General features: G+C 39.9%; 1 protein-coding gene across 1 annotated transcript; it reads right to left on the bottom strand.

The window, feature by feature from the left end:
• Positions 1 to 33,708: 33,708 nt before the first annotated feature.
• LOC148020177 (uncharacterized) lies at positions 33,709 to 70,184 on the bottom strand. The gene is made up of 3 exons (XM_087700916.1): positions 69,812 to 70,184; positions 34,225 to 34,502; positions 33,709 to 34,087 (listed from the first exon to the last, which is right to left on the bottom strand). Exons 1-3 carry the CDS (start codon positions 70,128 to 70,130, stop codon positions 33,776 to 33,778), a joined length of 909 nt encoding a protein of 302 aa, XP_087557042.1. The 5' UTR covers positions 70,131 to 70,184; the 3' UTR covers positions 33,709 to 33,775.
• Positions 70,185 to 72,089: the final 1,905 nt, after the last annotated feature.

The following is a 72,089-nucleotide window of genomic DNA, read 5'->3' as shown; positions in this document are numbered from 1 at the left end:
ATGTGAATTACTACCAATACACCCCCCTCCTCACCCACATTAGAATACTAGCTATCTAAGGTTATACAAACCTTAAAGTGTTAAGCCTTTAGGCTACTGGTTTTCTTTTTGTTGAAGAAGTAAAAGAATGTATGCCACAAATATGAGAGAGGGAAAGCACGTGCATGAGAGAGAGAGGGCGGATAAGAGAGATTGGGAGAGTTAAGGAGATCAATTTGAGAGAGAGAGAGAGAGAGAGAGAGAGAGAGAGAGAGAGAGAGAGAGAGAGAGGGAGAGAGTTTGAGAGAAATAGAGGAAGTAAGATATGGAAGAAGAAAGGAACTGAAGAAGAAGTACGAAAGCTAGAGGAACCCTCCATCTTGTGTGCCCTCGTTTGTACCAAGCTTCGTTGTTAGGGACACTCCCAAGAAATCCTCTTCTCCAAGTACCTAATTTCCTCATAAGGTCGCAAGGCTCCTTACCCTCTCTACTCGATCTTGTGAAAATCTCCATAATCCTATATTCCTCCTCTCGTAACTCCCAAACAAGGCCTATCTCCCTACTCAAGAAGATCATATAGCATGAGGAATCGATGAGCTCCTAATTTCAAGGACATCAAAGAACATGAGGAGGACATGCTAGGGGAGCAAGACATGTTAAAACTACTATATTTTGCAAGCAACAATGGCCCCAAATCATAGAAGTGGGAGCTAGTCAAGAGATCACACGTGCAAACAACATTACTCCAAACCAACACCATGTTTCTTTGAATTATTATTACATTATAGATTATAGTTAAATTGAACAATCGTATCAACTTAAATTAAAGTGGATAGATTTGTGATATTCATTCTAAATTTGGATGCCTTATGGTGCACCGTAGTTCAATGAGCGGGTTCATATTATGTGATACCCTAGAGGGGCATCCACAAGGAGCATGCTTCTCAATGATACATTGGATCCTACTAGTTGTGCATTAACTCAAAAGAAAATAATATCATTAAATAAATTCATAGAGAAGGGTAGAAAGTATTAATAAAACTAAACTAAACATGGGATAGTGGTTAGTGAATATCATTTTTCTTCCCATGTGCAAGTAGGTCATATTTCTCTTGAAAATAATCATTATAGTGAAGTGAAATCAAGTCTAAATTTGTTGTTGTAGAGAGTTGAATCTAATAAAGGTTAGGTCCACACTCTAGAAGATCTATAGGACTGGGTTTTCTTTCAAAGATAAGACCTAAGCATAGAAATCTTTGCCTTTTTCTCAATAAAGTTCTAGTTACAAGTATGAGCATCCGTATTAGAGAACAAGAAAGGGGATAAGACCTAAGCATGGAAATCTTTGCCTTTGTCTCAATAAATTTCTAGTTATGAGTATGAGCATTCAAATTAGAGAACAAGAAATGTGATAATGAACTATAGGCCCCACATTACCTATTGAAGACACTAGTCTTCTCTTTAAAACCCCTAAGGAATTGAGACCAAGAAACTAGAGGAGAAAACTACCATAGGCCCCCCACTACCTATGGAAGACACTAGTCTTCTCTTTAAAACCCTTAAGGAATTGAGACCAAGAAACTACATAAGAAAACTACCTAGAGGAAATTAGGGATTTTGTCTCTCTTTCAATCCTGCTAGAGAAAGTACACTTTAAAATTTTACAAGGTCGTAAGTCAATTAGAATTTTCAAGAGGGAGTTATGATCCAAACGATCATAACAAAAGGGACTCGATAAATGTAAACCCAAACTATTTGGATCAAAAGGGCCAAAGGTCCTTAAAAAAGGACATCAACATCATTGAAAGATCATTGAACATTATGTCCCTAAAGCTACTTACTTTGGATACAATCAAGAGACTTCTTTTCCCTTCCAAGGATTAGGATAACCCTTTTTACCTCAATTTCATGACACCCAATAACTAAATGGGAACTTGATCTTGGGATATCACTTCTAGAATAAGTTCAACTGTTTTGATTTGCATCCAAAAGACTATTTGATGCATAGGGATTATGCATAATGCCTCTGACAAAGTCCTATTTGGGATAAATATATTAATATAAGTAAATTAATATTGCTCAACCAGAATAAAGAAATTATTTGCTAAAGGATTATTTTCAACCTATCTTTGTATCCATCCTAAGATTGCATGAAGGAACCTCGTGGTAATGGGATTAATTAATAAAGAGTTTTTTGTATTTTAAATTAACTATACCAGACAATTAGGTAACTAAGAACCTCCATTTTAAATGGGAAGCACAAGGGTAGGTCCCCAATGGATCGTCCTGTGGTAGGGTGGTCTTCTTGATAAGCTGAGAGATTTCCCAACAAATATTAGGTCAATAGATTGGGAACACATGATCACCCTAGTAGGTGATCAATTTTAGGACCAACCTTTTGTCGTTTTAGGGGGCTGGAATGAGACTTTTTTGAAAGTGATCACCCATAACCAATGTTAGGTGAATAGTTACATGACCTTAATACTATTTTAGGAACCCTAACTTCAAGTCCACATCCTCATGGGAATCATGCAGACATTCACCTATGAAGTAGACTCCAGCTAACCTAGATAGCAAAGTCCCACGACATTGACAAAGTTTTTCATTCCTGTTAAATTTACAACAAACACTTCAACAAATAGGGATTACATCATATCCTCTCTACTTACAATTTTGTCAAGAATTTTAGGAATGTCTATATTATTGGATAAAATGTGCATGATCCATTATAGTTGATGTTAACTAGTGTTCTGCCAAGTATTTCTTCTACCCGAACTAGTGTCACAGACAAAGTTTCATACCCAACAACATCTTCAAATAATGACACATCAACTAGATTAGATGGGCCTTGAAGATAAGGTAATAACACAGGTTTTGTAGGAGTAGCCACTAGCTTACATACATGACGCCAAATATTTGCAACAAGTTCAAATGTACTTGGTTTGCCTCACAACAATTCTACCCTCAAGATTTAGCCTTTAATAATCCAAGAGCATAAACCATATTAACTAGTACTAAAAATAAAATTTCCTACGAACAGGGGATGTTTTTGTGAGCTTAGTCTTTGAAGCTTGCCGCTTCTTGAGGCTTCAACAATTACACTTTACATTTTCTTCAAGATAATAGCCAAATAGCTCATGCTTGGATTTGGTCTTCAGGGGGAAGCACATTTAACAAGCTAAAAGCTAAATACAATGTTTTTCATTTATGTTATGTTACAAACACTTCAACAAATAGGGATTACATCATATCCTCTCTACTTATCATATTGTCAAGAATTTTAGGAATGTATCTATTATTGGATAAAATGTGCATGATCTATTATAGTTTATGTAAACTAGTGTTAGGCCAAGTATTTTTTCTACCCGAACTACTGTGACAGACAAAGTTTCATACCCAACAACATCCTCATATAACGACGCATCAACTAGATTAGATGGGGCTTGAAGATAAGGTAATAACACAGGTTTTGTAGGAGTAGCCACTAGCTTACATACATGACGCCAAATATTTGCAACAAGTTCAAATGTACTTGGTTTGCCTCACAACAATTCTACCCTCAAGATTTTGCCTTTAATAATGCAAAAGCATAAACCATATTAACTAGTACTAAAAATAAAATTTCCTATGAACACGGCATGTTTTTGTGAGGTTAGTCTCTGAAGCTTGCCTCTTCTTGAGGATTCAATAATTGGACTTTACATTTTCCTCAAGATAATAGCCAAACAGCTCATGCTTGGGTTTGGTCTTCAAGGGGAGGCACATTTAACAAGCTAAAAGCTAAAGACAAAGTTTTTCCTTCCTGTTATGTTACAAACACTTCAACAAATAGGGATTACATCATATCCTCTCTACTTATGATTTTGTCAAGAATTTTAGGAATGTCTCTATTATTGGATAAAATGTGCATGATCTATTATAGTTTATGTAAACTAGTGTTAGGCCAAGTATTTTTTCTACCCGAACTAGTGTGACAAACAAAGTTTCATATCCAACAACATCTTCATATAATGATGCATCAACTAGATTAGACGGGCCTTGAAGATTAAGAATAACATAGGTTTTGTAGGAATAGCCACTAACTTACATACATGACGCCAAATATTTGCAACAAGTTCAAATGTACTTGGTTTACCTCACAACAATTCTACCCTCAAGATTTTGCCTTTAATAATCCAAGAGCATAAACCATATTGACAAGTTCAAAGTTCCTATGAACATGGGATGTTTCTGTGAGGTTAGCCTTTGAAGCTTGCCTCTTCTTGAGGCTTCAACAATTAGACTTTACACTTTCTTCAACATAATAGCCAAATAGCTCATGCTTGGATTTGGTCTTCAGGGGGGAGGCACATTTAACAAGCTAAAAGCTAAAGACAAAGTTTTTCATTCATGTTATGTTACAAACACTTCAACAAATAGGGATTACATCATATCCTCTCTACTTATGATTTTGTCAAGCATTTTAGAAATGTCTCTATTATTGGATAAAATGTGCATGATCTATTATAGTTGATGTAAACTAGTGTTAGGCCAAGTAATTTTTCTACCCGAACTAGTGTGACAGACAAAGTTTCATACCCAACAACATCTTCATATAACGACCCATCAACTAGATTAGGTGGGCCTTGAAGATTAGGAAATAACATAGGTTTTGTAGGAGTAGCCACTACCTTACATACATGACACCAAATATTTGCAACAAGTTCAAATATACTTGGTTTGCCTCACAACAATTCTACCCTCAAGATTTAGCCTTTAATAATCCAAGAGCATAAACCATATTAACTAGTACTAAAAATAAAATTTCCTACGAACAGGGGATGTTTTTGTGAGGTTAGTCTTTGAAGCTTGCCGCTTCTTGAGGCTTCAACAATTAGACTTTACATTTTCTTCAAGATAATAGCCAAATAGCTCATGCTTGGATTTGGTCTTCAAGGGGAGGCACATTTAACAAGCTAAAAGCTAAAGACAAAGTTTTTCCTTCCTGTTATGTTACAAGCACTTCAACAAATAGGGATTCAATCATAGCCTCTCCACTTATGATTTTGTCAAGAATTTTACGAATGTCTCTATTATTGGATAAAATGTGCATGATCTATTATAGTTGATGTAAACTAGTGTTAGGCCAAGTATTTTTTCTACCTCCTGAACTAGAGTGACATACAAAGTTTCATACCCAACAACATCTTCATATAACGACGCATCAACTAGATTAGATGGGCCTTGAAGATTAGGAAATAGCATAGGTTTTGTAGGAGTAGCCACTAACTTACATACATGATGCCAAATATTTGCAACAAGTTCAAATGTACTTGGTTTGCCTCACAACAATTCTACCCTTAAGATTTAGCCTTTAATAATCCAAGAGCATAAACCATATTAACTAGTACTAAAAATGAAATTTCCTATGAACATGGGATGTTTTTGTGAGGTTAGTCTTTGAAGCTTGCCTCTTCTTGAGGCTTCAACAATTAGACTTTACATTTTATTCAAGATAATAGCCAAATAGCTCATTCTTGGTTTTGGTCTTCTGTAACAAGCAGGATATACACCGACTAGGGTTTAGACACCCCGTCACACTGATCGGGGTATTTAAGATGTAAGAGCCCCAGATTAGGGCAACCAATTATTATTAAGATCACACTCTTCACCTTCATCTTCAGCTTCCATGGCTTCCTTCTCCTTTCTCTCCTCTTTTCTCACTTTCTCTCTCCTCTTCTAGTCTTCTTCCTTCTTCTTCTTGTTCTCTTTCTCTCTCATCAGCTCTCCTTCTCTCTCCCCTTAGCTTCTTTCATTACAAGTGGTATCAAAGCTTCAAGCTTTGGTCCTTTTCCTCTTTCCCCTTTCTCCCTTTTCAAATCCCAAAAACCCTAGTTACTCAGCTTACAGGTACAGGTACAGCAAGAAGGTCTGCAGTTAACTTCAGCTTTTTGGAGCAAGCAGGAGCTATGACTAGAGACTCAGACATATATGGAGATAAAATGGTTAAAATAGCATGTCATCACATCTTTTCATTCAAATTTTAAGGGTTCTAGGCCAAGTTTAGAGTCCCAGGAGTTGGAAGAGGGCAAAACCTCAGTTACTTTTTGCCTAAGCCCTCTCTCTTCTCCTGCAAGCTGCCATGGCTACCAGCCCAAAGAAACCCCAAGAAATCTGACCTGAGGGTGCTCCCCGACAGCAACCAGCCTCGGGACTTCTTCCTTGACCTCCCAAGCTCTTGATCAAGGGGTGGACTCGGGGGATTTGCTGTCCAGGAGGCCTACAGGACAGCCCCGCAATTTTCAGCGCATTTTGCACTGGTTGTCCTGCTCTCCCCAGCCCTCCTGCCACTTCTCCTCTTGCTTCCCTCCCCTCCCTGCCACTCCAGGGCACTGTTGCAGCACCTTGGCCTTCCCCCCTTTGGCATCTTTGCTCCCGAGAATCAACTCCCATGGTGGACAGCAACTGGGACTGTTTGAAACAGTTTGGGGCAGCCATGGATTCTCCTAACTCCTGACCTGGAGAGCTCAACCCCACAACCCTTTAACCCGTGAAGGATTCCTCGGATGAAGCCATTGAGCTCAGCATGCATGGGAGCTTTGCGGGCAGCCATGAAAGCTTCACTTGAAGCTTCCCATTCTTGAAGTTCAAGCTCGGGGATAAGCTTGGGAGCCTTCTTCATCAGCAAGAGCACTCAAATGCTGAAGCACTCTTCTACGGATGCCCAACCAACAACCGGACTTGATCGATGGAGCAAGCGGCATCATGATGATTCGTGCTTCAATGGTCGTCACAAGCATTAAAGAGGTATGCCACTCTGATCTTAATCTCTCAATTTAGCCACTTGCTGAGCCTAATCCATTGTTGGAGAGATTCAAGATTGCACACAACCATCATACCTCCTCCCGAATTTCATTGTAATGGCTGACATTAACCCCTACTTTGTCTTATGATCTTGGATGAATATTAGCCATTATAAATTGGGTAAGTAGTAGCCAGTGAGTCACTGGACTGCCAAGGTAACCCCTACCCCAACCTTCATCATTCCTTGCATCTCATGAAAAGGCCCAATGTCTTCTTTCCAATGCATCTCATACTGATTGCTAATTAAAAATGTCTGCCATGTATACTCCGGCTGAGGAAAAAGGCCGATGCCAGGCGAGGTGGTAAGACAAAAGAGAGGTGACCCTCCCTTACCACTTAAGACCCTGAAGGGGTGCACAACCCGGCCCGAGGGAAACTTTGCCCACCTCCCGGTGATCCGGAGCCCAATACTTGTTTCCAAGTGCAGGTACTTCCATAAGCCCCACTTCCTTGCCCCAATGTTCCCTCTTGAATACCCCGCAATGCTAATGGCTCCCATGTATGCCACTTGAGGTACATGCAATCAATGGAGATGTATGGCAGTGAATATACTTATGCATGAATGGCAAAGTTGATGGGTATGCAATGATGCTTGGGATTATGTTCAGCATGCTCAAGATGCTATTGATGTGTCAGATCAGGCCCCTTGATCTATGCTCTATCCATGTAAGACATTGGCACTAAGGGATAGACAGTGTTTTTGGTCACAGTCCTGCGGGACTGTCACAAAGATCCCATTGCAAAAAATTATGTCCTAAATCTGGGGGTAAACCCTATAGATCATCTTGAAGAGGGCTTTGTCCCCTCTGGTCTGAATCAAAAATCTCCCCAATCGGAGTTACGGTGTGAAAGTTATGCCCATTTTTGTGCACTAGGGTCACTGTGGACAGGTTGCAGACTAGGCACTGTAAAACCCTACAAAAAATTCTGATCATTTTCTGTCATAAAGGTTAATAGCTCATATCAAAGAGGCCGTTGTCCCCTCCGACTTGAGCCCAAAATCTTAGCAATCGGAGTTTCCTACTAAGAGTTACGCCCTTTTTACTGACAGCAGGTCCTGTGGACTGCATCCAGATGGCTAGCCAAAAAGGCAAAAGCAAGGCCCAAGAGGAACTCCAGAGGGAGATTAGAAACTTCCAGACCTCCATGAATGAGGAACCAAGCTCAGCGCAAGATTACCATGGTGACATATAGGAGGAAATGCATGAAACGGACCCGTATGCCCTTCTTAATCACACCCTCTGTCAACATGAGCTCCATCATATGGAACACCACAATGATATGGTCACCAACCACCGGCAAATGATGTCTAAGTTTGATGAAGCGATCGAGCACATGGCTATCTCAAACTCAAAGACCAAACAGACCTTAGAACAGCTCACTGCTCTTGTTGCTCAGTTAGCGACTGCTTCATCCCAAGAGAAGACCAATGACTCTAGACATGAGTCTAGACGCCCTCCACATCAGGAACCGTCGCATGGACCATAGGGCATACTTGGCGCTAAGGGAATTTCCCCTTCTACTTATGAGATCGGGGAACCCTCTCATATGAATGATGAGCCCCTATTGAATTCCCTTGTCCACCATGCCGGTAACATTCACTTGAGACCTTCTCCCACCTTAGGTCGAATTTCACCCGCTCTACCTAGGAGCCCCCATGCACCACATATGAATCAGCCCCATCAAGGACAATATGGTACAAATGGCTAGCCTGGCAATCATGGACAGCATGGCTATAATGGACAACATGGGCTAAATGCACCACAAGGGATGTATGGACAGCAGGGCATGTATGGCCACCACGGGATGCATGGATAAAGATTTCATGGGCAGCATGGCCCCCATGATTTGCGTGACAAGGTCATCCTCACAAAGTACAATGGGCAATCCCCCTCACCATCGGACCTAGAAGAATGGACGTCCAAGTTGGAGTCCTACTTCAACATCTACCCCCGCACTGATGATCAGAAAATACTTTTTGCTTCTCTCCACTTGGAAGGTTTTGCCCACACTTGGTGGCGCTATATCAATCGGGAGAATAAACAGTTCATTGATTGGGAAGATTTCAAAATGCATATGGTCCAAGTTTTTGTGTCCCCTGTGGAAAAAGAACGGTTGGCAAGAAGATGGTACACTCTTGACCAACGTAACCTCACTATATGTGACTACACCAATCAATTCATGAACTTGACCATGTATGTGGAAAGCATCAGTGGTGCGATGCTAAATTGGACAAGTACATCTATGCATTAGAATCGAGTCTATCGACTGATGTCATGGCCTAAAAACCCACTACATTGTTTGATGCAATCGAACTGGCTAAGAGATATGCAAGAAAGTACCGTAAGAATGAGCATTTTCAACAAGATGTTGGACCTCCCCACATCCCTTCATGATCAGCCCCATACGGAGGTGGTTTTCGAGGCTCTTCTATGCCTAATAAGCCCCAAAGTACCCACTTACCCCACCTTCCATGCTGAAAGAAAAATGGGCACTTTTGGGACAGCATCGGGCTCTATTGCTGAAATCGGTACGCTGAAAATAAACAGTCCATTGCATCACCCATGGATCCAGTAGTCAACAGTTTATCTCCCCAGATGTTGTCAAGGAACGGAAAGAAAAGGGCCTATGCTTTAAATGTGGAGATAAGTACACTGTTGATCATGCCTCCAAATGCCCGTACAAGACAGTTAAGGTCAAAGTTCATAGCATGTATGTCATGGAAGATTGGCACAATGAGGAGGATGACTTGGCCATTGACCAGACTGAGCCCACGGAGGATGCTGATCATGAGCAGTTATATGACCAAGAGGATGGGCTTCCCTTTGACCCGGGTGGTGCACCCTCACAAATACTTGATTTAACATCCCACCCACTTCCCTTTGCTCGATCTCCTTGGATGCTTGGATGGGTTCACGTACTTCGCATTCAAGGCAGTATCAATGGGAAGCATGTTTTTATCCTTGTGGATAGTGGAAGCACTCACAGTTTTGTCAATAAATCAGCCATTGACCGGTTGAAATGTATTTCTATGGCATTACACCACCCCTTGAAGGTCCAAGTAGCAAACGGAGAAGAAGAAATCAGCACACATGTATGTCCTGCAGTTCCCTTATGCTTGGCTGAAAATTATATGGCACTAGTTGATCTAATTGCCCTAGATATGGGCCCCATTGCTATTGTCTTGGGCTATGATTGGCTGAAACAATTGGGGAAATTTGCTATGGACTTCTCTCAGCTTTACATGGAGTTTATCATGCATGGATAGCCTATCCACCTAGAGGGAGTTCGAGATCATGCTGATTTTCAGCTCATTACAGCAAAGCAACTCAAACAGGAGTTTAAGAAACTTTCACATATCTTTGTTTTGCAATTAAATAAGGAAAATTCTGATCAGCCCTCCACAGTATCATATGACTCTGCCTTGCAGGCCTTACTTGAGGAATACAATGACTTATTTTAGATGCCTAGATCCCTCCCTCCCAAGAGACAAGTGGACCACCCACTTGACCTAGAGCCCCATTCCAAGACAATGAACAAACACCCTTATAGACTCTCCAAGTGTGAGCGTAAAGAGGTTACAAAGCAAATCAAGGAGTTGCTGGAGATGGGTTTCATTGAACCGAGTTCTTCCCCCTATGCATCCCCTATCCTCTTAGTCAAAAAGAAAGATGGCTCCTTTCGCATGTGTGTTGACTACAGAGATTTGAACAAAATTACAGTGAAGAACTGCTACCCCATCCCATGGATTGATGATTTGCTGGATGAGTTAAAAGGGGCATGCTTTTTCACTAAAATTGACTTGCACTCTGGCTACCATCAGATTCATATGTGGGTAGGAGATGAGGTCAAAATGGCCTTCATGACTAATCGTGGACTTTACCATTTTCTTGTGATGCATTTTGGGTTGACTAAAGCCCCTGCCACCTTTCAAAGCCTCATGAACAAAATCCTACAACCCTTTTTGTTCAAGTTTGTGCTTGTTTTATTTGATGACATTCTCATTTACAGCAAGTCATCTATGGAGCACTTGGCACATGTTCGGAGGGTGTTTGACATATTGAGAGAGCATCGACTCTTTGCTAAGGAGAGCAAATGTATATTCATGCAGACATCTGTGGAGTACTTGGGACACATTGTGAGCAAAAATGGTATACAGGATGACCCCAAAAAGGTGCAATGTGTTAAGGATTGGCCACTCCTTCCACCACCACCTCCTTGCGTGGCTTCCTTGGTCTCTCTTCATTCTATAAATGCTTCATTAAGCACTATGCCACCATTGCAGCACCTTTAACTGATCGCTTGAAAAAAGAGTCATTCTTTTGGGATGCCACTGCAGATCGTAGCTTCAAGCAGTTAAAGGACGCACTTACTTCAGTCCCCATCCTTGTTTGCCCTAACTTCTCTAAGCTCTTTACCATTCATTGTGATGCTAGTGGCCGGGGTATTGGTGCAGTATTGTTGCAAGAGCATGGTGTGATTGCATTTGAAAGCCGCAAGCTTGATGAGAAGGAGATGCAAATGAACGTGTACGACCAAGAGACGTTGGCCATCCTCCATGCCATCAAGAAATGGCACCACTATTTGTATGGCAGCCGCTTCCAAGTGGAAAGCGATCACCGAGTCCTCCAATACTTCTTGACTTAGTCTACTTTGACTCCTTAGCAAAAGCGATGGGTGGCAACATTACAGAACTATGACTTTGACATTTCACACACGCGGGGCAAGGATAATATTGTGGTTGATTCTCTCTCTCGAATGTGGGCATGCAGAGTGTCATCTATCTCAGAATTGCACAGTGATTGGGTTGAAGAGCTCCAAGAGGCTTACTTGTTAGATGATCATTTCAGCCACATATTTTATAAATTATAGCATGGGGTTATGGTTGAAAACTCCCAATATCAGCTCAAGCATGGCCTTATTTGGTCCCATGGCAAGATTTTTATCCCACACACTTCCCCCTTCACGCAGAAGATAATGGAAGAAATGCATTCTTGCCCCATTGCCGGTCACTTGGGCGTCTTCAAAACATATGACAGGATTACCAAGAGCTTTCATTGGAAAGGCTTATGGAGGGACGTCAAGGACTTTGTGATCAAATGTGTTCCATGCCAAACAGAACAAGGATAGTACACTCAGGCCCGCTGGCCTCTTGCAGCCTCTCCCTATCCCTGAAGGGAAATTGACTCACATCACAATGGACTTTATCACTGGCCTTCCTGTGACTAAGAAAGGGTGGAACAGTATCTATGTGGTAGTTGATCGCCTCACCAAAGCTGCCCACTGTATCCCCACTAGGGTCCAATATACTGCCTCTCAGGTGGCCACTCAATTTATGGAAAATGACTTCAAGTTGCATGGCTTACCACAAGTCATAGTACATGATCGGGATGCAAAGTTTATGAGCAACTTCTAGCAGACAATTTTCACCTTCATGGGGACCAAGCTTGCTCCATCCACTGCATACCACCCTCAAACTGATGGCCAAACTAAGAGAGTGGACAAATGGCTTGAGACATACTTGAGTCACTTTTTCCATGATGTACAGCACAGTTGGGATACGTGGCTTCACTTAGCTGAGTTTGCATATAATAACTCCACACACTCTAGCATTGGAGGTATAAGGTTCCCCTTCCTACACTCTTGTTTACTGATAAGATCAATCCTCAGAGTCAAGCTGAATTGGATCGCATGCAAGCTTTACTTCAGCAATGCAAAATGAATCTTTAGAAGGCCCAAACACACATGAAACTCTATGTTGATGAAAGACGCACGCATTTGGAATTCCAAGAGGAGGAATTGGTCCTTTTGAAAGTGCCTAAGTCCCGCTACTCCACTCTCAAAAGAGGGCAGCAGTAATAAGCTAGCCCACCGCTTCTATGGCCCATACCACATCCTGAAGAGAGTTGGCGACTTGGCCTACCGCTTAGAACTCCCCCCTACCACCAAAATCCACAATGTGTTTCATATCAGTCAGCTGAAACCCTTTGTAGGCTCCTCAGTGGACTATGTGGAAGAACTTCCCCCCATCAATGAAGACGGCATCACTCAATATGTTCCTGAAGCAATCATTGGGCAGTGAGATAAGCACTTACGATCCCGATTCATCAAAGAATACCTCATCAAATGGCAAGGCCTACCCTTGGAAGAAGCCTCTTCTTGAGGCTTCAACAATTGGACTTTACATTTTATTCAAGATAATAGCCAAATAGCTCATGCTTAGATTTTGTCTTCAAGGGGAGGCACATTTAACAAGCTAAAGGCTAAATAGAAATTTTTTCATTCCTCTTATGTTACAAACACTTCAAAAAATAGGGATTACCTCATATCCTCTCTACTTATGATTTTTTCAAGAATTTTAGGAATGTCTCTATTATTGGATAAAATGTGCATGATCTATTATAGTTGATGTAAACTGGTGTTAGGCCAACTATTTTCTCACCTGAACTAGTGTGACAGACAAAGTTTCATGCCCAACAACATCTTCAAATAATGACACATTAACTAGATTAGATGGGCCTTGAAGATTAGGAAATAACATAGGTTTTGTAGGAGTAGCCACTAGCTTGCATACATGACACCAAATATTTGCAACAAGTTCAAATGTACTTGGTTTGCCTCACAACAATTCTACCTTCAAGATTTAGCCTTCAATAATCCAAGAGCATAAACCATATTAACTAGTACTAAAAATAAAATTTCCTATGAATAGGGGATTTATTTGTGAGGTTAGTCTTTGAAGCTTGCCTCTTCTTGAGTCTTCAACAATTGGACTTTACATCTTCTTCAAGATAATAGCCAAATAGCTCATGCTTGGATTTGGTCTTCAAGGGCAGGCACATTTAACAAGCTAAACCTTTAAAGATAATTTTTTTCATTCCTATTATGTTACAAACACTTCAACAAATAGGGATTACATCATATCCTCTCTACTTATGATTTTGTCAAGAATTTTATGAATGTCTCTATTTTTGGATAAAATGTGCATGATCTATTATAGTTGATGTAGACTAGTGTTAGGCCAAGTAATTTTTCTTCCCGAACTAGTGTGGCAAACAAAGTTTCATATCCAATAACATCTTCATATTACAATGCATCAACTAGATTAGATGGGCCTTGAAGATTAGGAGATAACATAGGTTTTGTAGGAGTAGCCACCAGCTTACATACATGACGCCAAATATTTGCGACAAGTTCAAATTTACTTGGTTTGCCTCACAACAATTCTACCCACAAGATTTAGCCTTTAATAATCCAAGAGCATAAACCATATTAACTAGTACTCAAAATAAAATTTCCTATGAACAGGGGATTTTTTTTTTAGGTTAGTCTTTGAAGCTTGCCTCTTCTTGAGTCTTCAACAATTGGACTTTACATCTTCTTCAAGATAATAGCCAAATAGCTCATGCTTGGATTTGGTCTTCAAGGGCAGGCACATTTAACAAGCTAAACCTTTAAAGATAATTTTTTTCATTCCTATTATGTTACAAACACTTCAACAAATAGGCATTACATCATATCCTCTCTACTTATGATTTTGTCAAGAATTTTATGAATGTCTCTATTTTTGGATAAAATGTGCATGATCTATTATAGTTGATGTAGACTAGTGTTAGGCCAAGTAATTTTTCTTCCCAAACTAGTGTGGCAAACAAAGTTTCATATCCAATAACATCTTCATATTACAATGCATCAACTAGATTAGATGGGCCTTGAAGATTAGGAGATAACATAGGTTTTGTAGGAGTAGCCACCAGCTTACATACATGACGCCAAATATTTGCGACAAGTTCAAATTTACTTGGTTTGCCTCACAACAATTCTACCCACAAGATTTAGCCTTTAATAATCCAAGAGCATAAACCATATTAACTAGTACTAAAAATAAAATTTCCTATGAACAGGGGATTTTTTTTTTAGGTTAGTCTTTGAAGCTTGCCTCTTCTTGAGGATTCAACAATTAGACTTTACATTTTCTTCAAGATTGTAGCCAAATAGCTCATGCTTGGATTTGGTCTTCATCAAGGGGAGGCACATTTAATAAGATAAATGCTAAAGACCAAGTTTTTTATTCTTGTTATGTTACAAACACTTCAACAAATAGGGATTACATCATATCCTCTCTACTTTTGATTTTGTCAAGAATTTTAGGTATGACTCTATTTTTGGATAAAATGTGCATGATCTATTATAGTTGATGTAAACTAGTGTTAGGCCAAGTATTTTTTCTACCCGAACTAGTGTGACAGACAAAGTTTCATACCCAACAACATCTTCATCTAATGATGCATGAACTAGATTAGATGGGCCTTGAAGATTAGGAAATAACATAGGTTTTGTAGGAGTAGCCACTAGCTTACATACATGACGCCTAATATTTTCAACAAGTTCAAATGTACTTGGTTTGCCTCACAACAATTCTACCCTTTTATGCTCGTCAGATCACAATAACCCCAAGTCTAGGATTTCAAAAGCAATGTGAAAATTAGGTTTGAAGCTTGAAATACCAACCTCATTTGCCCCAATGTGAGCAATGAATCCCCACATATATTGATGAGACCAATGGAGAACCTTTGTAGTTCTCAACATCAAGTGTGTTGTGAGTCAAACTATTGTATAAATTTAACTTTCCAAATCAAGTTTGACGTGCTTATTAAATATCATAAAGCATCTTCTTGAATTTTCGTACCTTTGTCTCATATGCATTAATAGAAAAGTTAAGAGGTTAAGAAACATATAATTCCTCATGCAAGCCACCATTTATGAAAGGAATCATTGTCTCCAATGGGTATAGATTCTAGCCATAATGTCCAACCAATTCAACAAGACACCAAATGGTTGTGATATTTGAGATAATTGCAAAAGTTTTCATCACAATCAATAGCAATCCATTAAGCATAACCCTTTGTAAAACAAGTTGAGCGGCAAGCCTTCTGGCACTTAATGCTACCATATTCTTTCCTCTTCAACTTATAGTCTCAATCGATACCAATCATCTTTTTGCATTCAAGCAAGGTCAACTATATCCATGTGTCATTCTTGATTATAGACGCATACCATTCGTGCATAGCATGCATCAAATTGACACTCATTCTTATTCAAATGAGACTAGTGGAATAACACTTTAACATGTCGAGAAGAAAATAAAGGCTAAATCAATCATAAACATGATGAAGGAATGCAAAGAATCCCTATTAATGTTAGAAAAAAATGGACAAAAACTAGGTTTCTCTTTATAACTAACCTTATAGGCATCCCCACCATTATAGTAATTTGTAATCTTGTAATCCAACACAAAGGTTGTTGGCTTTATGCTTCCAACATTATCCTAGAAGAATGCTTTTCCTTTGTGTAAATTCTCTTAACTCTACCATGTGATGGATTTTGTTGTCAAAGGATTCATAGGTTCTATTAATATTACTCATAATAGGTGCTAATTTGAAGATTAGCTTGGTACTAGACTCTTGGTTGGCCTTAGTATTTTGCTAGTTATCATTTTTATCTAGATGAGAAGCCATACTTGTAAGCATGATTTCTCTAAGATACATGGTTAGGTTCATGGAAGTAGTATGTAAATTCAAAAACCTAGCTATAAGCAGGTTGTTCAATTTCAGTAAGTACCAAAAATGTAATTGCAACAAACATTACTGGACAAAAATAGTAGTCGTTGAAGTCCAAAATGTCAAAGAATATGTTGAAGGCACCATGAGTTACCAACAACATTTTTAGAAGCCACCAACAACTTTTAATAGTGTTAATTGCTAAAAAGAGTAAAGTGATTGTAGTTGAAAACAATAGAAAGAAACTAGGTAAGGAGTCATTAAAACAATTGAGTGAACTTTGGATCATTATATTACATCTTTATTTACATTTTTTAGTTTTGTCATTGTTCCATAGTATTTTGGAGCTAATTTTGGAAAATTTATAGCATGAAAATAATGTTTATTGTAAGGTATAAGCATCAAGCCCACTTCCATGTGAATAACATAAATCTATAAGTCAAACTAAGATGTCTTGTAAGCACATGTGCATTAGAATGTCCAAGTATAGAAGAAGCATGTGCATATATTTTTGAGTCCCTCAAGCAAGTAGTGAAGGTCTAATCTTAGGCATTGTTGTTGGTGGACAAGAGAGGGACTATGGAGTTGAGAGTACCATACAAAAGAAAACCCTATGTATGTGGTGTGTAGAAATGGATAGAGAGCTCATTCTTGTGTGTGAAAACGAGAGAGAGAGAGAGAGAGAGAGAGAGAGAGAGAGAGAGAGAGAGAGAGAGAGAGAGAGAGAGGCCAAAATAATCTAATGAGACAAAAACATCTACAATTTTGATTGTCACTAGACATCCAAGTGTGATGTACTAAAACATGGTCAATGCTATATTGCAAAATTGTGAAAAGAAGCTAAGGTGATCGTCAAGTCAAAATAGTGCCCATGTAGGGCTACAATAGGAGGATCAAGTAGTTCATGTTTAGCTATGTGGGTGAATGAGATATCTAATTTCACCTAGTTAGGATCAATTGTCGATATAACATGTCATACATCCCTGATGAAATAGTATGGGGGTAGCCTCTAGATTAGTCCCTCAACTCTATCATGTGGTGCTCATGTCATAGTTGGATCTCCCTCATCTCTCTCTGATGTAGCGTTTGTGTTTGGTACCCTTGTATTTGTGGTCAACATGCTACTGTGATTTCCTCAACTCTCTAGACTATTGACCCTCTCCATGTGGCTACTTTGTCTGGAATCATTATTTGGAAAAATTTGGTCAGTTGACTGATATCCCCCTCTCTATATGGTGCTTGCCTATAATAATGATGTGTAGAGCCTTTGAATCTCAATTAAGAACTAGCCCAAGTGGTGTTGGCATGGGGACTCCATGACTAGTCTGAGGGGGGTGTCTCCTCCAAATAACATGGGGTATCGAGCTCAAATTGTACTATAGGATCTACATATGCACATATAGTACTCCTTGCTTTGCACCTTCTATTGGCATAGTCTACAAATTTGCTTAACTTTGGGGATGTGGGCTGCTCTCCCAATCTCAATCTCCAGCTAATGAGAGGATACTTGAAGTTGGCCAATGGCTACTCACATCTTCTATGGCATATATACATCTAGATATCCATGTCTCACAATGAAACCGTCTTTTGTAGTCCGCATAAAGTGGTCCATGTAGTACAACATCTTTGAAGGAAGAGGCTGCTGAGGTGAAATCCATGTGTATTGGGAGATGGCACCTATGGGCATAGGGAGGTGGATATAGTGAGGAACAAATAGGTATGATCTACTCCAAGTGAGCAAGGGGGCATGGTGAAGGATCTAATTAGTTCCATTGTCTCAATGGAACCTAGTACATAATCCACAGTGTTGGAGTCAATGGGCTAGAAGAAAGTTAGTGCTTCAAATTCAAGCCACTTTTTCATCTTGTTGTAGATAATGAGATGTGCCTACCTCCTTTACATCCATCACTTTCCCTAGATCCTCAAAATTAGATGTATCACAATGTCTACTCTACATCTTGGCATTAAAGTCTCCTACCAATAGGATCTCTCCTAATACAGAGTAGTGTACAATCTTGTTTGAGAGGTATATTAGAGGGGAATCTCGTCTACCATCTCTCTCCATCTCTTTCTCCATTGGGATTCCTTGGTAGCATATCTTGACCCCCACCGAGGGGAGTAATAGAGGGCAATGTATAGCACATGATCATGAAAGATCTCCACCCTAATCCACATGCATCGCATGTCATGGTCTTGCGCCATGATGAAGACTCTATCCTAGAGCTCCTGTTTGATCAACACTATCACTCCTCTTGATCCTTGGGTGGTATCCCGATGTCTCGTGTAGCTCCTATGTGTGGACTCCCAAACATATCCTTGTGCTCTAGGAAATTCCCTCTCAGGACTCTGGTGTGTCTCTTTAACTAGAATCAACTCATGCTTAGTATACCATTTATCCTTATGTTCAATTGCCTCACTTATCTCATTATCTCTTATTTAATGAGTGTGGAATTAATGATGTGTACCTCCTCCTTTTGGCTATCTTTTTTTGCTTCCTTTTTATCTTCTTCTTCACTACATCTACCCACCCTTTTGTGTGGCTCGAAGCTTAACATCTATCACCTTGGAGTTTTCCTTCTTTATGGTAGTGATAGTGTCCTCTTGGATCTCCCCTTCCTCTCATCTAGTGCCACAATCTCCTCTTTAGTTGCTAGATTTGTGTTAACATGGATGCCTTCTCATTCCACCATTGTCAAGTTTTGTGATCTTGCTTAGGCCATGCTGCACTTGGTTGATACTATTGTCTAGGTTTTTTTTTATAGTATTGGTGATTGGTGCTTTCAGTGCTTTCTCTAGCATGTCTGACTTAGCACCCACACTCGCCATCTATATGAAAAGGTTAGTACTTGCATTCTATTAGCAAAAAATACATTTACTTGTATTCCATTGTAAGCAGAGGATATTGCAAGATATCACAAAGTACTTGTGTACTATTACAAGCATAGGATATTGCAAAGTACTTGTATTTTATTAGCCAAAATTCTAAAAATTAGAATTGTTGATATTACAAGATGTGGAATTGGGATATTTAAGGAGACTCCACAATTTCTAAGATGTGTGGAGGCACACACTTTCCACTAGTAATTGTACTATGAGCTCAGCTTCAAATCTTCCTTTCTACCATCTAATTTGAAATTAGATATTAGTAGGTGGATTATTTGTTAACATCATGATTTCTTGATGTATTCTAGTCAAGGGCCAATCATCCTCCATTTGCAACACTTAGGGCCCATAGCATAGGCATTTTCAAATAGACATGTGGCTTAATTAGAAAGGAAAATTGGGAGGAATTGATTTGAAGGAATAGAGAGTAGGAGGGAGTATATTATGGAAGATCGAATATTCCTGAGTTTTCTTTGGTTTAAGAACAATATAAAAGATAAAAAATGTAACCCACAATCTAGTCTAGAGCATTCATAGGCATTCTATTTATTCATATGTTATGCATAGATTGCATGATATCCATGACATTCTTCCTTAAAGAACACTAGAGTATTACATAGTTTAGAACATTCATATGCATTTTATTTATTCAGATGTTATGCATAGATTACATGATATTCATGTCATTCTGTCTACTTGCATCGTCCAACACGACACTACTTGCCATATACTTGGGAGTGGGTGTTTTCATTTTGCTACTTATTACTTATTGATGCCAAATATCCCCAATTTGATAGCATTACTTCATTTGATGGGCCATCCTTTATCTTCATACTAAGTTTAACCCATTATGAAGTGGCTACCCATAGATTATTTGGACATTGAAGCAGGGGGCTGTCTTTCTTGAATTAAGTATGGTGAGAGTATCCACAATATATTTTAGAACCTTAAAGCACTACACCATTCCACTACTACTCACTACAAACCACTTATTTAAAGTAGCTAGAATACAGGCTGTGGCCATCCACTTGATCACCCAAGAGTTGTATACCATAACCTCTAGAAGTATTCGAGTGCTTGAGTGGTTTGGTTGCTAGTTGATACTACCTTGAGCCTAAATAACCCTTCTATCTCATCTCCTTGCCTTATTTTTGTCTCAAGCCTATTGCATAGAAGCAATAGAACTAATCAAAGTGCCATACACCATTCAAACTTTTGAGAATTCTTCATTTAAGATTACCTCGATATTTTCCAAGTGAGAATACCTCAAGAACAATATAGACTTGTGTTTGCCCCTTTAGGTTGAGCATTGCAAGGTTCCTTAACTTTTGCGAGACCACACACGACCGTATCACAAGGGTTGATATAATGTTGTAGCTAATGCTCTGAGTAAAATGCCTAAATTTAAACTATTTCATTCATAGTATTGAAGAGTGATCTGTTAAAATCTCTACAACAAACATAAGCATGATTATTCTTATGCAAAGGTATGGGGTGTGGTTATAAGAAGGGATCCCTCACCAATCTCTATGTGCAAGATGTGAAATCTACATATAGGACTCCTCTCTTACAAGTGATGAGGTTAATCAATGGAAGAACTTTACCATCAATGATGGGCACTTGCTTCACAAAGATTAGATATATATCTATACTAGGAGTCAGACATCTAGTGCCAAATCCTTTACGAGTGTCATGATAGTCCTAGTGTAGGTCATCCATGGATAAAAAAGACAAGGAAGCCTAGGACAATCATCCCTAACAACAAATCTGACACCCACCTAGGAAGGGTCACTTTGCAACCAATCAAAGGTAAGAGTGGGCTAACATTACACTTAGTTCAAAGAGATAAGAGATGTCTTTTGGACTTCCATGGCTTAGGACTAGTACTATCAATTGCAATCTGAACCCCTATATAGTATTAAGCTAGTTCTATCCAACCAAAATTAGGAGGTCATGTTCTAATAATTCTATCTAGTGTTAATGAAAGTGAATTTATCAAGTCCACTTAGCTATAGCCTTTCAGTTTGTCGAGATCAAGGTCTCCCACTTTTCTTAGAAGCTTTGTAGCTATCTAATTAGTAAGATATACTACCACATTGTGTGAACCTATAAAAGAAACTTGATTTTATTCATTTATTATAGATTGCTCATTAATACAACCTTTCAACACAAGAGCAAACACTTCAAAATATAATTAAATAATTTATTATCAAAACCATTGCTCTTATGAGAATGGCCAAATTTGTCTTGCTGCCTAGGATGGAACCTTGCAACTGTGCAAGGTGGTTAGGGGGATGTATGTGATCACACTCCTTCCAACTTTGAAAGATTAGACCGTATGTGATTACACTCCTTCCATCTCATAGGACATTTATAAATTATGAGCTCAAAGTCCCGCTAAGCTCTTGTATGCCTCCACATGTGCCCTACCTCGCAAGGGCTTTTATCACTTGGTCTTTTTTCCTAGTAGGTACTCAAGTGATCAAAATAGACAAAACACTTACCACTCTTGTAGGAGTGTAGGACCCTCATCCCACAAGATGATTTTTTCTAGCATCTCACAAGATGCTCAATACTCTTTGTTGTGGGGTTCCCAATACTTTTTACCAATGTATCCTCTTTTCTACCTAGTCAATAGCATGGATTTAGGGTAAGATATACATAAATCCAAAATCAATCATACCATAAATGGAATAAATATATGAAATTTTTTATTATTAAATAATCATGCCATGCATGAACCTATCCTTATATTAATTTCCATTATAAGCTCTCTTTGGTTTTATTTTACTTATTTCTCAACAGATATAATTTTTATAAACCTTTGTGAGAGAATCAAGGATTTAGAAGAAAAACTTAAAGGAAACTTTTTAATCTTTAATTTATGCCAACTTGGTTGCCATTGTTAGGCCAACCACCATTATGTGGAGTTATCGCAACCTTAGGTTAATGCATGATCATTGAAATTTGGGTTATGTGGCTTCCATGGCTTCCTTGGGTTCATCGTTTTGGGACATGTTTTACACATACGCAAGGAAACTACCCTAAAGCCTAAATAAAACTTATAGTGAGTTGTAGGAGTTTGTGCATAAATAAATAGTGCTATTTGAGCATGATGTTATTGCACCTACCAAAGAGATTCAAGTTCTTACCCATCGAACCACCAAACATGTTTTATTGTAAACTTAAAATGTCCTCCAAACTTAAAATGCCACCATTAATCATCATCGTGAAAAACTTAAAATTCCACCAAAAGAGACTCAAACTCTTAAATTGAGATATATGGATTTTATTTTCAACATTCTTTACTTAGTATCCTAAGGACTAAAGTTACTATTCCATTTCTAATATTAAACCAATGCTATCCAAAGCCACATGTTGTAGCAAACGTTAATATCTAAATGCTAACTTGTAGGGTTTTAAGCAATAGCCAAAGCAAGTTACTATCCTAGCATTCCTTCCTTTCCCATCCTAGCTAAATTCGATAAATAGCCATAGGCGCAAATAAAAAATAAAATTGACTTGACTCAAAGTAGTGTATTGTAACCATTCTTATCAAAAGTTGCTAGGGCGGGGGGGGGGGGGGGGGGTGGTTGGGGGAGTGTGACATGCTTTTCTTCTTAAAAAATGCAAAGCTAATTTGATTTTAGCTTCTTAAGTTGGGACTTCTAAAAAATTCTAATTAGTTTTTATATATATCTAATTTTTAGGAATTTTCTTTTAAACTTTTTTTCTCTTATTCCATCCATTATTGTATTACATGGAAAACACATTCTCACAGATTATTGTATTACAAGGATGTTCTTCATCTTTGCAGGGTCAATTGATATTTCTTTGGTAAAGATAATATATCCCAAGTATTCGTTCATGTTTGTGAAAAATATACACTTTATCCTTTTGGCGTAAGGCTAGTTTTGCAAAGGGTCTAGAGCACAATCATGATGCTTTAGGGATTTGGAATATACCAACACATCATCAAAGAATACTAGCATGAAGTTATCAAAGTATGGGTGAAAGATATCTTGCATCAATTGGTAAAATGTCATTGGGGCATTGGTCAATCCAAATGGCATGAGTAGGAAATCATAATATTTGTATCTACTATTGAAGGACATCTTGCAAAGGGTCTAGAGCACAATCTAAACCTCATGATGCTTTAGGGATTTGGAATATACCAACATTTCATCAAAGAATACTAGCATGAAGTCATCAAAGTATGGGTGAAATATATCTTGCATCAACTAGTAAAATATCATCGGGGCATTGGTCAATCCAAATGGCATGAGCAAGAAATCATAATATTTGTATCTAGTATTGAAGGACATCTTTGGGATATCATTTGGATTTGAAAGTATCTTGGCATCGTCTATCTTTGAGGAGACTTTGCCCCACAAAGTCAGTCTATGTGTTTCTCCATTTCAGGTATGAAGCACTCATTTGATTTGATTTAGTCCTTTGAAGTCAATGTACGGTCTAAGAAATCCATCTTTTTGTTTTTTTGGAAAAGAAAATTTGCTCTTAAGGTGAGTTAGCAGGATGGATGAATCCTTGTTCAATTAGCTGCCTTAGTCATTCCTTGAGATCAATAACTTCCAATATGTATATTTGGTATGGACTTTTGGATTTAGGTTTTGCTCCAGGAATCAATTCTGTCTAATGATCAACTTCAGAGGTAGGTGCATCAACTCTTCCAAGAATATTCCATCAAAGTCATCAAAGGTATCATGTTTTACTTAGACTCTTTTGACCTTGTTTAGTCAGATCAACTCTCCCAAGAATAAGCCATTAAACTTATCAATCCACAGAGGTATCATGTTTTCCTTGGGCCATTTTGACCTTGTTTAGTCGGATAATTCAATACCCATGAGTTACTGATAGATACTTCTTGCATCCGATGAGGAATACTACAACATGCCTATCAAATGTCCCCTTCATAACACAATTCAGTAGTCCATCAGGAGATTGTTCTAGGTGATGCCATCCAAAACTCCCCTTGAAGACCAAATCCAAGCATGAGCTATTTGGCTATTATCTTGAAGAAAATGTAAAGTCTAGTTCTTGAAGCCTCAAGAAGAGGCAAGCTTCAAAGACTAACCTCACAAAAACATCCCCTGTTCATAGGAAAAATTATTTTTAGTACTAGTTAATATGGTTTATGCTCTTGGATTATTAAAGGCTAAATCTTGAGGGTAGAATTGTTGTGAGGCAAATCAAGTACATTTCAATTTGTTGCAAATATTTGGCATCATGTATGTAAGTTAGTGGCTACTCCTACAAAACCTATGTTATTTCCTAATTTTCATGGCCCATCTAATCTAGTTGATGCGTCATTATATGAACATGTTGTTGGGTATGAAACTTTGTATGTCACTCTAGTTCGGGTAGAAAAAATAGTTGGCCTAACACCAGTTTACATCAACTATAATAGATCATGCACATTTTATCCAATAATAGAGACATTCCTAAAATTCTTGACAATATCATAAGTATAGAGGATAAGATGTAGTCCCTATTTGTGGAAATGTTTGTAATATAACAAGAATGAAAAACATTGTCTTTAGCTTTTAGCTTGTTAAATGCGCCTCCCCTTGAAGACCAAATCCAAGCATGAGCTATTTGGATATTATCTTGAAGAAAATGTAAAGTCTAATTGTTGAAGCCTCAAGAAGAGGCAAGCTTCAAAGACTAACCTCACAAAAACGTCTCCTGTTCATAGGAAATTTTATTTTTAGTACTAGTTAATATGGTTTATGCTCTTGGATTACTAAAGGCTAAATCTTGAGGGTAGAATTGTTGTGAGGCAAACCAAGTACATTTGAACTTGTTGCAAATATTTGGCGTCATGTATGTATGTTAGTGGCTACTCCTACAAAACCTATGTTATTTCCTAATCTTCATGCCCCATCTAATCTAGTTGATGCGTCGCTATATGAAGATGTTGTTGGGTATGAAACTTTGTAGGGTAGAAAAAATACTTGGCCTAACACCAGTTTACATCAACTATAATAGATCATGCACATTTTATCCAATAATAGAGACATTCCTAAAATTATTGACAAAATCATAAGTATAGAGGATAGTATGTAATCCCTATTTGTTGAAGTGTTTGTAACATAATAGGAATGAAAAACTTTGTCTTTAGCTTTTAGCTTGTTAAATGTGCCTCCCCATGAAGACCAAATCCAAGCAAGAGCTGTTTGGCTATTATCTTGAAGAAAATGTAAAGTCTAATTGTTGAAGCCTCAAGAAGCGGCAAACTTCAAAGACTAACCTCTTGAAAACATCCCCTGTTCATAGGAAATTTTATTTTTAGTACTAATTAATATGGTTTATGCTCTTGGATTATTAAAGGCTAAATCTTGAGGGTAGAATTGTTGTGAGGCAAACCAAGTACATTTGAACTTGTTGCAAATATTTGGCGTCATGTATGTAAGCTACTGGCTACTACTACAAAACCTTTGTTATTTCCTAATCTTCATGGCCCATCTAACCTAGATGATGCATCCTTATATGAAGATGTACCAGGATATGAAACTTTGTCTGTTACACTAGGTCGCATAGCGAAAATACTTGGCTGAACACCCTAAAATTCTTGACAAAATCATAAGTAGAGAGGATATGATGTAATCCCTATTTGTTGAAGTGTTTGTAACATAACAGGAATGACAAACTTTGTCTTTAGCTTTTAGCTTGTTAAATGTGCCTCCCCTTGAAGACCAAATCCAAGCATGAGCTATTTGGCTATTATCTTGTAGAAAATGTAAAATCTAATTGTTGAAGCCTCAAGAAGAGGCAAGCTTCAAAGACTAACCTCACAAAAACATCCCGTGTTCATAAGAAATTTTATTTTTAGTACTAGTTAATATGGTTTATGCTTTTGGATTATTAAAGGCTAAATCTTGAGGGTAGAATTGTTGTGAGGCAAACCAAGTACATTTGAACTTATTGCAAATATTTGGTGTCATGTATGTAAGGTTGTGGCTACTCCTAGAAAACCTTTGTTATTTCCTAATCTTCAAGGCCCATCTAATCGAGTTGATGCATCATTATATGAAGATGTTGTTGGATATGAAACTTTGTATGTTACACTAGTTCGAGTAGAAAGAATACTTGGTGGAACATTAGTTTATATCAACTATAATAGATCATGCACATTTTATCCAATAATAGAGATATTCCTAAAATTCTTGACAAAATCATAAGTAGAGAGGATATGATGTAATCCCTATTTGTTGAAGTGTTTGTAACATAACAGGAATGACAAACTTTGTCTTTAGCTTTTAGCTTGTTAAATGGGCCTCCCCTTGAAGACCAAATCCAAGCATGAGCTATTTGGCTATTATCTTGAAGAAAATGTAAAATCTAATTGTTGAAGCCTCAAGAAGAGGCAAGCTTCAAAGACTAACCTCACAAAAACATCCCGTGTTCATAAGAAATTTTATTTTTCGTACTAGTTAATATGGTTTATGCTCTTGAATTATTAAAGGCTAAATCTTGAGGGTAGAATTGTTGTGAGGCAAACCAAGTACATTTGATCTTGTTCCAAATATTTGGCATCATGTATGTAAGCTAGTGGCAACTCCTACAAAACCTATGTTATTTCCTAATCTTCAAGGCCCATCTAATCTTGTTGATGCATCCTTATATGAAGATGTTGTTGGGTATGAAACTTTGTATGTCGCACTAGTTCGAGTAGAAAAAATGCTTCGCCTAACACTAGTTTACATTAACTATAATAGATCATGCACATTTTATCCAATAATAGAGACATTCCGAAAATTCTTGACATAATCATAAGTAGGGAGGATATGATGTAATCCCTATTTGTATGTTTGTAAATTTAATGGGAATGAAAAACTCTATCTTTAGCTTTTAGTTTGTTAAATGTGCCTCCCCTTGAAGACCAAATCCAAGCATGAGCTATTTGGCTATTATCTTGAAGAAAATGTAAACTCTCATTGTAGAAGCCTCAAGAAGAGGCAAGCTTCAAAGACTAACATCACAAAAACATCCCCTATTCATAGGAAATTTTATTTTTAGTACTAGTTAATATGGTTTATGCTCTTGGATTATTAAAGGCTAAATCTTGAGGATAGAATTGTTGTGAGCCAAACCAAGTACATTTGAACTTGCTGCACATATTTGGGGTCATGTATGTAAGTTAGTGGCTACTCCTACAAAACATGTGTTATTACCTAATCTTCAAGGCCCATCTAATCTAGTTGATGCGTCGTTATATGAAGATGTTGTTGGGTATGAAACTTTCTCTGTCACACTAGTTCGGGAAGGCCTAACACTAGTTTACATAAACTATAATAGATCATGCACATTTTATCCAATAATAGAGACATTCCTAAAATTCTTGAGAAAACCATAAGTAGAGAGGATATAATGTAATCCCTATTTGTTGAAGTGTTTGTAACATAACACGAATGAAAAACTTTGTCTTTAGCTTTTAGCTTGTTAAATGTGCCTTCCCCTGAAGACCAAATCCAAGTATAAGCTATTTGGCTATTATCTTGAAGAAAATGTAAAGTCTAATTGTTGAAGCCTTAAGAAGAGGCAATCTTCAAAGACTAACCTCACAAAAACATGCCCTGTTCATAGGAAATTTTATTTTTAGTACTAGTTAATATGGTTTATGCTCTTGGATTATTCAAGGCTAAATCTTGAGGGTAGAATTGTTGTGACGCAAACCAAGTATCTTGTTGCAAATATTTGTGTCATGTATGTAAGGTAGTGGCTACTCCTACAAAACCTATGTTATTTCCTAATCTTCAAGGCCCATCTAATCTAGTTGATGCATCGTTATCTGAAGATGTTGTTGGGTATGAAACTTTGTCTCTTACACTAGTTCGGGTAGAAAAAAAACTTGGCCTAACACTAGTTTACATCAACTATAATAGATCATGCACATTTTATCCAATAATATAGACATTCCTAAAATTCTTGACAAAATCATAAGTAGAGAGGATATGATGTAATCCCTATTTGTTGAAATGTTTGTAAATTTAACAGGAATGAAAAACATGTCTTTAGCTTTTAGCTTGTTAAATGCGCCTCCCCTTGAAGACCAAATCCAAGCATGAGCTATTTGGCTATTATCTTGAAGAAAATGTAAAGTCTAATTGTTGAAGCCTCAAGAAGAAGCCCAAGCTTCAAAGACTAACCTCACAAAAATGTCTCCTGTTCATAGGAAATTTTATTTCTAGTACTACTTAATATGGTTTATGCTCTTGGATTATTAAAGGCTAAATCTTGAGGGTAGAATTGTTGTGAGTCAAACCAAGTACATTTGAACTTGTTGCAAATATTTGGCGTCATGTATGTATGTTAGTGTCTACTCCTACAAAACCTATGCTATTTCCTAATCTTCATGGCCCATCTAATCTAGTTGATGTGTCGTTATATGACGATGTTGTTGGGTATGAAACTTTATATGTCACTCTAGTTCGGGTAGAAAAAATACTTGGCCTAACACCAATTTACATCAACTATAATAGTTCATGCACATTTTATCCAATAATAGAGACATTCCTAAAATTTTTGACAAAATCATAAGTGGAGAGGATATGATGCAATCCCTATTTGTTGAAGTGTTTGTAACATAATAGGAATGAAAAACTTTGTCTTTAGCTTTTAGCTTGTTAAATGCGCCTCCGCTTGAAGACCAAATCCAAGCATGAGCTATTTGGCTATTATCTTGAAGAAACTGTAAAATCTAATTGTTGAAGCCTCAAGAAGCGGCAAACTTCAAAGACTAACCTCACAAAAACATCCCATGTGCATAGGAATTTTTATTTTTAGTACTTGTTAATATGGTTTATGCTCTTGGATTATTAAATGCTAAATCTTGAGGATAGAGTTGTTGTGATGCAAACCAAGTACATTTGAACTTGTTGCAAATATTTGGTGTCATGTATGTAAGCTAGTGGCTACGCCTACAAAACATTTGTTATTTCCTAATCTTCAAGGCCCATCTAATCTAGTTGATGCATCGTTCTATGAAGATGTAGCTGGATATGAAACTTTGTCTGTTACACTAGGTCGGGTAGCGAAAATACTAGTCCGAACACTAGTTTACATCAACTATAATGGATCATGCACATTTTATCCTATAATAGAGACATTCCTAAAATTCTTGACAAAATCATAGTAGAGAGGATATGATGTAATCCCTATTTGTTGAAGTGTTTGTAAATTGAACAGGAATGAAAAACTTTGTCTTTAGCTTTTAGCTTGTTAAATGTGTCTCCCCTTGAAGACCAAATCCAAGCATGAGCTATTTGGCTATTATCTTGAATAAAATGTAACGTCTAATTGTTGAAGCCTCAAGAAGAGGCAAGCTTCAAAGACTAACCTCACAAAAACATCCCCTGTTCATAGGAAATTTTATTTTTAGTACTAGTTAATATGGTTTATGCTCTTGGATTATTAAAGGCTAAATTTTGACACATCAACCCAAACTAGCAACCCAACATGGCTAGTGCAACTCTTAAGAAGCCACTTGAAACCTTCTCCCCAGGCTATGGACTCTATCAATGGTGTGAGATGAGAATAGAGGATGCATGAGGTGGATCTAGGCTACCCTCTTTGTTCATAGCTATGTTCAAATAGGTCCATCTTGAGGAAGGTAGTATCAATAAAGTTGAGTTGGAGATCCTCAAGCATATGCTGAAATACTCAAAAATAGAATATATTTATTATTTCCTCCAACATGTGCATAATGAGAGTTTCTTGCCTTACACATGTCTAACACACAAACCTTGCACAATGGATACCAAACTAAAAATAAATAGTTCCTTACAAATACTAACCCTAGAATTGGTATTTAGTGTAACCATCTGTGTACATAATTTATTATGTTTCCTTCCCCCTTAGGAGAAATTGAAGGTATAACTACAAATTGAGGCCACAATCTCAAATTTGTGTCCATAGTCTTCCGTATCAATTCACCCTCATGCTAACTTGGGGAAACTAGGCATTTTATCTTGATGGATAGCTCTTAACTTCTAAAAAGCTCATTTGTACTTACATCATGAACCTATAGCTTCTTTTGTTGTCGTTTTCAATTACATAGAGATTGATCTTCTAAGATGGACCTTGCTATGGCTATGATTTTATCATTAGTCCAACATCATCCTAAACACATATATTTGTGCACAAGTGAAGATTTGTATGTTTAATATAACACCATGCTCCAAACATGAGTTTTTAGACTGAGTATAACATGTGTAGCTATTTGCAAAATTGCTACAAGTAGGCTAATACTTGACAATATTTGTGTAGAAATTTCTCGTGTAAGCTCTTTTGCAAGTATCTTAGGCCTCTAATAAGATATAGTGTTGAGGGTCATCATAATTAGGCAATTCCTTTGGATAGGGATATTTTGCAATTTTATGCAATAAAAGTGTACAATATACATTAATGCATCTAGCTTTCAAAATAGCTTGTAAAGGGCGATGCTCATGCATTTGTGCACACGAACAAGCTCCTCTTGAATATAACTACAAATGTAGCATAACAATCTTATGACAAGTCCCTTGTGTGTACCATGCTTAATCCCCCATCAATCCAAACCAACAAAGTCAACATGCAATTTATTATGTTTATCATACCCATAATGTTACTTGTGCAAGATTGGTCAAATTTACAAGGTAGTAGTTTTCACTCACTCACTCACTCACTCACTCACTCACTCACTCACTCACTCACACACACACACACACACACACACACACACACACACAAAAGCTCACATTGGCAAAACTTACAAAATGCCATATATAGATGGTGGGTTCATATATAACAACCTTGTTTTATACAAACCTTGTGATTCATTAATATAGCCTATTGGCAAATATTTGCATACGGCAATAGAATAATAATTGATCATAAATTTATGAGTAAAATTAGGTACACATGCCATTCATTACATTTGATATTGCAATAACCTTGTTTTATACCAACCTAGCAATTCATTAAGATAGCCTATTGGCAAATATTTGCATATAGCAATGGAATATTGTGTTTTCATAAATTTGAGAGTAAAATTAGGTACATTTGTGGTGAACAATACTTCCTTGAGGGATATCTAAAGGAATGGGGATTGCAACAAAATACATATACAAAGTTCATGGAAGCAAACTTTAAATGTGAATGGATTATGCATGGAAAGGCTATAAAAAATGTGAGATGATTATAATAATCATTGTATAAGCATTTTGGGATGATAAGAGTATCTCAATGGTGTCTAAAGACCTAATTGATACACATTTGATGAAAGTCAATTAAAGTAATTAAAGGGGATGTATTTTTTATAAGGATGTCCAATCTCCTCAAGTGGCTTTCAAAATATAAATGGAAGGGGGTAAGTGCTTTATTAAGAATCAACCTTTCATAAATAGATCTAAGTATTATAGATATTTTCTCGTTTTTAGTATCTTACAAGTTTTCAAAGTTCAAAATGTATCACCATAACATATTTTAATGGTGTGCAACTTGAAAAAACAAGTGTCTAAATTAGTACTATTTATGTAATCCCCTCAAAATTGAGATAGTGTTGGAAGCTAGCATCACACTTGCGGTAGCATGAAAAATGCATGCGTAAATAATTTTCTTGCAAGTTTATTTAATGGGTGTCATATTCTTCACAATCTAAGAAGATTAAGTGCATGATACCAATGTTGTTTTATACGTAGTGAAATGAAATGCCATTTCCCTTTAACATTGTTAATTATAGTCTATGATATCAAACAATTGTCAATCTACAAATAGGAATGGCAAGTATAGATGATGTACATCCCTTAGTATCCCTTTTGTGATTGTATCAAGATTACACCTAACTAAAGAGCTTAGCTCTACTCAATGTGTTCAAATACACTTAACAAGTAATGGCTTGGAATCACGTCAAAAAACTATAAGCAAACCAAACTTAAAAGGCACAAAATAAACAAAAATGTATCACATTAATAATACAAGTTTAGAGGCTATACTTTTCCTTTCGCTTTGTTTGCATCAAGTGAAACATATGTAAGCAAGACTTATACTTTTGCTTGTTATCCTTAGTGTACTAGGCCTTTCTAGACTTGAAACAAGATGTTTAACACAATGTTAGTGTACTTGTAGTCAATCCAAGGATTTCTCATGCATGCTTCGGTTAATAAACTTATCCGATCCCTACATAAGCAAATCTTCAAATTCCCCATTTCAAGCAAAGATTCTTGTGACAATCTTAAACAAGGTTTAGCTATCATTATGCCATTACTACTACTCTTATGAACTTTTGCAACTTAAACTTCCTATAAATCATACACGATGACAGAACTATTGAGGTAGGATTTTCTAAAGGGAAAACTATTAAAATTTTGTAGAAATTTTCCAAATGCCCATCTACCCTCACATGTTTTTAAATCAAACTAGGCGCTCCGCGCCTAGACTCGCCAGGGCGGGTGCGATTTTCACGATGAGGGCGGGTGCTGGACGCGTGGCACCTGCCCTCGCGTTTCTTTGTGGGGAGGTTGGGGGCTGCCACAGGGCACCCGCCCCCAACCTCCCCTTAACTAATAGTAAAGATGAAGCTTTTTGTTGAGGATCCACCCTAGAGTACCTTAAACAAAAATCATACAACATTCATGTCTTAAGTATATGACCCCAACCAAAATATAATAAAATTCTAACTCGTTCCTCTTTGAGATATGATGCAACTTTCATCATGAAAACTTGCAAAGCCATATACTTGAAAAAAAAAATCGTAATTATAAAAAATGTTTTAGGATTTTTTGACAAAATGTGAGAGGCTTACTGAAAATTTCCACAAAATTTAAGAGAGATCTTGGAAACTTTTACCAAGCATGAGAGACATCTTAGCCATTATTGAAGCTTCAACAATTCTTCAAGATGAGTAAGAGATCTTTTGGAATACTCACATAAAGCCATTATAAGAAATATAAGGGATCATGAGTAGATCTTTTGCAATTCTCACATAAAGCGATTATATAAAATATAAGGGATTAACTAGAACTTCTTGATGTAGACAAAGTCAATAAGAGACATTTAGCTACCTATGCTTGCTTCTCCGAACATGCTCTCTTTTGTTTTTCCGTTGGATTTTCTACATATAAACAACTCTCAAAAGCAAACAAGAGGAATATAGCAAACTCAATCATCCACATGAACAAGTACAACAAAATTGTATACACACACATAATGCATGTACCTATGCACATGTGTGTGCGTACGTACATAAGCATGTATAAGCATGTATGTAGATGGCACATAGACATGCACATAGTTTGTATGTTATGTATGTACGTAATTTTTATGCATGCATTGTGCGCATGTACATATGTATGTATGTATGTATAGACATCATATGACGTATGTAGTCCCCCCCCCTCTCTTTTTTTTTTCGTAAATCCCCCCCCCCCCCCCTTATCTCTCTCTCTCTCTCTCTCTCAATCCAATGTCTTTGAATGACTAATATGACCTCAACTTGTAATAACTTAATCTCAAGTTACCTTTGGGTGCTTCCTCCATATTGCCCTCTCTTTTTTAAAGGCCTTGTACAAATCAAGGCCCAATATAGTGTTTAGAATGTTCAGTCCCATCATTCCTGATATAGCAAGTGGCCACTCTATTCCTGGTGGGAATTTAGGGGCTTCAAAAAGTAGCTTGACAGTAATAAATACATGCAAAAAAATTCTTGTTGTAAAGAATGTGAGCCAGTTCAAACTCCATTCTAACTTCACTAAACTGTTCCGTTCATCTCTTAAGCCAGCCATTCGCAAGACTCGCCTCAAGTGCAAAAAGATGGAATGTAGCTGCAACATTGTCAATACCACTGCAATAAGACATTTTGAGGCAGCACTATGAAAAGTCCAACTATGCAAGTAATTTACATAGAGTTATTTAGTATATTTGCATGATAGAAAATATTTACAAGGAATAGGGAACAAACCTCACAAACCAATGTGAGTATCAAGTAGTTGATTGAGATTTTCCGATAAAGAGCCATAGTGAAACATACGAGTAGAACAGCATGATGCACAAGTAGTGATGGCGCCCAACGATCATACAAATGCTTACGAAGCATGTCCAGCTGGTCATATGCAAAATAACCAGATGAGAGGCATAATACAACATGGGCCCCTTGCCAGACCCCAGAAAAAAGTTCCTCATGTTTGTGCATTGAACTTAACCCTTTCTTGCTCCATTCACAAAGGAGTATTGATGCCACTGCACAAGAAAATATGTAAAGAGTCATAAATTGGCATTTTCTTTATTTGAAGCAATGTATCTGTGCCTAAAAATAGATTCACTTCTGCCGCACTCTGGCGAAAGCAATATGGCATGACATTGATGTGCAGCTTTGTGGATTTCTATCAAAACTTATCAGCATGGTTATCTGTTAGCTTATTCTGTCAATGTGTGAAGACTTAAAACAACACATGTAAAGAATGTAGCAATAATTTCAAAACACTCAAGACAAGTACAATTTTACTTTTGGGATAATAATATCTAATGCATCATGTGTATGTTTAAGATCATGGCCAACATCACATGGAACAGGAGAGGAGAAGGGTGTCAGACTGCAGTGAGTCCAAAAGGGTATGACGTGACTGAAAGAAGTGAACACAAAAAGAAAGGGGGTGTGTGGGTGGGTGTGGGGTAGTGGTGGTGTGGAGGGGAGGGGAGAAGAATGCTGAAAACTGCAATCTATGTATGCTGAATACAGAAGGCAACATGTACAAAGGGGTATAGGAGTATGAATGGCCAGAGCACTCTCTCAATCTGCACAAAAAGGATGAATGTGACCGGGGGCAGCAGGCCTGCCTAAGTAAGCAAAAAGAAATGCTAAAATATGATCAGGTTGGCCAGTAAAAACTGGCTGACTATTGCATAAAACGGCCCACTCCATAAAATAATCAGGCGAATGCTGCATTGCCTGCACATCCTGCCATGTGGCAACTGCCTGTTGTTTGGCCATTCCTGCACACTGTCCTAACTGCCCAAACCTGGCAATTGCAGAAAATTGCTGCCTGACCTACTCCTGTACATGGTTTGACCACATAAACTGCCCTAAACTAACCTCTCCCATCTTGGAGGTGGACAAATCTCTAACCCCCGCTCTCAAATCCTAAATGTGGTAGCGTAAGGCTCAAAGATCTGGAATGCTGACAGAACAGCTTGAAGAAGTGCCTTGGTAAACAAATCTTCCACATTATCCTTTGTCTTGAAATACTCCACATCAATGGTCCCATCCAAGATCTTCTCACGAATGAAGTGATACTATATCTTGATATGTTTTGTCCTAGCATCAAATACAAGATTCTGTGCCAAGGCTATACAACTCTCATTATCACATAGTAGCGTGGTAGCCCTTGTTTGTGAATAGCCAAGCTCCTCCAACAACCTCCAAAGCTAAACAAGCTCACAAGTGGTAGAATAAGCCTCTTGGTACACAACCTCTACAGATGAAAGAACAACTATAGGCTACTTCTTGCTGGTCCAAGAAATCGTGCTTGTACCTAGAAGAAAGCAATAGCCTGTAGTCGATTGTGTTTTATCATCATCACCAGCCCACTCCAACCTCATAACACCAAAGCCAAACCACTTAAACATATTGGATAAAATAGGCCTAGATAGGGTATCCCCCTCAAGAACCATAGGATCCTCAAGAATGAACGCTTGGCTGCCAAGACCCAATTATCCCTATTGTAACTTTTCTGACACATCTAGCTTCAAATTCCGAAACACTAAAGGATCAATAGACCATCCTTTCACAGTTTGCATTCATACTAAAAATCAAAATCAAATGAGCTTTTACCCTTTTGTTCCACATGAGATTTCTATTCTAGTTGAGTTCATCTTAGGACACATGCATTATCTTTCAATAGATGTGCCACCCTAGCTAACCTCCCCACCTGACAATGTGTTCCACCTGGAATGGCACGCGAGTGCACCTTAAGACTAGAAGTAGGGGTCGAGCCCCACCTCCACCTCATAGAGTAAGTAAAATGACGTTAAAGTAGTAGTATTTCACTTGCGCCAAAGGCTCCCACTTATTCTACACATTTCAAGTCATTTCACAAAGCTCAACAAGGTCTTCTTTCCCTGCTGATTTTTCCAAGTGTGTTCCCTTGGCTGTGGTTTCGCTAGATAATAATAGGGATAGTGGAAATCTCGTTAATCCATTCATGCGCATCATTAATTAGATGACAAGGCATTTGGCTATCTTAAGAGAGTCATAGTTATTCCCACCATTTACCCACACTCAATTGAATTTCTTAAGTTTGACATTCAAAGCACTGGGCAAAAAATTATGGAAGTTAATACCTAGCCGATGTGCCATACTTGCATCCATAAGTAGTATAAATTGATCCATACAGTATGATATGGTATTGTATTAGTACGATTAGATACAAAAAAATATCCCTTTTTTTCCATATACTTTTTAGTATGAAAAGATGACCCTTGTTAGTATGAACAAACTCTCTCTTTTGTATGATCATTGATGTATGATGTATCCATTCTCATCTATCTACTTGTAAGTTGCAACGCATGTTGCACATGCAACATATACAACACAAGTTTTAGCTTGTTAAGTCTCATGTATTCATCTTATATATTCTTAATGGCATTGCTATTTTGGCTTTAAACCTGTATTCTATCATTTATAGTCCAAAGCAATCAAGTTATAATTTTTTCTTACTAATATCATACATACCTTATAAATTCTTAAGGTAACCATTTAGTATTGTATTTTATCATATCATACGGTATCATATCTTTTGTACCTAACAACTATACATTGTGCAATGCCTCGGGCAACAAACCATACCTTGTGCTTGTCAAGTATGCCATTGTTGAGATACTTGGTCTTAAAGACCAACTCGGCCACTTAACTCCAATCACCTTTCGATGAGTGGGCCAAGACACAAGGTACCAAGTGCCATTCCACTTAATGGACTCCCAACTCTTGCTCCATGGCCTTCCATCAATGATCACACAGTAAAACCTCTAGTAACAATGTATGTTCCCTATCTTGCATGGCACAAGTCATCAAAACCATAGTTAGTACAAACAACCTCAATGGAGTGTCTTCTTAGATTGCCGCAAGCCATCTTGCGGTTACCACTTATCGGGACTCAACAAACCACACATCTCGGCTCATATAAACATCTCGTGAGATGGGATCATAAAGTCTATATCCTTGTGATTCAGAGATGTAGCCAACGAACACCTATCTTTTGGAAGCTCGCTTAAACTTGTCCCTTTGCTTCTTGGGGATATGAGAATAAGTGTCACGTCTGAATACCCTAGAATAAGAAACATCCGATTTTAGTCCAAAATATACCCAAAAGAAGTCATACCATCAATTATGGATATAGATTACCGATTTAGGATATGAACTGTAGTGGCCACTGCTTCAACCCCATGGATACGAAGGTATCTACCAATGCTCCATTATATAGTTCGAACCTTCTCGATCACACTCTTATTCTTCTACTCCAATATGTTAAACTGAAACCAATCTTCCTTCTCGAATAGGGTGGTAAATAACCTAATTAAGCACTTAATTACAGCACTTAACAAATTCACAAAACTAAAATGCACACTTTATCATACAACCTTGGATATTAGACAACCTATCGACTCCAAAATTGACGCCTCTTGCAGTATTTCTTTAACTTTTATTGTAAATGGATGAAGTACAACAGAGATACTCTAACCTCCTCCGCTAATCCAAGTGTCTCTTGCTGTCAAAACTCACCAATAAACCTCCAAACTAATTTACCCCTTGATTTGCTTGGGAATTGGCCTTCACTCTACTCCTTGAAAAACAAATTTAGTCCTAAATCAGATATTGGTTGGCTGGCCTTTTGAATCTTCCTAAAATTCCTCAATATTAATGCTAGAATTCAAGTCTTAAACTCTCAATTTTCAACATGCATTCTGAGGTGGTTGTCAAACCCTAATTTATACTATGAATTAGGTTTACATAAGAGATTAATTGAAATCTCTTTCTCTGATGGCTCAAACTACTGGAAAATGCTAAGATAACTTGAGGAATGGTTGCGGAATGAGAGAGAATGTTATAGAGAGAGAAATTTCAGAGTTTCATCACGAGAAACACTGAAAAGCTACTGCTGCCCTCCTCAAACAGCCATGGAAGCTGTCATCTATAGCTTATGATAACCAAAAAGATTGTTGCCCCCTCTTATATATTGTCACCTACACCAAAAAGACCTTGGGCTGCTGTCACCTACTCCTAGAGGGCTCCAAACTGTTGTCACATGCTATAGGACTAATCCTTGGTGGTTGCAAATCATATCAACAACCTCTCCTTGCTCTCCAACAACCTCCTCTCTCATAATGGTTGGAATAGACTTTCACCAACCCCTCAAAACGTTTTTTCCACTTGCATAGGCAAGTTTTGCCAAGTAACAACCTTCTAATTTCATTTTTCATCATTATCCAACTTATTAAATTAATTTTCAAAATATTAACTCTGAAAATTAATTTAAAATTATTCTAATACTCAAAAAATTAATTTCACTAACTAATAATTAAATTGGCTAAACCAATTTGTCTTCCAAGTATCCCTAAATAATTATTGACCATAAGATTGACATTAATTAATTAATTAATGCCTAGTCTCTAATGTCACCACTGACATTAGTAACCAATAAATTGATCTAGGCCCAAATCTAACACAGAATACCACCTAGCACCTGTCAAGCATAACTTATTACAACTTTTGCCTTTAACACCCACTACATTCTCAAGGCCCTTGGCCTATTGCCATAAAATAACTACCATGTACATCACATGTGCTAAATAACCTTGCATATTTAATTGATATCTTAATTAAATGTTACCGGCAAGATTAAAGCATCTCAAAATTTCATGTCCCCGTGACACAAACTCTTGATGAATCCTAAAATCCACACAAAACTGAGCTATTTCTTAAAGATTCTCCCCACCCTTGTCAAATCTAACTGTCTTAAGCTTCCATCCTAAACAATTCTTCTAGAAGATAAGCCACTTCTTAAAGTTAGAGAAAGCTTTTGATTTTAAAATCAAAAAATATACCCATATGCCATGTCATCCTATTATAGTCATCCACAATCAATATAATGTACACACTCCCCTTAAGAGACTCCATCTACAAAGGTCCATATAAATCTATAGAAATAAGCTCCAAGGGCTCATCTTGCAATACACACACCGATCGGTCACAAGTTGCCTTCCAAAGGTACTCATAGTTGAGGTGGCCAAACTGAGCATACCACAACTCGGTCTGAGACTATAAAGAGAAAAGCAAGAAAGTAAGGACTGTAAAACTCCACATCTTGTGGACGCCATTTTCCTCAAGCTCCTAACACAACACCTATCTAGTCTTGCTATCAAGAATTATGAAGAAATCTACATTAAACTCAACCCTAAGGCCAAGTCCACAAACCTTACTAATAGAAAGATGATAGCCCAAGCTTGGTATATAAAGAACTTCGAAGTGTGGGCATTGCACCATGCCCATCCAGAATAAGCTATATATCATCTCTGCCCTGTACCAAAGTTGAAAAACGGTCACCGATTAGAATTCACCAATCAGAATGTTATTGGATACACATGGGCAAGTCCACTTTGGAATAAGGTGCATATCATCTTTACTCTATATTAAAACTGAATAACTGTCACCAATCAAAATGTGCCCAAGCATCAAATACATATAGAGAATACTATCTACAAAAGAAATCATGTGGCAAGAAGTATCACTATCCACGATCCACCCTCCAAACTGTGAGGCCATCAACATTGCATCAAAAGGATCCTATATAGAAGGCTCAATCACCTCTAAATGTAGAAAGGCCGCTCTTGAAGGAGCAACTGTCACTCTTGAGTCCTTTGTAGTCTTTTTCTCCTCCTCCTTGGTGTCCTTATCCTTGTCAAGACAATCCTTCTTCCGATGACCTGTCTTACCACATAGGTAGCAAGCAAACTCCTTGTTCTTCTTGTTCTTATCATTCTTCTTACCTGCTTGCATCAGTCTTGTGACGATGCACAACCCTCCAACTCACCCTCATACGCTGAAAATGCAGCCTTGGTGTCACACCGAGACCTTCCCTTCATATCCGCCCATGGTCAATCAGCCCTTCAACACTGCTCTGATACTATGCTAGGGTGCAGTGAATACGGAAGTGTATGACTCAATTGAAAGAAAGAAGTAAACTCGGGGAAGAAGGGGGGGCGGGGCACATGCAGAGAGAGAGAGAGAGAGAGAGAGAGAGAGAGAGAGAGTGTGTGTGTGTGTGTGTGTGTGGTTCAAGACTGCAATGAACATCTGCTGAATACAGAAGACAGTATGTACAAAGGGCTATAAGAGTATGAACAGCTGGAGCACTCTCTCTCAATCTGCACAAAAAAGATGAATGTGAGTGAGGACAAAACTACCTAAATAGGCAAAAAGAAATGCTAAAATATGATCACGTCACCCAGTAAAAATTGGCCGACTGCATAAAACAAGCAAATGCTACACTACCTCCATAGGCTGCCACATGGCACTTTCCTGCTATCCAACCACTGTTACGTACTGTCCTGATTGCCCGAAACCCTGTCCAAACCTGGGACTGCAGAAAACTGGTGCCTGACCAGCTCCCGAACATGCCCATGCCCATCCTAAAGGTGACCAAATCTCTCACAAAGGGGATGGGGGGAAGGGACAGGGACAGGCAGAAATTACCACTGAGTCATATGACACGGAAACAGGGACAAGGAAAAGCTACCAGTTTGAATGTTCCTAAACCAAAAATGCCCACTACCTTATGACTAAGGTCATGGATAACCAGCATTATTGAAAATGACACAATGCCAGCAAAGTATGTTATGACTTTCAAGCAAAAATTGGAAGCGCCACTTGAATCCAGTAATGAAGCAGACTTTAAAAGTTGAATGTAGTTGTAATTTGACAGTGTCCAAATCCTGTACAAGAAGTAAATCAAACTCCTATGAAGAGTAACTAAAGCCTCATTGTCCAAAAGAAGGTTGCACGAACCACATAGTCAATAGACACCTAAATCTTATTGTGGTACATGCTCAAAAGATACAAGAATTCAGGATACAAACGATAGTTTTTGCACAAAATGAGACCTTCATTCTCTCTCATCCTTTCATTTGTCTCCTTTCTTGGGCAACTATGGGTGAATTGGGTTTCATCAAACATATAGAGCAAAAGAGACACCTTCAAACATGTCTTCTGCTGCTATAGGTGGCTACCAACCTCCAAAACACAGAACCAGCTGCATCTCCTTGGCCACAAAGAAGAATGTTTCCAATGGCTGAATACAGCTTCCAACTGACAACACAGGCTCCAAATAACCTAATTTTGCTGAAATAAAGCTGTCAGCCTACCAGTTGCCTAAAAAACAAGGTTTGGAGTGAAAATCTTTGGAGTAAACAATGTTCGCATAATTGAAGAAAAAGATATAACAACCCAGAGGCTGAAACACTCCTCAAATCATATATTATAACAATAATATGGGAGTGTACAAGATATGGCTGCCAACAGTGTATCTGTGCTGTGCTAAAATCCTATGCACTACTGCATGCCAAATGCAGGTGAATGTGAAGCGGACGCATAAGGTGCAATGGGATCAGTACTCGCAAACCAATCAAACAATCCCTCAAGGGCAATGAAATAGATTGTCAGCGAAGCTAGGGGGCCTGGAACCTGCAAAAACAAGATTGGACTGAATGGAGGGCAGCATGCCTATTTATAGAAAGTTTCGAGACCTCGTACCGCACACCGTTTTAAAACTCTCTTGAACCGCACACCATTTTAGGGTTTTGATTAATTAAGCATTTTTGGGGCTGTTTAAGTGGCTAATTCAGCATGTAATGCTTATGTTAGCTTAACAAAAGGTAGGGTGGATAGGGTGGGGGAGTGGAGTACACTTGGAAATTAATCCCAAAGTGCCCACCATGCATGCGGGAAGTGTGCACAGTGGATCCAAATGTGGGCTGGCTGGGCATGGGTATGGTAACCGCATGAGGAGGCCATGAAGGAGGGATAGGGATACGTGGAGCAGAGGAGAGGAATCCCTGCGTAGGAGTGACCTAACCCATGGAAAGTGTGATGACACACCACAAGCAGAGGATGGAAATCCTTGCATTTGAGAGGTCAAAGAACGTGTGTGACTGGGGGTAGTGAGGGGGATGCCCATCACAGCCGTCCCACTAGGAAATGATGTGCTCATTTGCATCAAGGTGGAGGGAACTGTGTTAAAGGGTGGCATGCCCTATAACGAAGCCTCATGGTGCAAAGTGGCTAGAGAATAAGTGGATGGTACAGTGTTAAAGGGTGGCATTCCTTGTAACGATGCACCGTGATGTGTAGTAGTAGGAAAGTGTGAGTATGGAATGGAGAATGACAATGTGCTAGGGGCAGAAACGGAGGTTCCAACTCCCAATATGAAGGATGCGGATGTGGAGTGTAATCCAAGGTTTTAGAATAAAGTAGAGAGGAAATCGAAGTGGGGGCTAGAAGAGGGTGGGATAGGAGGGATTGAAGAAGAGAGGCTTGCATACTCAAATGAAACAGAAGATGAAGATATACCCAATGAAGGATGGCTGCTTCAAGAGCCCCCTCTATTGAAGGTCACATACAAAAAATCATCCAAATCTAGCACACCAAAAGGGAAAACAGGAGAGGGTTTTGATTTGTATGACTCAAAGGGGTTGTATGAACCTAACACTGGGCTTGGCTAAGATGATGAAGTTGGGTTGCCAATCATCCCAAATGCCATATGCCCTCCATGATCGGAGAAGTGGCTGGCCTCACCAACTAGTCCAAATGGAGTAGGAGGGATGTAAGTTCGACTATACATATTGCACAAGTACTCTTGCAACTCCTCCTCCGACATGAGACTGAAATCTAGAAAGGTAAGGGGGAGTGTCGTCTTCCTCGCCAAGTCCATAATGCCTCCTCAAGGCCTCTAGTGATGGAGAAGCCAAATAAGACATCATGGGGTCACAAGAAGAAGGTGACTGAGACATTGTGATTCGATTACGAGCCATTCATGTGCCCCGCACAAACACTAGCACTCCACAATATCCACAGAATACTCTTTACAAGAGTACCAGCTCTAATACCATGTGAAGAAAACTATGGAGTAGCTGCTAAGGTTTGCTATGAGGAAACACAGTGTACAACCACGACAAAAACATGACAATACAGATACACATATGCAAAACTCAAAACTCAAACACAAAAACAAACACAAGCAAAAGGAGAGAAAGAACACAACTCTGAAGTGAATGAAGAGTGTATAGATTGCCCAAGGGAAAAGTAATAGTGTCAAAGAGTGATGTCCACTGGAGACGGATCCCAAGTATTGTGACCACCAATCGGAGTACCGAAGTGAGAAAAATAATCAAACACAAATCCCAATAGAAACTGGAGAAGCTAGCAACAACAAAGAAGATGCTAGAGGAGACAAGCAACAACCAAAAGCTACAAATACAAGCAGCAGGAGTGATGATGTTAAGCGGCAATCAAAAGCTGCAAACACAACAATGGAGTGTTGGGTGTAAAGGCCCCTTACACTTTCCTGTGTGTATATTACTTTACACATGTGAACTCACCCTTGCGGGTGTAAGTGTACCGCACCCTAAGTATAAACTAATGAATCCACTTGTCTTTTGAAATTCATCTATTCCTTCCAATTTTAGGATTATCTCACGATATTCCTCCAGATATGTCAGCAGGGGTCTTCCCTTTTGTCTGACATAATCGCAATCTTCCCAATTTCTTTCCATTTCATTTTCAGGAAAGAATTCTTTCAAAAAGACCGATTCAAATTGAGCCCAAGTTTCAGGTATTTTATTTGCCTCCTTTAAAGTTCGCCACCATTTATATGCCTTTGGCCCCAAAGTTAAACTGGCCTCCAACGCTTGGAGATGTGGTGGAGTATTTTTAATATGTCATTAAAAATAAAAAACTAAACGACTGTGCAAATCCTCCCATTTTTGGAGAAAATTAAAGATAGTGTCTTTATTTCTGTCTTAAGTGAAAAATGCACAAAAAATCCGGACTGGAGAAGAAAATGCACTGAAATGCAATAAACTAAGTGCTCTAGGATGAGCTATCTCCTCCGTCAAAACAAGTGATAGAAAGGTCAGAGCTCCTAAAGTTCTCATCTAACTCAAAATAAGGCTCACAAGCACAAGATGACGAGGCATGACAAACATGACAAACATAATTGCTGACACCCCTCTCACATCCTAGATGTGGCGAATGGCCAAGGAAGAAATGGATTCTTGGATGACCACGCTTCTTGGGGAACTCCCCCCCCCTTTGCCCAAAAACCATGGGGTAATGCAGCATGAGACAGCATCGTATGGACTTTATCCTGTATGGTCCAATTCATACACTCTGCAACTCCATTTTGGGGTGGATTATGAGGGGTAGTAAGCTCCCTCTTTATCCCTTTGCTGTCACAAAATGCTTGAAAGGCCTTGGACACATATTCCCCACTATTATCAAAGCGAAGACACTTGAGTGTCTTATCAGTTTAATTTTCTACCAATGCCAAAAAAAAATTAAACTTGTCAAGCACTTCATCCTTGCTACGAATAGGATAAATCCATACCTTTCGTATAGCATCATCGACAAAGGTAACAAAATATTTCTTTCCCCTTAAAGATAATCCTGGCATCTGACATACATTTGAATGTACTAACTCTAGAGGAGAAGTTTTCAACAACATAGATTTTTTGTGAGACGTCTACGCATGTTTACCATAAATACAATGATCACAATGCTCAAATTCAGCATAACGAATACAAGGCAAGTAACCCAACGAGAAAGCACTTTCATTCTTGTTTAACTCCTATGTCCTAACCGGCCATGCCACAAAGAAACGCTTGGCTGCTCGGTCACGGCAACAACATGATTACTCACACTAGATATATGGAGAGGATACAAAGTATCACTTTTATAACCTCTGGCAATCACGCTAGATCCCTTACAAATCTTCCATTTTTCATCACCAAAGGTGGTATGAAAACCATCATCATCTAGCTGTCCTGTGCTAATCAAGCTCTTCTTGAGCTAAGGTACATGGTACACATGCTGAAGTGTGAAGACAGAGCCATGTTGAAACTGCAACTGCACACTGCTAACACTTGCAATGTCACATACATAGTTGTCCCCAAGATGAACAACACCATGTCGACCCCCTATATAGACAGAGAACCACTCTCGATGAGGGGTGACATGAAAGGAAGCACCTGAATTGAGAATCCAAGTATGCATATCCTCATCTGTATCTGCAAGTAAAGCATATGCACCAAAGTGTGAAGAGACCAAAAGTACGTCGTTCCCACTGTCCTCACTATCATGAGTGACTACATTCACCTCTTCAATTTTGACACTGCTCTTCTTGGGTTAACCCTCATTCTTCTCTTCCTTGCTATCATCTGTCTTCTTGCCCTTTTCTTTCTCTTTTTTCCATTTGTAGCAACCACGTTTAAAGTGGCCCTTCTTACCACAATGGTGGTATTCAAAATCTTTGCCACGTGATTTATTGTGTCCCTTGCTATCAGATTTGCCTTTCTGTTGTGATCTGCCCTTAGTATGTAAAGTACTAGAAGACTTACTAGATGCATTGTTCTGCCGATTCATTTCTTCCATGAGTAGAGCATTCTCTACATCAGCATACAAAAGAATCGCATTAGAATTGCTCATAGCAGTCCTAAATGTATCCCAACTCTCTGGAAGAGTGCAAAGCAAGAACATAGCCTTAAATTCTTCATCAATCAAGAACTTCAAGGCAACCAATTGGCTGAAAATAGAGTTAAACTCACTCAAGTGAGTAGACATTGTTGTACCCTCTTTCATACGCAAATCCATAAGCTTTTTCTGCCAATACACTTTGCTTGCAACACTCTTCTGTGCATACAGTTCTTCCAGTCTAGTCCATATAGCATATGCAAAATCCAAACCTTCAATGTTAAACAGCAAGGCATCAGAAATCGATAGCTCGATGATTGAGCGTGCAAGCTCATTTAACTCATTCCAATCTTCCTGTTCCATGTCCGCCGGCTTTGCCCCTTTGGTTTTAATCGGCTTTGCCTGCTTCTTTTGCAACAAGATATTGTAGCACAATTTTTGCCAAACTGCAAAGTTATGTGCTCCTTCAAGCTTCTTTATGTTCATGAGATTACTGCTATCACTGCTGCCAGCCATGATTTTCAGCCCAAATGTAACCAAAAAATCAGCAAATGCAGGCCCACATGTACCCACGGGCATAAAATTTGACACGTACAATCAAAAGCCCCAAAATTTTTGTGCTAAAAGCATCAACCACACATCTGCATTTTCTCTGTCATGCATAGAACACGCCGATTTTGCCAAAATAGGGCAATTTCAGTAAAACCCCCAAATGTTTCCAAGTGTTATATGTCCAAATTGCATGGAATTAAACATGCATGTACATAAAATGACCAAGTGGCACACAAGTTTTGCCCAAACTGCAAAAGCCCCAAATTGCACGGGGTCCAATGTGCATCAATGTCAAGAAATTGGGTAAATTTCAACCCAATTTTTGCATGTATATGAAAAGCCCCAAATGTCGGAGGCAAAATGTCACAAATTCCTGCAATTTCTGAGATAGAAATCACTGTTGTATCTTGCTCGCACCAAATCTGGACAAATCCCCAAATTTTCCAAGTCCTATGTGCACTAATTTCAAGGAAATTGACAAATTTTCACTAAAATGTGAAAAGCCCCAAAATTCCCAAGCAAATGTGCACCGACTTTGTAATTTCTGAGTCAATTTGTCCAGTTCTGCGTTAAGATCCCCAAATTCGGGAAAAGCCCCAAATTTCTAGGCCTAAATTTGCCCAAAATCCTAACTATGCCTACACGCATGAACGCTTGTCAGTGGGCAAAGGGCTTGTTTGCACGAAACCTTTGAAAAAATTAAAATTTTGCAAGGAAAAATGACAGATCTGCTCCCGTTAATCAGTCGCAATTGTCATGACCTATCGACTTGCAATCGCGTTGCAGAAAAAGTGCCGCTTGATGCCACGCCTACAGCTCCCACCAGTAGCCTGCAGCCGCGTTGCAAAAAAAAGTGCCGCCTAATTCATGCCTACGGCTCCCACCACTCGCCTGCAGTCGCATTGCAAAAAAAAGTGCCATGTTGTCTGTCTAAAGATGACGTTTTTGTCCTATGCCTGCACCTTGGAACTATTGGCTGAGAGAGACGTGACCTGTTGACCTGCACGAACTCCGAAAAGTACAAAACGCCTCAACCGTAGCTCTGATAACCAATTTGTAGTGACAAGGAGGCACGAAGATCGAGATAGTCAGTGTTCCTTACACGCGGAGAGACAAAGAGTGTGAGAGAGAGAACAAAGTAGAGAGTGTGCACGATTTGTGGGTACAATGACGAGTGTACCACTTTAGGTTTTTAGATAGATATATATATGTAAGTACAAGTGCTAAGGGTGTATTCACACCGGAGCACATTTAAAGGCACAAGGGCCTTTATTCCCAATAGGCAAAGTGCCACAAATAGGCACTGAAACAATGTCACCAATAGTGAGATGGAACCCTCGAAAGGGCATAGATCCTATAATAAATCACCTCGTGGAGTTATATGACTAGAAGCTCCACTATCAACCATCCAAGGCCTCGCAAAAGATGAGGCAACCACTGAAGAAGGCTCCTCCAAGTCAACAATATGAAGGAACATTGACTTAGGGGTAACTGCTGAAGTAGAGGTAGAAGGCTCAGATGCGTTAGCTCCATCCTTTGCTCCCGAACGAAGGTGAGGATACATCTTCCAACATTTCTTCTCTGGATGTGTCCCCTTCCCATAGTATGGGCATTTAGGTTTCTCTGAGTCGGAGTCAGAACCTGAAAAACTTTCTTGTCTTTTAGCCACTTCCCTTTCTTCTTCGTCCCCCTCCCGAACCTGCAACAAAAGCTTTGGTGGAAGTGGATCCACTAGCTACCTCTTTGGCGCACTCATCATGCTTCAAAACAAGCGGGGCAGGCTCCTCCCATAGAAGCTTCTCATAGGTCCACGATATAAGAAGGCTGGTGTAGAAGACATCAAACCGAAGAGATAGCAGCTGAGTCAAAAGAATCATAGTCATATTCTTTGAAGAGATCATCTTGCCAAGGGATGCAAGCTCATCCCTCATGTCCTCCAACCTATTGATATGATCCTTCAAGGAATAAGAATCATCAACAGCAAGCATCCGTAACTTCTTCTCGAGAGTAATCCGATGGGTAAATGTCTTCTAACGGTACAAAGAAGCAAGCTTTGTCCACACTTCCACTATTTTGCGCAACCTGCGCACATGCACTAGAACAAAATCCTGTAAGCTCATAAACAGGAAAGATCGGGCTCTAGAGTTGAGTTGATCCCATAAGGCTGAACGATCCATCGATGGTCCAACAATGGAATCCTCCACTGGACAAGGAATAGGATGGGTAACAAACTCCCAAAGATCAAAGGTATCAAGGATACACTCCACCTTACACGACCAAAGCAAGTAGTTGGAACCATCAAGCCGGTCTTCTTTGGGTAAAGAAGGGAGTACGTGCACCTGTATAGAGGGTGCCATGGAAGGCATATGAAGGCCAATGGAACGGGCCTTCTAGAAACATGGAGAGAACGGGGAGGAAGGAGACCTCATCCTCTAAGTCAACAAAGAACTAGTGATAAGACATCTTCGATACCTTGCAAGACACCCACACAAAATCTGCATTTTGGCGGTAGACAACCCTGAAACAAGAGGAAATGGCTACAGGATCACAAGGAAGTCAATGTAGAGGGTCCGCCTGGAGGAGATAGACTGTCACCTGCACAAGGACTATGTGTGTTTGCTGAGGAGAGTTGTCACCTAACCAAGGAACACTGCATTTGCAACAGAAGACTATCGCCCGACTAAGGAAGCCTATCATCTCCAGTAGGAGAGGAAGTAGGCAACAAAACGGGTACTTGGAACACGAAAAGCAGACGCCTCCAAGCAGTCTGGAGTGGTCCCCTCTACAAGAAGTCAGCTCTGTCTCCCTCTTAGGCAATGATACCATGCTTTGATACCATATGAGAGTACGCAATGGAAGAAGGAACACAAATACAGAGGAAGAGAGAGAGACAATCTGTAAGAAAAGAAGAAAAGAAACATGCACTAAACAAGGAACAAATGTTGAATACAGGAAGAGGACAGATCAATCCCTGCATGTAACCTACAACGCCAGTGAGGGCACCAGATCAAGCGGATGATGATGATAGCACAGAAGACGAAGGAAGATGACAGAGTCGAAGTGTGCACCTGCCAAGGAAGAAGGAAAGATGATAATATATATGACTGCCAAGTGAAAAATGCACATAAATTCCCAATTGCAGGAGAAAATGTACTGAAATGCAATAAATTGAGTGCTCTAGAATGAGCTACCTCCTCTGTCAAAACAAGTGATAGGCACGTCAGAGCTCCTAAAGTCCTTATCTGACTCAGATTGAGCTTCACATGCAAGAGATGAGAAGGCATGACAAACATGACTGCTAACACTTCCTTGGTTTCGAGATTTATCAGATGGCATAGGGCATTTTTGTTTCACACCACAAGTACATTTCTAAGCTTCTCTCGGAGTTTGGTATGGCCAATTGTCAACCTCTTTCATGCCCCATGTGTGAAGAAAACTGCTAGGGTCTGCACTGAGGACACACAGAGTGTACGACCATGACAGAAACACAAAGAGACACACACAGACACAGAGGGCAAAACTCAAACCCTAAACGCAAAACTCAAAACTCAAACACAAACAAAAGAAGGAAGAGAGAGAACACAACTCTAAAGTGAATGAATGCTATAAATGAATGTAAGAGTATACAATGTGCTCAAGGGTAGAGCAACGTCGGAGTGTGATGTCCACCAAAGACGGAGCCTGTCTATTTATAGATGTGGAAGGAGCCCCAAAATTTAGGGTTTCCACCGAACTCTCTTGAACTACTCCCCGTTTTTGGATTTCCACTGAACTCTCTCGAACCGCTCCCCGTTTTAGGGTTTTACTCTAAAAGAGCATTCTTTTAGTGTGCTTTGGGGATATTTAAAGGCTAATCAACAAGTAATACATGTTTTAGCTCAACACCCCCTCTCAGTCCCAAAACTGAGCCGAAAGGTTAGGCCAGCCATTGTGATGTTTAGTGACCTCAAGGCGTCCCACCCCAAAGCAACCAGGGCATCGGACAAAGGGTGCATAGTGGCTGCCCAATGGCCTACCAAGACTACAGAGGCGATAGTTATCTTATCAAGGGAATCGAAGTAGTCACCCCAGAGAGGACAAGGCATCAGACAAAGGGTACACGTCAGCTGCCCTGCCCAGTGGCCTACCAAGCCCTACAAAGGCGGATGGAACCACATGGATTTTATTTTATTTTTTGAATAAGTGAGATAAATTTTATGGAAAGCGGCTGATTGAGTAATAGTGACCCAAAAGACACGAGTAGGGAGGGTACACCCACCAACACATCACAAAACAGAACAAGCTAACCCATCCACTCAAGGTGTCGATGATGAGGAAAAATAGGTGATGAGGTATCCATGTGATGGAGGATGGTGCTGTGGTAACAACAACCACCGGTTGAAACGGCTTAGGATCTGCCCAAGTGATGCTTTGCACGATAAGATCCAAAGTATGCTACATGCTAAAGAATGCTCATGCAGCAAGTGCCACTTGGACAATGTCCCTCGTGGGGAAATTCTTTACTTGCCCAAGTGCCCTAGTACAAAGATGATGAAATTATGCAATACAAAGGGTAAGATACAACAAGGGGAAGAAGCTGATGTTGAAGACAAAGTGCTAAAGCTTGTAGAATACCAAGAAGGGTAGGAACCCCCTCTCAACCTGGATGTAGATGCCGAAGAAGGAAGAGGAGCCTAATCTCGGTCTTTGGATGGTGCCAAGAACCATAAGGAATGAAAGAAAAGAAAGTGGATGAAGCACCCTGCTAAAAGAGCAAGGTAGAAATCACTGCCATGATAGCATCAAGAGAGATGCTGCACAATCCGCCTCGAGAGGGAAAACTGCCATGCTAGAAAAAGAGCAAGCACTCCTAGGATGATGAAACCATGAAAGGAACGGTGCGCATCCCCACGTCTCTAGCCCAGATAGGACCAAAGCAATATGCAAGGTAGCCCTACATGAAAAGACAAAACCCTACAAAAGAGATGAGAATCTACAAACACAGAGGTTAGTGGTGAGATGCTCCAAAGCAAAACATAAAAGAAAGAAAATCTAACTCAAAAGAAATGCAATGAATGTGTATGTGTGTGAGTAAATACAAGGAAGTCAAAAGAATGGAAAAGGTAAGAACAATGAATCCTATGGGCCCAACTCTAAGAGTGCGAAAAATAAATACTAGACTGACCTAGGGTATCCGAAAGGACCTAGAGACATGCTAGTCTAAGAAGATGGCCACTATCGCATACGTCCAGTAGCAGGGCTCTGCCAAGGGAATGCCTAACAAGGTGGGGAGAAAGATGAGATAGATGCATGAAGTGCAACGGGATCAAAACCCGCAAACCAGTCAGCCAATCCCTCAGGGGTAGTGAGAGAGATGGGCTGCTAAGGCTGTACTCGAGCCACATGTCCAGCAGCAACAACGGCTGCTGAAGGAGCAAATGAAGCAGGAGCGAAAGACGTAGCCCCACTGGACTGTGCAATCACGACGCTCTGCTGAGGCTTTTTAGGTGGAAGACCTTGGGCCTTGGAACGACACTCCTCGTCCACATGGCATGCTCTCTAGCAGTGTGTGAAACCGGTTTTTCTTCGAGAGTTGCTACCAAATAGGTCTAGATTCTTTGGTTCCATCTGAGAAAGAGAAGTCACCCTTTGATTGGCTTGCTTTCGTATCTTGCAAGTTCTTGCCACTGATGGTTTTCCCTTCCGAAGAAAAGGCAACCAACCCCCTCTGCTCTGAATAAGGCTGTGATGAGGATTTCTTGTGGACTTGATCATACAGCCTTGTATAACGCAAGAACTAGCACTCAAACTCGTAGAAGGTTGGCAATCGAGGTTGGGAGATGATGTATTGAATGAAATTAAAGTATTTTTCGGACAACTTATTCAAGAAGAATGTAACATGATCGTCATCAGACTTTGGAGAGCCAACAGTGGCGAACTCGACAAGTAACCGCCTATATTCAGCCAGCTTGACTTTCAGATCATCCCCTTCCTTAATAGAGAACTCTTGAAGCTCAAAGTCGAGATTGATACGCCAAGTACGATCACGAGCCGCATAGCGATCGAGAAGGTGACTCCAACCCTCTGACGCAAGCGGGAAGTGCTGCAACTGAGAGTGAAACTCAAGAAGCAATCCTTGCATCAGCTCAACATTGGCTGTGGCATTACGAGCTCTCCATTGACGGATGTAGTCAAGGTGAGCTAGTCGAGGGTCCGGCATAGACTCTAGACCAATGACGAGGTCCCAAAGACCCTGAGACTCAAGCACTTGTTGCATGAAATTAGCCGAAGTGGTGAAATTTGACCCGTTAAAACGCGTCTTGTCCATGAAGGCATTCTTGGCCGTTGCAACAGGAGTGGTAGTGCGCGGAGATGGATAGTGTGAAAAAGTGTAGTGTGGGTAGGATAGGGAAGTGGAGTACACTTGGAAATGGGCCCCAGAGTGCCCACCAGGCATGCGGGTAGTGTGCAAGATGGATCCATAGGTAGAGATGGGCTGACTAGGCATGGGCATGGTAGCCACATGAGAAACCCAAGGAGATAGGATAGGAACACGGAAAGCAGCAAATGGGAATCCCTGCGTAGGTGTGACCCAAGGAGAGAGTGAAGACACACCATAAATTGAGGACGGAACCCCTGCGTTTGAGTGGTCATGTGAGATATGAAGCTGAGGATAGTGAGGGGGATGCCCATCACAGTCGACCCAGGAGTAATGGGTGTGCTCCTTTGCTAAAAGGTAAGAGGCACTGTGTTAAAGTATGGCATTCCCCCTAACAAAGTACCATAGTGCAAAGAGGTAGAGAATGGGGTGGAGAAGGAAAAGATGCTAGGATCGGAGATGGAAGATCCAACCCCTAGGGTGTGTAATGCAAATGTGGAGTGTAATCCAAGGTTTTGGAAAGATTATGAGAGGTGATCAAGGTGTGATATAGAAAAGGGTGGGATGGGAGAAAAGTAAGAAGTGTATGTGATATGCTCAAATGAAACAGAAGCTGTAGATGTACCTATATTTCGTCTGCTTCGTGAGTCCCCCTCTATTGAAGTTCACATACGCAAAGCCATCCGGATCCTGTACCTCAAAAAAAGAAACAAACGAGGGTTTTGATTCATGCAACATAAAAGAATTGTGCAAACCTAACATTGGACCTGGCTGAGATGATGAAGATGAATTGCCACACGTTCCGAATGCCGTATGTCCTCCATGATCGGAGAGGTGGCCAACCTCACCAACCAATCCAAATGTGGTAGCAAAACTGGTAGGAGGGATGTAAACATTACCGTACTTGTTGCAATAGTACTCCTCAAAGTCCTCCTCTTTCATGTTAGTGAAATCGGGTGAAGGTAGAGTGTCGTCCTCCTCACCGAGTCCATAATGCCATCTCAAGGCCTCCAATGATGGAGAAGCCTCATAAGACATCATAGAAACTAGAGAAGAAGGTGTCTGGGACATTGTGATTCGGTTACGAGTCGTATTGTGTGCCTCGCACAAAGACTAGCTCTCCACAATATCTGCAAGATACTCTTTAGAAGAGCACCGACTCTTATACCATGTGAAGAAAACTGCTAGGGTTTGCACTGAGGGGACACAAAGTGTACGACCACGACAGAAACACAAAGAGACAGACACAGACACAGAGGGCAAAACTCAAACCCTAAACGCAAAACTCAAAACTCAAACACAAATAGAAGAAGGGAGAGAGAAAACGCGACTCTAAAGTGAATGAATGTTGTAAATGAATGTAAGAGTATACAGTGTGCTCAAGGACAGAGCAATCTGGGAGTGTGACATCCACCAGAGACGGATCCCAAGTCTATGACCACCAATCGGAGTGTGAAGAGAGAGGAAACTGCAAAACGCTAACACCAAGGGCTATCAAAGACAGGGGCAACAGCTGCAGAGTGGCGAGATGACACCAAGCAGCTCCAAAAGGATACAAACGCAGGCTGTAGGATGTCACCTGATGTTGGAGATGCTGGCGATGGCAACTAGAGGCCAAACTCAGCCTAGGAGATGGCGCCTGACAATGGGCGACAGCTGGAAGAAGGCGCCACGGCACTGCGAGGTTGGAGGGAGAGGTGGCAGCAGTCGCGAGGGTTGGACAGCCACGTGGAGGTAGACTGATGGCTGAAATCTGCACTAGAGAGTGTGAAACTTGCACATACGAAATTAGGCTGAATGGAGGCAACCTTTCTATTTATAGATGTGGAAGGGCGCCCCAAAAATTAGGGTTGTCACTAAACTCTCTCAAACCGCTCCCCGTTTTAGGGTTTTACTCTAAAAGAGAATTTTTAAGTGTGTTTTGGGGCTGTTTAAGAGGGTAATCAGCAAGTAATGCATGTTTCAGCTCAACACCATGGACCCAGAGTCCAAGCTTTTGGCAGCCGGAGTTTCCCTTACACATGTTCACACTCAACCGAATATTTCCTTTGTTGTGGCTCTGTTGTCTTCTTTCATGAAGACTCCCACTCAGAAGCATTGGAGCTTGCGCATTCTTTATTATTTAGAGGCGACTTGATCCTACAAGATCATGTATGGAGAGGGGGGTAGTCTCTCTGGTTGGAGTAATTATGACTGGGTAAGTGATGTGGATTCACGGAGGTCCACTACACGTTATGCCTTCTCCCTTGGATTTGGAGTTATCTCATGGAGCAGCAAGAAGCAGCCTATTGTGGCCCTTTCTTCTACATAGGCAAAGTATCGTGCCTTATGTTCTACAACTATGGAGGCGGTTTGGCTTCTCTACATGTTGGCTGAGCTTGGCTTTCCACAACCAAGACCTACGGAATTGCATGTGGACAACTAGAGTGATCTAGCTCTAACCAAGAACCCTGGATTTCATGCTCGCACGAAGCACATCAAGGTTCGATACCACTATGTTCAAGAGCGGATCTTGGATTTCGAATTGGCGGTGGCCTACTATTCTACAAAGGACAATACAACTGATCTCTTCACGAAGCCTTTGCCCAAGGCTTCTATGCTTCATCACATGAGGTTGTTGGGTCTTCAAACACTCCCAAGATCTGAGAGGGGGTGTTAGCCTACTTATGTTAGTCATGTTAGTCTACCATCTCCTGATTGTGAGCTCTTGTCAAAGTTTGACGAGGACATATGAGCTTTGGCAGTTTAGGTGCATTTTCTTTATTTGTCAGCTTCTTGTGTGCATTCCTAGGCCAGTTACTACTTTCCATAGTCTACCTACACTTGCTAAACATTGCCTTTGTCATCTAGGATTTTTCCAAGGTGTCCCCTATTTTTTTTGGCATTTCTTTCTATGTGACCAGCATTTATTGCTGGTCGGCCAGCATTTTTGGCCCCCACTGATGCAAGTTAGCCAAATTTGGACATTTATGGCTATTTTTAGCCAACTCCCCACTTGGTAAACACACACACTCTTCAGTCTTCAGTCTTCTCTTTGCAAGTGCACACTCCGACTCTCCGTGCTTGGTGATGCCATCGTCATCAACCTGATCTAGTGCCCTCACTGACGCTTTGGGTTGCGTGCAAGGATTGATCAATCCATCATCATTGTATCAACATTCTTCTTCCCTCATCCTTTGCTCTCTCTCTCTCTCTCTCTCTCTCTCTCTCTCTCTCTCTCTCTCTCTCTCTCTCTCTCTCTCTCTCTATGTTCATGATTCTCTTCCGTTACACACTCTCAAAGATACATCTCTTCAATCACATCCACAAATAACCATATCAATACGCAAACAATTCTATCAAACAATAATGCTACTTAAAACAACCCTTTCGCATTAGAATCTTAAGGAGAAAACAACACTTCACTATAATCACAATGTATGGTTCAAGAATCATTATAGCATTACATGATCCCTTTTCTTCCAATAGAATTTCTCCAAAAAAGCACTAGGCACAATTCAAAACAACCATATTATATATACATTTCCTTCATCAACTCTCCTCCCTAAACCGGAAAGTTTAAAAATTAAAGCACATCTATTATACCATCGGTTATTATACTCTCATGAAATCCTCTTCGCTAATGGGCAGTGACGATTTATGAGTCTATAGTCTACTCATCCTAAAGACCATTTGATGGGAACTATTCTCTGCAAGCTTCCTCTAGCATTTGATGGTGTTGCAAATGCCTTACAAGCTCAAATATTCAATTTTTCATCAATTTCCAACACGACATCAATGCACTTGAGCATGAGTCCGCCTTACAATCAAAAGGCAGATTGGCATCTCGTTCTTCATAAAGGGGTGACATGCAAAAGAAAAAGAAGATTCAATGCTACTTTTGTGGTAAGAAGGCATCTCTATAAGGATTGCAACAAACTAGCAGCATTGCAAAACTAGAAGGAGAAAAAGAAGAAGAAGGGCATGTCAGAAGTGGAGTAGCAATGGAAGTGTAAACATTTGCTGTAATAAACTGCTGAAACACAAGACAAACGAGAAAGGGAAAGAAAGAACATTGAAGAACACAATACAGATGAGAACTCAGATGTATGCTCGCAAAATGGAATCCATATATCCAACACAAGACGATCGCATACAACATTGAGTCACTGGTTGCATGGGCACCGGCACTAGCTCCTCTCTCCACTGAGTCTCCACATGTGATAGCAAATAAGTGATGGAGTGAGGAGGAGAAGCCTGAATATATAGGACAAAAATATGTCCTCTATATGATCAGATCCGCCAACAATAAATGCTGAATATGACCAATATGAAGACCATAAAAAATGCCTAAAATATCCTAAATAATGTGCCCAGCCTCTGCAAGCACAGACTCACACATGAGCTAACATATCTGCTAAAGCCCTCTCTTAGATCATGGGTAATCTGATACAATACAATGGTACAATGAGAATGGATCCTAAACCATATAACATAGAACCACCAAGTAGAACCATGGATATCCAAGCAATGGGTGATCAAGCCACCACCAAGGTGCCTCGAAGAGAACCTGATGTCGAGGTCGATCATACTAGCTCCTAAAAATAGAGAAGATCGTAGCATATCTCTATATTTGTCCCAATGTCTCTCAGTAGCAAACGTGAACCACCTGTTAAAAATGCCTTTGGGACATACATGACCATGGATTCCCCGTCGCCTTTGGCTAGACCGCCAAAATGTCCCCTCATATGAGCTCATTACTAGGAACCAAGCCCACTCTCTGTCAAATAAACAGCCCATCATGAACCTAGGTGTCAATCCTAGCTCCCGAATTTGAACTTGCCAAGCTTCAATCGATGCGTCAGGAAAGTCTCTCTCTGGATCCTGTGCATCTATATAGATGTATAAATGAGGTGTGGCTACCCCATCTCACCACCCTCTCACACTCCCTCTGGCACTAGAGAGTTGTGAGGGATGTCGTCATCACCACCACTAGAAAGCAGCTGAGGAAGGGGGCAACAATCCCTTCCCACGATCCGAAGAAGCTGATCCTTTCCGTGCCTTGGACTTCTCCTTGGTCGGAGAATCTGAGTCTGAGTCTGAGGCAAATGATGACTCCTCAAAGGAGTTTACATCCCGCTTCATCTTCTTCTCCTTCTTCATCCTGGAAGCCGCTAACTCTTTGCAATCCTTCCGTAAATGACCTTTCTGTCAGAAGTGATGTAGCAATGGAAGCGTAAACATAAGCTGTAATAAACTGCTGAAACACAAGACAAAAGAGAAAGGGAAAGAAAAAACACAATACAGATGAAAACTCGGATGTATACTCGGGAAATGAAATCCATATACCAAGACATGAGATAGTACAAAAGCAATGTGAGTCGCTGACTGTGGAGGCACTGACACATGCTCCCTCTCCCCAAGAACTGTCAGGTGATGAATGAATGTGGAGGAAGCCTGAGAATATATAGGCCAAATAAATACCAAAAATATGACTGGTCGGTAAATAATGCCAAAACACAATAAATATTGGCAAATAAAATGCCTAAAATATATGTGTCCAGTCTGTTGTACCACATGTACAAACTCAATCATGAACTGACTAATCTGCTAACACCCTCTCTCAGATCATGGGTGATCTGATACAATACAAAATACAATGATAATGCCGCATCATAGAACATACAACAATGTCCATCAAAGTAGAACCATGGATACCCAAGTAGTGGGTGCACAAGCCACCACCAAGGTGCCTCGGAGAGAACCTGATGTCGATGTCGATCATACCAGCTCCTGAAGATAAAGAAGATCATAGCAGCTCTCAATGTCTGTCAACAATGCCTCCAATGTAGCACACGTGGCCATCCTGTCACCAATGCTACAACCCATAAATGACCATGGATTCCCCTTCTTTGGCCAGACCGCCAAAGTGTCTCCTCATATAAGCTCAAAACAAAAGCCATCCGCTCTTTGTCAAATAACCAGCCCATCATGAACCTGAATGTCAATCCTAGCTTCTGGATTTGTACCCACCACACAGCGGTCGATGCGTCAGGGATGTCCCTCTCTGGATCTTGTGCATCTATATAGAAATATAGATGACCACGGCTGCCCCATCTCACCACCCTCTCACACTCCCTCTCTGGCACTGGAGAGTCGTGAGAGATGACCACATCACTACCACTAGAAAGCAACTAAAGAAGGGGCCACCAAGCCCTTCCCACGAACCGAAGAAAAGGATCCCTTCCACACCTTGGAATTCGCCTTGGTTAAAGGAGCTGAGTCGGAATCTGAGGCAGATGATGACTCGTCAGAGGAGTCCGCATCCCGCTTCGTCTTCTGCTCCTTTTTCTTCCTGAAAGCCGTTAACTCATTGTAGTCCTTCTGTAAATGACTCTTCTTGCCACAATGGTAACACTGGACCTTTAACTTCTTCATCGTCGAACCCCTCTCTGAAGCTGCAAGAGCCTCACCCGAACCTCTATAATGTGACGAAAGTCTCCCCTATAGTTGCAAAGTCGCCTCATGCTCAAGTAGCATCGAGGACATATAAAGAAAACTGATAGGAGTTGTAGATGTCTGCACCCGTAAAGCATTCGCCACTCCAAACTCTTGAGGAAGCTTGTAGAGTACTGTACCAACAAGATGTGCCTCTGATAGAGCAAACTGCATAGTGCGAAGCTGGTCCTGGAGTTGGGTAACTCAAAGTAGGAATGATTGGATCGTATCTTTGGATTCAAACTTCAGTTGCTGGAGCTAGCCATAGAGAGTAACGGCCCTCATGGTGGAAGGAGCCTCATACATCAACTGCAACTTCAACCATACGTCTCAAGCCATCTTGCAGAAGGTGACCACTGGTAGAACTTTGGAAATACACCAAAGTAAGGCCGAATAAGCACGGGCATCATCCAAATCCCATGTAAACACTGCCTCCTCATGGTTATCTTCATCAAAATCATATGGAACAAGAGAAGGCTATTGAGGACGTGCCATAGCTCCGCCAACCACGTACCATAAGTGCTTTTGGATAAACCGGGCCTTCATCACCGCACTCCACGCATAATAATTAGGTCCATGGAGCTTGTTATCAGTGGATGTGCATGGAGGAGCCATCTGTAGAGGATTTAGAAAAAAAGTAGAGAAAAGAAAGTATTTGGAGAGGGAACACAGCCAAAACACGAGCACAGACTTCAAAAAGCAAGAGTTCACATACAATATAACCCAAAATCTGACTAAAACAAGACAAAGGCTGCTGTAAAAAGTCAAGAAATCAATCAAAAACTGCCAAAAACAGTAAAAACGGTGTGATGATCCAAGCACCCAGCTAGGAGATGCAAAGGCACCAAAACGCTGGCTGAAATGGATACGTAGGCTGTATGGATGCTGACGTCAACAAAAAACGCAGATAAAGCAGGTCGCCTAGTTGGAGCAGTAACCACTTGATCAGCAAGGGTGAAAACAGTCCCAAAATCAGCAAGAAAACACAACAGGAACACAAATCCTGAAATCTAATACCATATCAAAAGTGGTGCAGCAATGGAAACGTAAACATAAGCTGTAATAAACTCCTCAAACACAAGACAAAAGAGAAAGGAAAAGAAAAAACACAATACAAATGAGAACTCGGATGTATGCTTGGGAAATGGAATCCATATACCAAGACATGAGACAGTACAGAAGCAATGTGAGTCACTGGTTGTGGAGGCATTAGCACATGCTCCCTCTCCCCAAGAACTGTCATGTAATGAATGAATGTGGAAAAGAGAGCCTGTAACGTACCTACCTTGATCTCTTAACGAATAACGTTTTAGTAGTCGCCAAGAGTTTACACCCCAGCCGTCGCCATCCGTACTCTAATCAGAATGATCCGATTTTGTCCGGCTAGTTAACCCTAGGATCTACCCTGCAAGGAAAGCGTCCTACCGTTACCCACAAAGGACCGATCTAAAGGTTCCTAATTGACCTAAGAGTCACCTATCAATAATTAGCTCACATCCGAAGGTGTCCTTCGAGAGGCTTCTTGTCCGAAAGGAGCGACTACCATTACCCTTGGTTCATGGAGTACAACGTTTTTTTCCAGTAGCAGACTAATGATTTATGAAATCCCTCGCAATGCTCTGGCACTGCCGTCGTACCTTTCCCCTAAGATAATTTACAGTTCGGGTTCTGAAACCAAACCCCAGGTAAGTCAACGAATCGGCCCTTCCTAGAGTTTCTTCCTAGCGTTTGTTTTTGGGAAAACCTCTTGGCTAACCGAGACCACCCTGCCATAGGACTGGATTCGTCGAGAATTCATCCACCCGTTTCCCTCTATGAAAGTTCTTAGTTATCTAATTACCTACCACATTACGTGAAACATATAAAAACAACTTCATTAATTAAAATCCCTTTATGCACAATTGTTCGTTTATGTAATTTACTCACGACATACAATCAGAATAAAACAAATTCATTGATTATATTCCATAATGTGTGTTGTACAAGAAAAAGATTACAATTTCACATGCTGCCTCATCCAACGCATTTGCACATCACCAAGATCAAATTCACCTATAGCTAGCATTCATAGATATCCCAAGTAAAACTCGAGCCATATAGGGGACCAAGTAGTTTCTAGGTACAAAAAGGGATTTACTAGCCAAAGCCCCCCTGGCACCCTATCCACCTTCTACTTAATACGATCCTTGCTAGGAGACCTCTCACCATCGGAGCCGATCCATACTTCCGCGACGGTAAAAACATCCCCTCTTGGTATGGGGATTCAACATCTATCCTTGGGGGAGGTATAGGGCTCCTCAATTCTTATATATTCCAATACTTAATTCAATTAGGATCTAATCTAGAAAATCACAAACAAGATTGATGTCTTCAAGCAATTATGACTTCAATCAATCATGCAACTTTCAAGTGGTGATTAATCTAGTAGCAATCGACACTTGAGTTTCACATAATGAAATCTTCCCCTTGGAATTTAACTAGGGACATGTAGATTTTGGGGTCTCTTAACTTCCCAATTCTTGTAACCAAGTTTCTTAGCCTAAAGTCAGTATTTCTCAAGAGACTTATCTTATTTAGATAGAACTTTTTAAAAAAACCTGTGGTATCGTGATTGGTAAAGGGTTGTTATCTACGCCCGTGACTTTTTCTTCGAGGCCATGACGGAAATATGATTCGTAGAAGAAGAAGAAAAAGACGGTAATAATACCAATTGGCAAGGATATAAGACTCTCGATGATAATGATGGATATTGCAGGATTCAATAATGTAGGTCTCATGGATGATTTTTCTTGTCTCGTGGAGAGCAATACTTCACTCTCTAGTAGACATAATAGAGACGAGAGTAGAGGTATGATAGAATAGGATAGAGTCCTTCAATGTCTTCTCTTCTCGGATCAGAGTAGAAGAGGATGAGAAACCTTCAACGTATCCCCTTCCTTGGGTTGAACAGAATAATGTCTCTTCGTCTCGTGGAATACTCTCCTCCTTCTCAATCAACGTCTCGTGCCACTTCTGGTCATCCCCAAGCCCTCAATTTATAGTTTTGCAAGGGGGGGAGTAGAAGAGAAGAGCTTGCTTTTTTAGTGATTTTCAATGACATCATCAATAACAAAGAGAGAACACTTTCTTTTAGCACTTAGCTTTAAAACTTATGCTCTTTTTTCACTATTTTCGTTTTTTTCTACCATGCAACTTGTTTGGATCATAACTTCGTCATATGAACTCCAAATATAGTCATCTGGGTACTCAAAACGATTAAAACGCAACTAGTCGACAAGCCAACGTGGACAAAATTAAGAAAATCCATCAAAAATAGGCAAAAATAAACAATTTTTGTAAATTGCATTATTTTTATCCATCTTTTGTCTTGGACGACTTATTCCCTTCAAAATAAATCACAGTATATATTTGGATCCATCTAAAGTGAAAATTAAGTTATCTAAACATTATACTAGAGATTTCAAACTATTCTAGTAAACCAGTTCCACTTCTTGTAAATCCTGTAGAGATTCTGCAGTTTTTTTTTTTCCCATGTATGGATATGCAAAACCACGTATACGCACCTTAAAATAAACTAAATAATGGGGACATTACAGGAGCTTGAGAATGTTTAGGCCAAATAAATGCCAAAAATATGACTGGTCGATCAGTATTAAATGCTAGCCAATTGGCTGCAAATAATACCAAAACACAATAAATGTTAGCAAATAAAATGCCTAAAATATCTCCATGCCCAACCTATTGTACCACATGTACAGACTCAACCATGAACTGACTAATCTGCTAACACTTTTTTCCCACAGTGGTAACACTGGGTCTTCGACTTCTCCTTTGAACCCCTCTCTAAAGCTGCAAGAGCCTCACTAAAACCTGACAAAAGTCTCCCCTATGACTGCAATGATGCCTCATGCTCAAGCAACATCAAGGTTATATATGTAAAACAAATAGGAGTTGATGATGTATGTGCCCTCAAAGCATTCGCCACTCCATCAAACATTAGAGGGAGTTTGGAGAGTACAAGTCCAATAAGATGAGCCTCTAGAAGGACAAACTGCATTTGCCGAAGCTGGCCTTGGATCGGGGTCACACGAAGTACAAAAGACTAGATAGTATCTTTGGCCTCGAACGGAATTTGTTGGAGTTGTCTATAAGGAGTAACCACCCTCATGGTGGGAGGGACCGCATACATCAGCTGCAACTTCGTCCATACTTCAAAAGATGTCCTACAAGAGGTAACCACCACCAATAGGATGTCTTTGAAAATACACCGAAGAAAGGCCGAGTAAACACGAGCATCGTCCAAATCCCATTTACGCACCGCTTCCTCATGGTTATCTTCATCAAAATCAACTGGAACAAGAGAAGGCCATTGAGGACGTGCAATAGCTCCGCAAACCACATACCATAACCGCTTCTATATAAACCAAGCCTTCAGCACAGCACTCCATGTAAGATAATCAAGTCCATGTAACTTGTCATCAATGGATGTGCACAGAGGAGCCATCTATAGAAAATTTAGAAGAGAAGTAGAGAAAAGAAGGTATTTGCAGATTGAACACAGCCAATCCACAAACACAGACTGCAGAAAATGAGAATTCACATGCAATATTCACCAAAATCTAACCAAAACAAGAAGAAATCTGTTGCGAAAAGTCAAAAAACCAATCAAAAACTACCTGAAACAACAAAAAACGGCCTAATAATGCAATCACCCAACTAGGAGGAGATACAAAGACACCAAAACGCAAGGTAGAACTAATGCACAAGCAATAGAGGGACTAACGCAAGCAGTGCAGATGTTGACGTCAGTAAAAACGCAAGAAAAAAACAGGTCACCTGGTTGGAGCAGTAATCACCTTATCAACAATGGTCAAAACAATCCCGAAATCAATAAAGAAAACACATCAGGAGCATAGAACTTGAAATCTAATACCATGTCAGAAGTGGAGCAACAATGGAAGCGTAAACATCTCCTGTAATAAACTGTTGAAACACAAGACAAAAGAGAAAGGGAAAGAAAGAACATTGAAGAATACAATACAGATGAGAACACAGAACATTGAAGAACACAATACAGATGAGAACTCAGATGTATGCTTGGGCAGGGTTGTCACGTCCAATGGCATCCAATTAGTACCGTTCGATACTAGTACGATACTAATCAGGCTAAAAAATCCTGGACCTATGTTTGATGCTACGTTCGATGAAAAAATTGTACATATAATTTTAATACCTATACCGAATGTTGGGGCTCAAAGTAATATACTTTAAACATTTAGAGACTTTATACTAGAAGTTTACATATTAAGAGCTTGAGGATAGAGAGGGTGACCAATGGAGAGCTTGAAAGTGGAGGCAAGGTGGAGATATGGCAAAGGAGATCTTTAGGGAGTCGGGTTAGAGAGTTTAAGGAGAGGGAGCTTGAGAATAGAAGGCTTGAAAGTTGAGCTTGAAATTTGAATACGAAATTAGAGAGAGAAAGAGAGAAAGAGATTATATTGCTAGAAGGGAGGCAAGGGGGGGGAGAGAGAGAGAGAGAGAGAGAGAGAGAGAGAGATTTGGGGTATGTACAAGTGTGTTGTGGAGAGGAAGCCTAAACAACACCTACAAATTACCCCAAAAGTGAACCCAAGTGGTCGCAAACAGACACTTAAAACAGTCGAACAGTTTCCATCGGACATGACGTACTGGACAGGACGGATCGAACGAGTTGACCCGTCTGTCGGACGTGGACAACTAGGTGCTTGGAAAATGAAATCCATAATCCAACACGAGACAGTTGCATACAACAGTGAGTCATTAGCTGCGTTGGCACCGGCACTGGCTTCTCTCTCCACGAAGTCTCCACGTGTGATAGCAAATGAGTGACTGTGTGAGGTGGAGCCTGAATATATAGGACAAAAATGTGTCCTCAATATGATCAGGTCAGCCACCATTTAACGCTAGTCAGCCAACAATAAATGCTGAATATGACCAATATGAAGGCCATAAAAAATGCCTAAACTATCCTAAATAATGTGCCCAGCCTCTACATGCACAGACTCACACATGAGCTGACATATCTGCTAACAGGGCAAGGCCTTCCCCAACTCTTCATCTTCATGGACTTTCGACTCCAATTTTGGCCATGCACAAAGGTCACAATAACCTTAGAACCATTCTTCTAGCCATAATGGTGCCATTACCCCTCACGACTCTCTAGTGCTAGAGAGTGAGCGAGTGGCGGTGGTGGTGGTGGGGCATGTGAGCATCATCCATATACAAGTGTGGTGACTCTTGAGCATGGCTTACTATAGACACTGCTCAAGTTTGGAGATTCAAATCCTAGAGCCAATTTTCCTTTCAAATATTCATGGTGAGACAGAGCAATCTTTGCTTCTAGTCTACTCCCACATGAGAGGACACTTTGGCAATTCGAGCAAAGGTAGGGAATCCATGGTCATAGTGTGCTTTCTACAAAGTTGTGAATAAGCATCAAGATTCAACTATTTCACTCTATGGTCAAGGATTGGTACAATCAACATCAACATCGATGTCTTTTCAAGGCACCTTGGTGGTAGCTTGATCACCCACTGTTCGAATATCCAAGGTTATGTATGATTGTCATTTCTTGTATATATTATGGAGGATCTTTGATCAAAGAGAGGGTTTAACATTGTACATATCATGACTCTACAAGAATCATATTCGAGTGCATTGCATTTCTAAGTAGACAACACATTTATGGTTGGCCGACTTGCACTTCTGGCCTCGTTAATGAGACTGCCCGAGTTGATCATTGTTTTGATTTATTGTTGCCTATTTGTAGACTGCCTCTCCTCCATCTCAACACTACTTGCTATATACACATTGCATCCTACTAGAGGGAGGGAGGCATGGAGCACTTGGCTAGTTGCTCACAACCTGTGCCTTTGTATACACTCTTGTGCTTTGATATATGGATGATGTCACAGTTTTAGGTCAAACAGACGGAGGACAACATGTATTCATAACCAATACACTTGTTAGAGTGTAAACACACAAATTTATTACACACTTGGTCGAGGTTGGTGCAAGCAACTTAGGACACTACACTTGAGACAAGTCTGGTTGATTCAAATGCAAGACGCATGGCAATCGCTGGCATTGAGAGAGGATTGGTTTGTGACTGCAGACCACTTGTGATTCTTGCAAACTTTGAATAATGATAAAGAAATGCCATATGGGGGTACCAACCTTTGGGGCCTATCGTGTGTTGTCTACTAGGCAACAATGTTTAAAGGCTCAACAAAGGCAGCTTCTGCAAAAATTGAGCTGAGAAGCTGAAGCATAGTATTATCAATAAATACATAGACAGCAGTTACAAGGTGAAGAACAGGTCATCCAGCCTAGGAAACAAGTCCCCAACAAGAGTTTAAGCTTTAGGGTTTAAGATTGGCATCATCCATTGTATCCTGTACAAGAGTATTATAGCTCTCCTTTCAATGAGCCTATGCTGATTATTCCATGTGTGCAAGTCAGTTTATGTTCACTACCCTTTAGATTATTTACAAAGGCCGGTTTCACACCTCTTAAGGCTGAAATACAATCATGATAAAGTTTACTACATGTAGGAGCATACCAACGACCAAATGCAAGGTCGACAAAGTGAAGGACAGGTAGGCAAAGGCATTTGGAGGCTCAAAAAAGGAAGCTGATACAAAAAAGATGCTGTAGGAGCTGAAGCACATGGTTAGCAGGTAGAAACACAAGGTAGACAGTTACAAGGTGAAGAACAGGTTGTCCAGCCTGGGGAACAGGTCACCCAGCAAGAGTTTAGGGTTTAGGGTTAGGACTAGAGTTGGCGTCATGACTATTGTGCAAGAGCATTATAGCCTTCTTATTCAATAAGTTTTTTGTTTATTTTGCCGATTAATTAAAATGTGCAAGTCAGTTTACATTCACAATCATTTCTGAAGGCTAGTTTCACCTTTCTAGGCTGAAATATAATCATGTAAAGTTTGCCACATGCAGGAACAGAAAAGCCACCAGATGCAAGGTCAACAAAGTGAAAGACAGATAGGTGACAGCATATGGAGGCTCCACAAAGGCACCTGCTGCAAAAACAAAGCTTTAGAAGCTAAAGTGCAGGATTATCAGGTGAAAACACGGGGTAGACAGCAATTACAAGGTGAAGAACAGGTCATCCAGCAAGAGTGAAGATTGCCAAGCTCAAATAAAGAGGTGCAGCAGCAAAATGCAGAAATTTGCGACCCCTAGAGCAGTAAAACCAGCCGGTAGCAGATCTGTCACAGCAGGAACAGCAGCAAGAAAATGCACTAGGATCAAGAACTTGGTCAATGACATCATGTCAGAATGAGATATGCAATAGGAAGCAATAGAAAGAAAATGCTGAACACTAAATGAGATGAATTGTGAACAAGAGAAGCAAGAACACATGAATGCGCAGACTGAAGAAACAGGCCATGGAATCCATAGACCAAAGCATAAGGTGAGTGCAAACCAAATCGGCAATGGTAGACCATAAGGGTGCTTCCAATCTCCATGTCTCCACAGGATGCAGGCATGTAAGATGAGTCACGGGAGAGTGGAGAGACTGCATAAGCCAAGGGATGAGAGTCGAGACCCAAGACAACCAAGTTGGCTAGAATCCATGCAGCCAGCCACCCACTCAGGTGCAATTCCAAATGCCCAATAAAAGCCAAAAAAACCCAAATAAGTGAAGCTAACAATAAATAGGCAACACTGAAGCAAGGCCCAAGAGGACCAGTGAAGCAAGAGTCGAGAGGATCAGTCTGCCAGTGAAAAGGAAGCTGCCCATGGCCTAAATGTGGCGCTCAATGTACCCACTGGCAGTGCCTATCCCATGAGATGTATACTGCTAACAGGCCCATGTCTAACCAAAGAGGTACAAGCCTATTGGGGAGTACAAATATCATGGCCTCCTAATTTAGGAGGAAGAGGACTCCCCCACAAGCACTAGAGGAGGAATTCGTTGCTTGAACTAGTATTGTGAAAATCAATCCTTTTGGGTCTGATCAAGACATGTAAAAGTTCTAAACCTGCAGACAACACGTGGTAACTCAGGGGTCATTGATGGTTGACACAAGGACATTCTACTTTGAATGTCTGGAAAGGAACGCAATAACTTGTTGTGCACTAGTTGATGTCATGCCCATCACTGCAGCACCTTGCATGTGAGGGTGGGAGGGCTGGAAAATAAACAACTCAGAGCAGAGCTAAAAGCCACCCTACTGTTGAAAGCAACTTGCTGCCCACAAGCACACAATTCTGCGAATTACGCTCAACGTTCATATGCAAAGAAAGAAAAAAGAGTGCCAGTAGGGCTTGTTTTTAAAACAGTTGGATTGTGGAATTTTGAATCTTACAGAGTTGAAAATGCACACTCAATCTTTAGAGTTGAAGCTATGCAAGCATAATATCTTGCTGATTTCTTTTTCATCAGTACTCACTTTGCAGTTTTGAGGAAATCCTTTCTTCAGCTATGACTTAGAGTGCTATGAATTCCACACATTTATGTTGTGCCTTTTGCTACAAACACAATGAAATAGGCTAAGGGTGCAAATTCGACCAGCAGGCTGCATGATTATTCAATACACTATCACCCATTTTGCTCTCTGCACATATGTACAACTAAGATGTCTCATAAAACGTACTCATCAAAGCATAGGGATAAAAGCAATGTTCACAGAAAACATTTTGGTGGCAGATACAGAAACATTCAACTCAAAAATCCCACCAAAGTGCATTCGATCTTATAGAGTTGAAAATATGCAAGCTTAACATCTTGTGATGTCTTTTCCATCAGTACTCACACTTTGTGGTTTTGAGGACAAAACTTTCATCAGCTATAACTTTGGAGTGCTATGAATTCCGCATATTAATGTTGACTTTTTGCTATACAACACAATGAAATGGGCTAAGGGTGCAGATTTGACCAGCGGCTGCATGATTATTCGCATGCATATACTATCAGCCATTTCACTCTCTGCACATATGTACAGCTAAGATGTCTCATAAAAGGTATTGTAATACATACTCATCAAGGCATAGAGATAAAAGCAATGTTCACAGAAAACATTTCGGTAGCAGATACAAATACCTTCAATTCAAAATTTTGGAGGGATTTTTGAATCAAATCACTTGTATTTGCCTTCTTTATAACTAAGAATTTTGTAAAGTTCAAGGTTTTAAATCGTCTTCTTTAAGTTATGATTTGGAAAAACCCTCAGTTTGTTCTACATTAACCACAGTTTTTTGTGAACACTCATAACAAGTCGAAGCAGCTCATCATCTGTGGCGGCCCAATTCACAAGATTGAAGACAGGGCATTCAAAAAGGGAAGGGTGATAACACATTGTCGTAACATATGTGAACCCCAGGATCGGAGGAAACCAATAAAGCATAAGACTACAGGAAAAATACCTGAGAGACCGACGATCGTGGAATGGAGGAGAGAGACAGACGTATTGACGAAGAGGTTGAGGGAGCTTCGAGGAAGTCGGGGCAGCAGGGCGTGCGAGCTGGAGAGTGCGTATTCAATGGAGGAACAGAAGGCTTGGAAGATGACGAAGCCTGCCAAAACAGGCCACAAGTCCGTCCGCCCGTGCCACATGTGCAGAGCCAGAGAGGCAATCCATGGTAGGAGGAGGGTGTAGAAGACTATCCCGGTAAGATCGATCGAATAAGGGCGAGATGGAGGCGACTGTTTCTCGCCTTGTTGCTGTTCCTCTGCGGTCGCCATGGGCTCGTCCTCGCCTGTGAGGCGGAAACATCACTAGTGAGCTTTTGTAGCTTAGCGCCTTCAATGACCAAAAATTACAAAAACTACGATGCATTAAAGAACCAAATAATTAGAGGGGGAAGTTCAAATTCCAAAAATTAAAGCATTAACGAATTACAGCTTGGTTGACACCTACGGCCAAGTTTAGGTTATGGGATCTTGTTTATTTGACAATTTGAGGGAGGTCTTGGTAATCTCACATACCTTTTTGGAGGTCCTTGCTAAAGGGGGACGAATTAGGTAGAGAAACGGCAGCTCTAGAAGAAGAACCTCATCATCGTATTCCATGGGTATATAGGTCACCATCTTATTCTTCTTTAAATCCTCCTGATGGGCATCCAAGTTGACTTGTGAATCCCTTCTTTGTCCATCTACCCAAATATAGATGATGATACACATCAGGAGGGAAAGGCAAGTATACCCTACCATTTGGGCAGAGAATAGCTACATAGCAATGGGACCCATGGCTCTTAAGAGACACACTTGCGTGGAACCATACACCTTTGTGTATGAACATCTATAGGCCTTCACATTTTCCCACTACTTTAGATCTTGGGAATAGTGCTTAGAGCATGGGATACCCATACCCTATAAACGTGTTGGAGAACTTATTCACGTATGCTTTTTTGGGCTAATTCATGGGGTACCTCCTCTAACAATATTAACATGGATACATCTACAATCTCGCTAATAGGACTATGGGATTGTAGGCTAGGCTAATCATCCTAGCTCATTGGATGTTCTCCTCGTAGGGGGAAAGGGGGATTCCCTTGTCATGGAGGATAGGGGGTTCCCAGTTGCACTTCATGGCAAAGTGATAATAGGATATAAGGGGTTGCTCTCCCATTCTATGCTCATTCCACCAAAACTAGTAGAGATATGACCTTTATCGAACTTATTTGGAGAAGGATTCACTATTGGGTATGCTAATTGAGTGGTAGAAGTGAAAAAGGCTTCATCCTCTCATAACCATCTCTCCCTCTCTACTCTCTCAACCAATGGGTAGGTGCAATGGTTGATTGTTTTTTAATTATGCATAGGGAATTCTCTTGTATAAGATTTGCCATACAATTTTATCTTGGGGTGGAACCTCCTCACATTCAAAAAAGGGTGAATATCCATTTGTGAGAAACTGAATGTGTGTTTTTTTATATATGATATTAATTGTGTTGAATTGAATTCATTTTTAACCATATCTATGAAAAATGAAATGTTTGTTTTAGAGTATAAAACAAAGGAATAACACTCAGAAGGTTTCGAAGCTAATCAAATTTGGCTAGAAACTTATCATATGGCCTATGATGTCATTTTGATAAAGAGTACCTTGCAAAGATAAAACCAAAAACCAAAAAGTTGCTTGATCAAAGTCTAAGATGTGGCAGCTTTCCCATCTCACTAATTTCTTTGGTTAAGAATTAACTTATTTCTTCATAAAAGCACAACACTAACACAAAAAAACGCAAACATGATATACAAACAGCATGTTGAAGAATTGGCATAGGTCTCTTCATTAATTTATAATTATGGGGGAAGGTGCCATTCCCCCATCGTATAAGATGACCTACACTTTTCTTTGCTTTTCTTTACTTTCCCTTGATGTTGATTATGGTAAAAAGGAAATAAGGCATATTCTAACCTTGTGAAAGATCGTACATATCAAGATTGTAGTTGCCTTTGATGAAGTGAACCTTGCAATGATGAGGCAAAACTAAATGAGCAAAGCGTATCAATTCTACATACAAATATAGTAGTGAATTAGCTATACTAATTGCAATTCAATACACTAACGAAACAACTAAATACATTAATGCTTAATCGCATTTTAATTACTAAAACTAAAACTAATATTAACTAAAGTAACACTAATTAATTGATTAGTTTGCATATAGTCTTGGTCTACCTACTAACTAATTAACCTTG

This window comes from Lygodium microphyllum, chromosome 19, assembly GCF_053477565.2.
Source record: "Lygodium microphyllum isolate KBCC chromosome 19, Lygodium_microphyllum_v1.1.10, whole genome shotgun sequence".
In the NCBI taxonomy this organism is placed as follows: domain Eukaryota; kingdom Viridiplantae; phylum Streptophyta; class Polypodiopsida; order Schizaeales; family Lygodiaceae; genus Lygodium; species Lygodium microphyllum.
The sequence above is the reverse complement of the archived record's forward strand: the minus strand, read 5'-3'. Positions and strand labels throughout refer to the sequence as shown.

Bases quoted from the DNA above. Each gene is read 5' to 3' on its own strand.
- LOC148020177 (XM_087700916.1), bottom strand. From the start codon at position 70,130: ATGGCGACCGCAGAGGAACAGCAACAAGGCGAGAAACAGTCGCCTCCA. The intron at 34,503-69,811 runs GTATTTTTCCTG...TTTCTTGTGCAG, and splicing joins CACGATCGTCGGTCTCTCAG to TGGCATCAATACTCCTTTGT. The intron at 34,088-34,224 runs GTTTGTTCCCTA...ACAATGTTGCAG, and splicing joins TACTCACATTGGTTTGTGAG to CTACATTCCATCTTTTTGCA.